Source organism: Cornus florida, unplaced genomic scaffold (genome assembly GCF_030987335.1).
Source record: "Cornus florida cultivar Cherokee Brave unplaced genomic scaffold, ASM3098733v1 CherokeeBrave_3.0.0_Hap2_Chr05, whole genome shotgun sequence".
Taxonomy (NCBI): domain Eukaryota; kingdom Viridiplantae; phylum Streptophyta; class Magnoliopsida; order Cornales; family Cornaceae; genus Cornus; species Cornus florida.
Window position 1 is genome coordinate 89,357,072 of NW_026775575.1, and position 72,089 is coordinate 89,429,160.

At 34.5% G+C, this 72,089-nt stretch overlaps 3 protein-coding genes across 4 annotated transcripts; all 3 read left to right on the plus strand.

Annotated features, from left to right (window-relative positions):
• The first annotated feature begins 15,772 nt into the window (after positions 1-15,772).
• On the plus strand, positions 15,773-30,081 carry LOC132307493 (NAD-dependent protein deacetylase SRT1-like). Of its 2 annotated transcripts, XM_059805278.1 has the most exons (14): positions 15,773-15,968; positions 18,900-18,929; positions 19,042-19,134; positions 19,276-19,395; positions 19,998-20,098; positions 20,252-20,360; positions 21,266-21,345; positions 23,560-23,638; positions 25,010-25,063; positions 25,448-25,547; positions 27,418-27,500; positions 27,787-27,854; positions 28,714-28,813; positions 29,305-30,081. In XM_059805278.1, exons 1-14 carry the CDS (start codon positions 15,870-15,872, stop codon positions 29,632-29,634), a joined length of 1,446 nt encoding a protein of 481 aa, XP_059661261.1. In that variant the 5' UTR covers positions 15,773-15,869; the 3' UTR covers positions 29,635-30,081. The 2 variants fall into 2 exon arrangements, with proteins under 2 accessions (XP_059661261.1, XP_059661263.1); XM_059805280.1 differs by lacking the exons at positions 25,448-25,547; positions 27,787-27,854.
• A 647-nt stretch (positions 30,082-30,728) lies between these two features.
• LOC132307494 (disease resistance protein RPM1-like) lies at positions 30,729-35,311 on the plus strand. The gene is made up of 2 exons (XM_059805281.1): positions 30,729-33,463; positions 35,087-35,311. The coding sequence occupies exon 1, from the start codon at positions 30,748-30,750 to the stop codon at positions 33,403-33,405; it is 2,658 nt and encodes an 885-aa protein (XP_059661264.1). The 5' UTR covers positions 30,729-30,747; the 3' UTR covers positions 33,406-33,463; positions 35,087-35,311.
• A 5,166-nt stretch (positions 35,312-40,477) lies between these two features.
• LOC132307495 (protein ACTIVITY OF BC1 COMPLEX KINASE 7, chloroplastic-like) lies at positions 40,478-56,253 on the plus strand. The gene is made up of 18 exons (XM_059805282.1): positions 40,478-40,750; positions 41,356-41,945; positions 42,061-42,204; positions 42,385-42,510; positions 45,495-45,582; positions 47,086-47,179; positions 48,925-49,018; positions 49,773-49,827; positions 49,930-50,021; positions 50,158-50,328; positions 51,996-52,052; positions 52,181-52,264; positions 53,100-53,184; positions 54,901-54,962; positions 55,065-55,139; positions 55,265-55,369; positions 55,739-55,880; positions 55,995-56,253. The coding sequence occupies exons 2-18, from the start codon at positions 41,370-41,372 to the stop codon at positions 56,066-56,068; spliced, it is 2,124 nt and encodes a 707-aa protein (XP_059661265.1). The 5' UTR covers positions 40,478-40,750; positions 41,356-41,369; the 3' UTR covers positions 56,069-56,253.
• The last annotated feature ends 15,836 nt before the right edge of the window (positions 56,254-72,089 follow it).

The following is a 72,089-nucleotide window of genomic DNA, read 5'->3' on the forward strand; positions in this document are numbered from 1 at the left end:
TAATGAATTTTTGGGATTAATTTTTGGTGATTGTTGTATATATATGACTTTGGCTACAATTTGGTTGTGTGTGGAATAGTATATGAGTGTTGTATGTTGTTGGATGACAGGATATGATTGTTGTATATATATGGCTTTGGCTACAATTTGGTTGTGTATGTTGAATAGGATATGAGTGATATATGTTGTTGGATGACATATACTGTTGGATGACAGGATGACCATTTAATATATATATATATATATATATATATATATATATATATATACACTCTTTATACCAGGGGCTTTATGTGACGTAGAAAATATCACATTCTACCACTGGCTTGAACCGTGGTGATATAAATATTTTTTACTATATTCAACTACGGGCATAGATCGTGGTAATAAAAGAACCTTTCTACTACGGTCGGTTCTCGTGGTACAAAATGAACTTTCTACTACGGGTCGTACCCGTGGTATAAAATGAACTTTCTACTATGGGCAATACCCGGGTCATACCTGTAGTATAAAAAGAACTTTCTACTACGGTCCATAACCGTAGTATAAAAGGAACTTTCTACTGTAGGCTAGAAAAGACTACGAGGGAAACTACTACGTGCAAAAACGGTGGTATAATGTTTTTTTGCCCGTGGTTAAAGGCCATTTTTCTTGCAGTAGTTTCCCACATTTACCCACTCTTGGTTTGAAGGATTCTCCGACACCTTTTCACTAAAACAACTATAACACTCTGTGTGGTTGAAATTTGAGGATGGGGTTGATATCATTGGAAATCTTACTTCAATCCGGTCAGTTTAGACTCAAGAACAACCCAATTTGGGTTAAAAATGAAGGAGTTATGGCCATTCAAAGTTTGGGTTAATAACTAGTGAACATGTAAGAATGCTCAATTGATCAAGCCTAATTGGATTGATTGAGTTCCAACTCGACTAATCGAGTTCAAACTTGAACGATGTGGTCGAGAGCATGAAATTTAAGATTTTCTCAATTTTTTTAAGCATGGAAGACTTGATTGATTGAGTTGAACCTAGAAAATGGATATGGACCTCCAAGGAAGCTTTGGTCGGTTCCTACATTGAAATTTTGACAATTGACACCTCCATATAACTTAAAATATGTCCAAAAGCAACCATAAAAACGTACATATACTTCTAAAATAGCATCCATACATTATAATGGTTCAAAATAAATCATTAAATTTCATATAATCCCAAAACGTCAAAGTATGAACATAGTTGTCATCTTCATCACTTACATGCCCAAATTATACAAAATATCATCCCAAAAGAATAAGTTTACAAGTTAAAGACCCTTAGGGTCTTGATTATAATGCCTTCTACAAAATAAACAAATAATGTTATCTTTACAAAAATAATCGTCATAGCTAAGCATTGGTAACAAAAACTACAAAAGATGGGTTCTTCTTTTACCTTTAAGATGGTGCGTTGGCCACAACTTTCTTGCTATGTCCCGAAAAATATTAGAGGGAGGGGTGAGCACTGAGCTTAATAGGAGATGCCTAAGGCATCAACTTTAGACTCCCTTAAGTCAAACAACCAATGAAATGGATTAAGAGAATTCGGGAGCATACGTTGGGGATTTTTATGAAATTCAAATCACAATTCAATTCAAACAACATCATTTATACAATTTCTAATAAGAGTGCATGAAAATGTAATACCATGCATAACCATCCTAACATTGTTCCCAAACTGACCCAACTCACATCGAAATCCACTAACTGACTTTATTGAGGTGAGATTGATTAGTTATCTTGGCCTTAAATCCGATAACCATTTCAGGCCTTGTAATCAATGTTATACGTCTAATAATCAACATGCGCTCCCTCTAGCTCAAGTTAGCACCGGACTTGCGAAATCCACTTCTTTTATGAAAATCCATTTTCACCAACACCTTCAACCTTGACTTCTTTGACATTCCCATTCAACCTTCCCACTATATCACACCATGTATATGAATCAAAGCATTTGATTAATTTTAATCTTATTTCTATAACAATAATTAATAGCATAAGCATGATATTTGCTAGAAATCAAACATAAGCATGCTCATCACTAAAATTCCTTCATCACAATCATGCTAACATTTTGTAAACTAGGCATTTTCACATGTAAACAATGGCATGTACTTCATAGGCATAGAAGGTTACATTTTTCATCACACAAAAGCACTCTTTTATCACATCATTAAACTACCATCATTTTGTTCGCAATTTGCATTCAAGAAATGGAATTAAGGAGGAATCGAGTTGAAATACTTAATAAAAGACAACGTTTAATGCATTAAAAATCCCTACCTCAATGTAGATAACCAAACAAGCCCTTAAGCTAGGTCAAATTCAAAATTCCTCCAAATTCGAGCAAGAACGATGTCAAATGAAATCCCTTGATGTAAGGAACCAATCTCTCTTCTATGGTCTTTGCAAAATCTCGCTCTATACCTCTCAAATATGGTTTTAAAACATGAAAATAATATGTGTGTGTAGAGAGAGAAAGAGAAAGTTAGAGAAAGAGAGAGGGCTAGCCAAGAATGGGGGAAGAAAAGGGGATTTGCCAATCTTCAAAATAAAGGTGTGGCCTTCATTGTGCCATGTGTCAAGTTGTGGTCCAAACCACTTTAGTCAAAGTACTTGATAAGTGCCGAATATTGCATATTCAAGCACCCTTATTTGCATTACTTAAGTCCATTAACTGACGATAATGTATAGTTTTGCTTTATTTGTTTGTTTCCGTTGTCTTTCAAGTCGATTGCCCCAAATATGGTTAAAGAAGCGATTTTGTCGATTTACACATGCCGTTGCTGGGAACCGTCTTTTGGAGCCAAAACTTCTTGAGTCCTCATGTATGTGGGGTTGTGATATTGAGCTCAGGTCAAAGAGTGCATTGACAGACATTTCATTTAAAGTTCGAAGGAGGGCTGAAATTGCCAAGGGATAGTCTCCGCGGGCACCTGCCAATCATGCCAGTAGCCATCCTTCATCCGCGGGGCCCCGCAGTGCTTGTGGGCCCCCTCTGCACGTTCCGCGGGCACCTGCCAAACCCTCCAGAGAGTCCCCTCGTCATGCAAGGACCCACTGGCGCCTGCAGGGGCCCCGCGGGCCCCCGCCGATCTACAGACAACTCTGCACTCCTTCTCCCAATGCTGTCCCCTTGACTTATTTTTGTGGTTCTAATCCTCCTAGGGTTGGTAGGGCACAAAAATGGAGGGAAATTGAGAGGCTAAGGGATTAATAAAGGGCTTGAGGCTAAAGGAATATATCATCTTACATTGGGGCCAAGTTTTAGAGAGAGAAATATTGAGAGCTTGTGGGGGTGGTGTTCTTGAAGCCCTTAAGCACGAAAATAGAGGGTGAGAGTGCTTCTTCTCCTTCATTCCTTGCATCCATGGTATGGAGGGAAAAATCTCCCTCCAATAAGAGCAGTCCACGTCATCATAAATATAACTTTATTTTTGATAAAGTTCAAAGCCCATCTCGTTAAAAGCTCGAGTTGAGTTGGTCATTAGCCCAAAACTACTGTTGTCTAACTACCAGCTTTACTAAAGCCCGAATCAAGATGCCAGCAGCCCAATGTCACTAATGACAAACTTCTAGCCCATGAACAGAGTCATGTGGACCAAGTTAAATGCGGCCCAAATCCATTTAAAGAAGGAGCCGGTCCTGCAAGGAAAATGATTCACCAAAGGAAGCAAGTTCTATGTAAGGAAAATCTGGTAAGGGAAGAATTATAAAGAGGAAAAAATTCTATTTGTATATGGAAAGAATTAGAGGACAAGCAACGCGAGTCCTACCATAATTCTTCTAACTTTTGTATATAAATAGAGGCCTAGACCTCCAATAAAGGGATCAAGCAATTCTACGCTTCTCTACATACTGTCCTTGTTTATTTTTATTGTTTATTGAGTGAGTTGTGTTATTTCTCCTAATCATTATTGGTTGGGCGAAATTTTGCAACTACACATAGGTAACTAAACCCCTATCTGGGGATGTGATCAAGCCCTCCCTTGTAAGCATGTTCTAGTTTAGATTCTATTTTTGGATAACAATGTATAATTTTTGGTCTTTTCATGATCTAGAGCATCTTGCTTCTTGTAATGGATCTTAATGTATACAAATGATTATTTTGAGTTAATTATCTGTTTTAGATGGTTTCTTCTCTTAATCATTTTTGCTTGCACTCTCATGGTGACAATGGTAGTGAGATCATGGAATGGTTTTATTGGCATAAAGTTGGAGAGTCTTGATAATCCATGGCTTGGGTTCTCCCTTTGATGGTCTATGCTTGATTTCTAGCTTTATGTGCTTTCATCATTTAATTTAGGGCTTGATAATCCTTGACTTAGTAAGTATAGGCTACACCTTAGTTTAGGTAGTTGAACATGTGGACCTTTGATGATTTATTCTTGCCTTTTAATTTAATAAACCTCTTGAAGATATTATAGCAACCGAATGATGTTATATATCATGACCATTTTATATGTTGTTTTCCCCCAAATTAGTCCTAATCTAGCATGTGTATAGGGATGAGGTGGATTCACTTCCCTAGTCCTCTCTACTTGTATTTCATTTCTTCAACTTCTTGCAAGCTTTTGTTTTATGAAATTTAAATTCTTAGCTCTTAAGTGACAACAACAAAACAAACTCTCTACCATCTTCATCAAACTAAAAGTGAATATAGCAACCTTATTTGCTATAAACTAGCAGTCCCAGTGGTTCGACCTACCCGACCAATAGCCCTATTTTACAATGATTTGTGCTATTGCAAAGGGTTGATTATTATTGTGATAGTCGACGACCAATCAGTACTTAAATGCCCTTATGCCTTATTGCAATGCCAAACAAGCCCCCAAAATATCTTTATACATATAAACACACACACACACACACACACACACATATATATATATTATATATTTAATATGCCAATTAGTAAACATTGAGGAAAAATCGAGAAAAGATTCCCAAGCACAAAAGTCGTCCCGACTCCGAAAAATTCTAAAACCGATCATGTAAAATCTAACATGTAGAAAATAATAAAAATGCCTTCCCAAAACTCCCGAGCTCATAAAAATGTCCCAAACGACCCTCGAGACCCATGTGACACACAAAACGAGGTACAAAAAATAAATATGGAAAATTTATGAAAAATCCAAAAAAATCCGGGACATTACATTACATTAATTTCGTAAGAAGGAATTTATCTACTCATGGAGAAGGTATAAAATCTTCAATGGTGTGATGAATGCCATCTCCATGGATTGCAAATCTAATCGGAATCACCTTCTTTGAGCTTTAACAATGGAAGATTGCTCCAAGCCGCCAAGTTTTCTCTTTTATGTTCTCCCCCTTCAATAGGCATTAATTATGATCTATATTGGCCAATAATAGGCCTCAAACTTGTGCTTTAACTTTTGGAGACAATCTCGCCCAATTAAAATTGAAAAAGAGCAAAAATTAGGAAATCTAAACAAGCATTGAAAGTCCGAACTTAGGCCCTATAAGTTCGAACTTAGCCTTTGGAAGTTTGAACTTCCAAGGCTGAAATTTTAATGCATTCTGTTTTGTTAGAAGTTCGAACTTCTATGCTGAAAAAAGTTGATTTTAGTCCGTTTAAGCTCTAACTCGATCCCAATCAAGCCGGTACCTCCCTTAATCCTTGGAAACATCACCAAAGCCCTGCAATAGGTAGAATTAACCGATTTTTGAAGGTGAACACCTGAAAATACCCAAAGTTAAGAAAATGGTATAGTACTAAGGTATAAGCATTACTAAAGAACCATTATATGCAATTTTAAGGGCTCGAATATGCAACATTCAGCGTTTATCACACCCCAAACTTATATATTGCTAGTCCCTTAGCAATACAAAACAAAAACTAAAAAATAAAAATAAAATAACTAATTACATCTTCTTTCATGGAATCACAGTTGCATTTAGCGTATGCAACAAGCCTTTAAACCCCAAGGTTACCCCTATTGGACGAGTTCTAGTTTCGTTTGAGATTATACCCACAAACATCCCAAAATTTGTGCACCAATTTTGCACTTAGCTCATCTATCACCTGTTTAGCATAGTAAGATATCACAACAATCATTGAATAAATAGCAACAAATATATAGAGTGTGACCTTCCAGAAATAACTTCAAACTTTCATACATCAAGTGCTATAATAATGATCCCCACACAAGGTTCTAATCAACAAATCAGATAATAATCAACTCTAGCATCCTTAGTAGTGAACCAACAACCACTTATGTGACTTACTATCCACTCTCATATACATTCCACAACATCCATCAAGTCATTTGCAAACCTTTTCAAATTTTGACTTTTATGACACATAGAATATTTTTTACACTTGTATGCATTTTTTTCCCTTTTTTTTCATTATTTTCTTTCATTGTAAGAGCATTGTGCAATGTATAGATTCATTAAGCTCTCTAGAAGACCCGTGTAGCAAGCTTTAGGTCAATGACTCCCAAACTAGATGGTCTTAGGGCTAGCTCTAGGTGTAAAGACACCCCAAATGACTTAATCACTTGAGTCAACTAAGCTACAAATCTAAACTACTCTTAAACTTCATCCTATACCTTCCACTTTTGATGTGAATCCACAAGAGCCCCAGTTACTCTGCGAAAAGTGACCTAACATCGCATACATACATATCATTATGCCATAGTCCTAAAATTTTTGAAGTTTACCAACTCATCTCAGTCAAATACAAAATGTATAAAGATGTCAAATTTATACCCCACAAATAATTTAAAAATATGTATTGCATATAGTGGCCCACATCATTGATTTCGTTGACTTTCTTATATTTTTTTACTTCACTTTGCACACTTTGCATATAAGCACATTTACATCACCAACAGGCCAGTGGTCTAGCGGTACCAACCCCTACTTCTCAAAGAAAGGTTAGGGGTTCGATCCTCAGTGGAGGTACGTGTATGTGAGTACCAACTAAAAAAAAAAAAAAAAGCTTTTATAAAATACCAAACTAGCTTCACATGCATAAAATCATTGCTAAAACCACATGCTCTCAACTCTTTACCATTTAAGCTTAGAAACTATAATTTTTTTAAAAATATATACAAATAAAAAATCCAAGCTATTAGACGAACCTAGTCACTAAGTTACTTAAACATGCCTTTTCCTCCCTTTTCGATCGTCTTTGTATTGGATTTTAAGACCAAAGATATTTTTATAATTTTGTAGAAATTTTTATATTATTATTAAAATTATTAAAAAATATACATGCAAAACTAAAATAACAAAAAAAGGTTGAGTCAAGGTAGACATGGTAAGAGGGAAGGAGAGTTGATTTCTCTTTCTTGAATGATCTAAAACTTTAGTGGGGCGAGTATATATATTGAAGTATTATTAATAGCTTATTTACCTTAAAAAAAAAAAAGTATTATTAATAATTTAGTGAGGGCAATCTTAGAATATTACTAAAAAGTTTAGGCTTATAATGAAAATAAAAAAATTCCAATGGGGCATCCGCCCCCACAGGGTCTGAGCTAGGTCCGTGCCTTGTGATGGTCGTGGCTGTAATTGCGAAATTGAGGTCCGAAGACTCTGCAATGATGGCGTAGTTCTCGATTCTGGTGGTTGAGGCATCCAAGGGTGATGGAGCCACCAATGGAGTTGTGATTGCGAACCAAGAAGCTGTGACCACGAACGAAAAGCGAGAACCGAGGAACTAAATTACGAACTGAAAGCGAGAACCCAGGTCATCCCAGGGGCTATGATGGAGTTGCGATTGAAAATAAAGTAGAACGTCCTGCAACAACGAAGATGCGGTGGTGCAATTTTGATGCCGGTGGCTGTGGTGGTTCGCATTTTGCAGTGAAGAAGACGATGATTTACAGCCTAGAAGAGAAAATGAAGAGGGAGAGTTCGCATATTATTCCGACGTCTTGCGCATCTACGCTATAATTATAAGGTTATCCTTTATTAACATAACATCTTCATCAAATTAGTTTTGTTGTTAAAGTTTCATGGACCATGGTACATCATGAGCCCGTCACTTGGTTGTACTGTATTGAGCTTGTCACTTGACATAGGACTAAAGCACAACAATTTCTCATAGAACTTCACTGAACACAAAATTTTGGCAAGACTAGTTGATTCAAAAGGAAGTAATGAAGCTTCATATTGGCGGACTAAAATTAATCTCTCTGACCTCTTTATTTCCTTGAGATAAGGCAAGTCCACACAATTATCAATTAACAACTCCACAACCTGATCGAACAATGGAAAAACCACATTAATTCATAAACATTTTACAAATTGCATTAAAATAAAGCAAAAGTAATGGTTTAATTGCATCTTTAGATGCAAAGGAGTGATCCTCTCCTTCCATTGGACATGGATCAGCTGGCTGTCAATATTTATGAGCCTAATCCACTGTTTCAGTATGTCCACTTTGCAGTGCCAAATGCAAAGATTTCAACAGCAAAACGGCACACGCCGCTATATGAAGAGGAGTATCAACAAATGGGATTATCAATTTCCTCCAATATGTACGGATTCTCCTGAAACATTGAAATTGAAATTGGAGTTGAAGGTCCTCCTACACGCAACATCAATAAATTATCCACATTTCATGTACTTGATTAAAACCAATTTGTTCAACTTGACAGATACATAAACATTAGTTACCAAAAAGTGATAGTGTCCCAAATTTTTTTAACTGCTTTGTCACTGATTTGCAAAAACTAGATGGATGGATGATAGTCATTTTTCATTCACTACGGATAAATTAAGCAAATCCATTGTAAAGCAAAAATTAAATCAAATCCAATTTTTATTTTTCCCTTTATTTGATTGTTGAACATTAAGAGGAAATGACTGAAAAAATAAAGTTTTGAATGGATCTTATTATCTTTGTTGGTAAGATTTTTGGGGAAAAAAGGATAAAAATTGAATTCAATTAAGCATATTAAATAGCAGTCAATTGAGTGTAGGTTCTCATTTTCTCAATACCGAAAAAAAAAAGAGACTCAAATTCACCAATTCTCATTCTTTTGCTCTCTCAAAACACTTCCTAAGCAACCAAACAAGCCTAATTAGCCAAACCAAAAACAAAAATCAGCACCATGAAAGATCATTAGATGATAAAATCAACAGCATAATCATGGACAGTAATATCTTATATGATAACTAGTAAGGGAAATATATATAGGACTATAACAATCACAAAACAGGAATGGTGGCATATGAAGCTCAAAACAATGAGTATCATCAGCAGATACAAAGATGACAAATCATATATAATCATATAATATAATTAACTAGTTTTGAAATAGAAAACAAGACCCGAAATGTGTAATAAATCAGAATAACAATCGATGTGATTTGATAACTTAAACCCTGGAATTGAGAAGTCGATTGTAGGGAGAGTTAATAAAATTGCAATTATAAAAATAAAAAAATAAAAAAACAACAACATATCCCCCATGAACCAAACCCTAAAAAAAATGTGAATATTGAACAGGTTTGGGAAAAAAACATATAGGAAAACAAATTCCTCAAGTCGATCTCAACTTGAACATAGTGGATTCTGCTCTCAAGATTCAACATTAACTAAATAAGTACAAGTCCGAACTTAATTTGATGGAAAAAAATTTAATTAAATTTTAAAGCCCCAAATTCAAACGCTAATTAAAAAAAATTCCCAAAATTGAACACACTATAATTCTGGAATTAGCCAAACAAGTACAAGCCCCCTGTTAATTTCATGAGAAAACTGATGTAAGATAGTTTTAGTAGTCTTTTAGTAGTTTTTTATTATTATTATTTTCATTATTATTTTTCATTTTAGATTTTTAATTTCCTTGTACAATTAATTTCTTTATATTTTTAGTTTACTTAAGCAATTAGTTTCTTTTTGCTATTAATTTCCTTTACAGTTTTAGGGTTTTATTTTATTATAAATATATTCAATCAATTTTATAAATATATTATCAGATTCCTTTGTGAATTATCTTCTAATGTATGGATTCAAACGACACCACCTTGTGGATTCAAGGTAACCCTCGTTGCATGTGAACTAGGGGTGGCAATTCATCTTCGTGGGTCATGTTCATGTCTTGTCGATGTAAGAGTATACTAAATAGGTAAACCCAAACCTAACTCATTTAATAATAGTATCAAGAATCCTCCACACTAACCCAACCCATTTATTAAACAGGTAAACATGTTAACCCGTTTAATGAGCTGTTTATCAAAATGAGACATTTAATATGTAATCAAATACTAAATAATAGAAAGAAAAAAAAAAATTTGTCATAATTAACCCAAATATTAAAAAATAAATAAAATAAAATAAAAAATAAAATAAAATAAAAAATTCATAAAGCATAGACAAGGTTTATGTTAAAATGACTAAATTATCCATAGTAATTGGATTTAAATGGGTAACATATTACATAGGTCATTTTCACGATTATAACATGTTGAGTTAAATGGGTCATAAACGGGTTACACAGGTTGAACCCCTCAACCCTAACCCAACACGGTTAAGTAAACGGGTTAATCGTGTCGACCCTTTTATGATCCAAACCCAAACCATTTTAACTCGTGTCGTGTTTGTGTCGTATTATGTCATACTCAATTGGGCTCTAGTTAGTTCATACTCTAATGTCTGTGAATAAGAATGTTAAATATATAAATGAATATTGTATTACATTATAGGCAAACGGTATAATTGGGTCCTATATATAGGAGAAGGTTGAGAGTAATGAATGGTGAACAAGTAACATATAAATGATAATATGGTAAGTATAATCATACATTGTAATGAATAATGTATAAGAAACCTAAGTGGTAGGTAAAGAGGTAAATTTATTCTAATAGCCTCCTTAAACCCAAGGTAAGTATGAACTCAACTTGAGATTGAAGGCAAGATCATGAAAGCAGCATGACGGAAATTGAGGGTTGTACTAGAGAGCAATTGTATAGATCATCGAGGGGAATGGGGTTAAAGTCGAAAGCTAATGAGTCATCTTAATGGAAACCCAATCTAGCTGACTGGAGATCCCAAGATCTAGGTTCAAAGGGACAACAGAAGTACTGGGAAGATATAAAATCTTCTACCCATTTCTATTATGAAACAGTGTTACCTATAGCGAGGATTATAATAAGTTACGCTTTTAATAACTTTTATGCCTTGAAATTTCAAGTGAGGTATGGTAGGATACTTTTAATAAGAAGTTACCTATATGAGTGTGAAGTGGGCCATTTCTATGGGAGCTATAAAGGCTAAGTTTTCTGGAGCACTCATGAATACCAGGAGTTGTTCAGGACCAAAACGAACACAACAATGAGAATCAACTTTGTGAGGAAGGGAACTGTGTGTTTGCTATTATCTTGGTTTACATCAACGACTAAACTATTCAAGACATCACGGCCAGTAAATTCAATAATAATACACTAGGGAAGGTTCAAGGCCAAAACCTATCTATCCTAATGGAGTAACTTTATGTATATACTTTCTATAGTGTCTGCATTATCATTTGCATTTTAGCAGCCAATTTCTATTCATGTAGGGAATTGTTAGAAATTTGATGTAAATGGAACTTGTTAATCAAGGAGTCTGAAACTGGAGTGGTGCCACCATATCTTTTGCGACACAAATAACCCATAAATCTGGTTATTCATGTAGAGTGTTTTTGTAAAAAAGAGTTTTCAAATTACAACGACTTCTTGACACATGATTAAATTGTAGTAATGACAACATGGTTGAGAATGAGTTGGAAAGTAAGGATAGCATGATTGAGACTTAAGAGTCACGTTGAATTGTGACCATATTTGTGAGTTTGGGTTACAAACGTTGACAGAATATAACGTTGTTAACTGTTGGCAATTGGTTAAATTGTTGAGTTTATGAATTATGTATATTCAAACCAACAATTGCATTGTTTCTTAACAGACACACCCATACACCAAGAGGCATCTCAAACAGACACACCCATACACCAAGAGGCACCTCCAAGTCTATAAATAACCCACTGGGCGCCATAATTCAATCGTTCATTCATTTTCTTCTCTCTCCCTCTCTAGACTTGAATCCAACCCAAGTGGGTTCAAGCCATAGGTTAAGTGGTCCGAGCCACTTAGACCCAAGAACAATACGACTGAGCCATATTAAAATTGGTCCGAGTCATTTGGTTCAGATTGCACCCAATTCATTATTTATATAGTATAGATGCATTTTTTAGTCAAAGAAAGTATTACACAGAGGAGGTTCGCAATATCTACGAGTACGAAGTGCTACTACTGGTGGATGTATACCATTGAATCATGTGAGACAAACGCCGTTAAGTCCGTCAGTACCATGCGGGGCGTAAATTGTCTTAAGGACGTAGTATCCAATATTAGCCTCGGTCCCGAATCTTTATTTATTATTATTATTTTATTACTTTAATTTGCATGTTTAATTAAATATCGAGTTGAATATTTAATTATTTATTTTTAAACATATTATTAATTATCTCATGATATATTAATATAAAATTAATTATATCTTAAATGTCTTTTAAAGCATATAGATTCCAACATATTGTTCAAAAGATAAGGAAACAAAGGGTGTATAAGGAAACAAAGGGTGTATAATAGGGTCACATAATCAATCAATGTTTTCACCAACCAACCAAAAAAATTAAGAAATATGTGACATAAGCAATATAGAGATAAAATCTAGTTCCTGCTAATCAATAATAATACAGTAATGAAGAAATTGAATCCATCATAATTTGCATGGTTACTAGGGTTGGCCATTCATTTATATGGATTCAATTTCTACGTTACTGTATTATTGTTGCCTATTTATTTATCAAAATAGTTTGTAACAAGTTCTTGCTGCCTTAATGGTCAAGATGGGTCAATAACAATTTTTAGTCATGTTAGCAATTTGAAAAATATAATTGTCAATTTTGGCCTTGTAGAATTGTTTTATTCAATTAAAAAAATTCAGATTTTATGAGAAAAAAATTGCATAATTTGTAAATGAGTTTGACCGAAAGTGCATGATAGAAGTTAAATATACTTTTTCAGACATAGAAGGGAAGGTCATATAATTGGGGATGGCAAAATATTTTGTCCTGTCGTCAATACTCGTCCTGTTTAGAATGGTTACGGAGTGGTTAATGGTTATGGGACACGGATGGGCAGGGACAGAGAGAAGGGGGGCTGGCGAGGGCCATGGCCCATGACACCCCCTAATTTTTGGTATAGGTAAGAATAAAATCCCTTAAGAAATTTTTTTTTGTTTCTTTAATTAGCATTTAACAAAAGATAGTTTAAAATTCTTGCATCTTCATTTATGTATAATCTAAAAGAAAGTGATTTAATTGACGACCATAGAATTCTGATAAAACTGGTTCATATAAAATTTTAATGTAGTTATCTTAAAATTTCAACTCAAACACCGTTCTTTCCATAATGTAACTATCTTAAAATCCTTCCAACTCAAGCACGATTATTTCCATAACTTTATTATCCTAGAATTCCATCTCATATTGTGATTTTTTCCATCACTTTTTTCTCTTTTTATTTATTTTTATTGGAATACTTCTATAAGAATTCTATAAGAAATTAATTTTTACAAAATCTAGAACAAAAATTTCATTTGAAGTTTTGAATATCAACAAAAATCGATGATTTAAGAATCTAAATTCTTATTTTATTAATTTGTTTGTGTTTTTATTTATTTATTTATTTTTTTTATTTTTTATTTTTTATCATTATTATTGTTTTGTTAAATTTTCAATTGTTACTTTTTTTTTAAAAAAAAAAAGTTATTTTTGTTTTTTTTTTCTTTTCGGTAAATAAAGAGAGTTATTTAATTGAATTTTTTTTTATAATTTTGGCATAAATCTTATTTGTGTTTTGTTCAGAAAGTTTGATAAAAAAATTTCTTTAAATAACTAGTTTTTTTATTTATTTAAATCAATTGGGAAAAGTTTATATAGATATATTTTTGTATGAATATAACAAATAGTAAAATATTTTTGCCTACGTAATATATATATATATTTTCAAAAGTTCTAGCTAGATAATGTTGTTTTTTCAAAAGTTCTAGCTAGATAATGTTGTTTATAATTTTGGCCCCCCAACCTCGATCCTGGCTCTGCCCTTGCGGATGGGGGTTAAGATTGAAAACCTGCATGATTATGAGGCGAGAATAGAGAAATGTCACCTATCTTACTCCGATAATACATTACAATTGTGTCCTTATATTCAATAATATTAGGTACCATATATTAAGCAAATGTTAGTTTATTCTATTTCAATCACTAAATATTCATTTGTATTATTTAATTTGAATTTGTTTATGTATTATTTTAATGTTCTTCAGTAATATTAAGTCTTAAGTTTTAATTGAGAAGTTGAATCTTGTTTTTATTTGCATAAGACAAAATAAATTATTAATATAGTTGAAAATACTTTATTTTTATTATTTATTTTAGTTAGATTTCTAATACAATTTGAAAAGAATTATATAAAATCCGTCACCCTTCACCCATATATTAAACTATTTTGGATGAGAATGTGGTAGTTATTCTAAATGGGGACGGTGTTCCCCGTGCCTACATATAATGCATATGACAGAACTAGAAATAAGATGTCCTCCTGTGGCTCCATTCGGTTAGATAGAAATAGCAAAAAAAGAAAAAAAAAATAGATAATGAAAAGAAAAGTGAAGAGAATGAAAATAAAATTGATTTTTTTTTTTAGCATGTATTTAGTTAGGATGAAAATATCATATTATAATTTAGATACCTAAATTGTCCTTATTTTATAAAAATAGTAAAATAATAAAATTAATAGTAGAATAATAAAAAAATTAATTAGTTGCGATGTATATAAAAATAATGATTGAGTTTTCAATTAATTTAGACCTTACAAATTACTATTCTACCACATGGTATGACATTGTCCGCTTTGTGCCTAAGCCTGCACGGTTTTACTCTTCGACTTTACCCCAAAAGAGGTCATATCAATTGAAGTGACACACCTACTTATAAGCACTTTACATTTTCCTTATCCAGGCGACCAGTGTGGTAGCCTGCCAGTGCTTCGCACCACGGCACACCCACCCACAAGGTCACCACAATCACCCCTTTTGGGACCCAACGTCCTCATTGGTCACACTTCGGGCTGGGTCAGGCTCTGATACCTATGATATTGTTCACTTTAGGCTGAGCACGTACAATTTTACTCTTATGTTTTACCCCAAAAGGACTCATACTAATTGGAGTGACACACTTATATATAAGCACTTCACATTTTCCTTATCTAGATGATATGGGATTGTGTACCCATAACTCGTTCAGTGTGGTAGCTTGTCAATGCCTTACAACCGTCCAAGACACATCTGTCCACAAGATCGCCACACAAACACTACCAATAATAGAATTGTTGTTAGACTACAATTTTAGATCTTTGAAACAAAATATATATATATATATATATATATATATATATTGTTAGTCTCCGTATGTGAATAAGGTAGCTGGATAAAATATCACTGAGTTGTTAGGTAAAATAATAAAAATACAATTTTTTGCTTTTCACAACTTTTCATTTCTTATCTAACCAAACTCTAAAATTTCTTTTTCTTTTCTTTCTATATAACCAAACAAAACCTAGGTTCAAAATCTCCATTCATAAAAAAACGAAGGGTATTTGTGTCCTTTGATATGGTATGTACTTTTTTTTTTTCTTCTATATCAATGCCAGTCCCCAGCTCTTTCCTTCCCTCGCCCATCGTTCTCTCTGCCCCCAGCGAAAGAACTTCCAGTGTGTTAAAAAGTGGATTCTTTAATGAAAACCAACCCAAATGTCTCTGGGTTATGCAGAAAAGCTCTCTTACAAAGAAGATGTGGGCAGTGTTGGAATGTCAGAGATTTTCGAACCACCGCTGGTTTTGCAAAAAAAGGTCGGTGGGTGTGCTTTCTTTCTAATTCTTTACCTCTCCTTATCCGAGTGGTATATTTGATTGCCCTTGTTGTTTATCGTTGTTATATTAGTTATTTTAGTCCATGCATACATACCCCGTCTTACAATCGCTATACCCATGAAAAATTAAATTACTTGTGAATATACGCTTAAATTTACCTCTCCTTATCCGAGTGGTATATTTGATTGCCCTTGTTGTTTATCGTTGTTATATTAGTTATTTTAGTCCATGCATACATACCCCGTCTTACAATCGCTATACCCATGAAAAATTAAATTACTTGTGAATATACGCTTAAATTTGAAGAATATTTGGGTGTGTTTTTGAATTGATGGGTTTTGCAATTTTTTTTTTTTTTTGTTCATTCTGTAAAATGATATTTTCATTTGTAAAATGCTAAAAGTTTGATATGCAAGGAAGTTGAAAGTTGGACCTTGAATGTGGGTTGATGATTGTTGCGTTTTTTGTAATCAGTTATTAAGGGTTTCATAAATGTACTTCTTTGGGTACCTCTGTGTATCAAGATGTTAAAATTGGAGGTGAACAGTTTTGGTGGGTGTTAATGGGGACAGGGGATTTATTTATTAATTTATTTTTCATGAATTTGCTCAAGCCCATTGTTATAATTGTAGAGTGAAAGGTATGAATTGCGTTTGGTATATAAGGAAATTCGGATAGTTTAAGAACATTGAGAACAGAGGGTCCTCAATAGTTGCATCATTCAATGTCTGATGTTAGGTCTTTAGTCTTGTTGTTGGCTTGGAGAAAAAAGATGTTTTTTTCTCTGAAAAATTTGCCCAATGTTCTACTACTGATGTAGGATGCTCTAATACCAAAATGATGTATAATATTTTTTATACCGAAAGTCATACTTCATAACTCAATTATAAAATGATTTATCATAATTTTCCCTTATATGTGAATGAATTTGGATAAACAAACAAAGAAAGAAAGCTAGGGTCCTATGGGATAACAAAGAAAGAAAGACAGGGTCCTATGGTATCATTCTTCTTGATCTAGTCTCTTTAGGTTCCCATACAAGGTGTTTTTTCTTTCTGTTTTATCTGGGCAGGCATGTGGCATCTTGCTACGAAAGGACCTTCTTTGAGATGTCACCATGTCAGACCTTTTGAGAATGAAGAAGTCACATTCCATGATCTAGAAAAAATTGAAAAGGCCAGGCATTCAAACCTAGATTCTTGGGCAACCACACTCAAGAAAATATGCATCACATTCTATAAGTAAAGGTTTCTGTAAAACTTTTTCGTTCACTTCATGCACAATAGAAATTCCAACTTCATATATACAAAACCTAAAGAGTTTATCTAAGTAGCTTAATTTGGAGTTGGTAATAAGTAGGTGAGAAGTAGCAATTGATTCGGTAGGTGACAAGAAGGTGAAAGGCTTTGGGGTTATCAATACTAATGTAGAAAAGTGAATTAAAATAATGTCTCCATGGCTATCAAAATTACAAAAGGTACCCTTATGTCCATTAAATTAAAGTTTTGATGCTAACAAAGCTCTTATAATTTGTTATGCATTTGATCCATTACTAGCATCTGCGCGTAATAGATTTTCTTCAATGTAATATCATCAAGTGTCATGGCTACGGTGATGTCATTATTATAACGGCATATTTATTATGGAGAGACATTAGGGTATACTTTGATGGTTTTTCTCTGAGTCACTATTTTCTCACATAATGTGGTCATACTTTCTGGAATGCATTGTTATTCATTGTGGTACTTTCAGGCCTTCTCATAATGCTCTTTCTATTTATATTTTGGTTAGGGTTGGTGGGTATAGAGTTGTCCCATTGGCTTACAGTTAGGCGATACTATAATAGCTCTTACATTGAAGAGAAAAGTATATACGTTGTTGAAGGATTTATATATTTAAGTTACACCCTTTCTAATAGCTTAAGCTTTTGGAGTAGATGGATGTTAACATGGTATCAGAGATATTGGAGAATATTATTATAGGAACCGTTAAATTACTCCTTGACAAAGTAATTCAATATTCTGTCAACGAGTAATTTAAGGGTTCCTATAATAATATTTTCCAACAAGAGTCAAAGGTCTCGAGTTCAAACCTCACTGTCACCCTAATTAAAAAATTGAAAAACACCTGTTGGAACCAAAAGAAGGCCACACGTGAGGGGGCATATTGAAGGATTTATTTATTTAAGTTACACCCTCTCTAACAGCTTAAGCTTTTGGAGTAGATGGTTGTTAACATGAAGATGTCTAACATATGTTATCTTAAGGGAGAGATGCAATTTTTGTTAGGATTTTTTTTTTTTGGCCTTTATTTACTACAACTATAGGATACCACTTTCTTAATTATAAAGTAGTTTTTGCTGTATACGATATCAGGACTAGTCCAATGCATGAGGCTCCGGCCGCTGTAGGGTTTGGGGAGAGACGGAGGGTTAGTTGTATGGAGCCTTACCTTTGCATGTGGAGAGGATGTTGTCCATTTTGAACCCGTGACCTCCAGGTCATAGTGGAGAGCAACCTTACCGTCATGCCAAGTTCAACCTTACCGTCTTTGTTTCATATCCAATTTCATGTCCTAGTTTCTTGATTTTTTTAGTATCATTGTCCCCACATCAATATCTGTACTTTGGAGCTAATTATGATGTATGGTTTATCTAGTGAATCATTATTCATGCTTAAATAGCAGTATTGTAAGTTTTACCATGAATTACTTGTGCGAGGAAATGCTGGTCAAGGCCGCATGGGCCTGATACTTAAGTAGTGTCACTAGTCACTGTTACACAAATTTAACATGTCTGTTAAATAATCTGTTTCTTATTCTTTTCAATGTTCAGGTTTGTCTTTTGACAATGAAGTTCTACGATCTTAAAATAATTGTGCTTACATCCTATGTTTCAATGTGCAATGGCAGATTGAAAATCTTGCGCTGATGATTCAAAAGGTGGAGGAGTTTCGAAGGCTCAATTATCTTGTTGAATATTTATGTTATTTTGAAGCCATGTGGGGATAAATTATCATTTAAACACATCAAACTTATTTGCATGTATTTGCAGAGTAAGCATCTAGTGGCATTTACAGGTGCAGGAATATCAACTTCTTGTGGGATACCTGATTTTCGAGGTCCCAAAGGAGTTTGGACACTTCAGGTGAGAACCATTAGAATTTCAATAACTGAAGAAGTTGATCTACAAGCTTGCTTCTGTCCTTGCCTCCCTTTCCATTCGCTTATTGTATATACACAAGTGTTAGAATGGTGGTTCATGAAATCATTTTATGTTGGTTTGTAGCAAGAAGGCAAAGGTCTGCCTGAAGCATCCTTGCCATTTCATCGTGCAATGCCGGGTGTAACACATATGGCTTTGGTTGAACTGGAGAAGGCTGGCATCTTGAAGTTTGTTATCAGCCAGGTTAGTTTCTCTTGTATTGTCATGAAGGCATCATACCATTGTTGAGGTTTGTCATATGTTTTCAACCATAGGAACTCTTGGAGCTTGAGTATAGTTGTTTGAGGTCTTATTATTGATCATTGCGTGAGCCGCATATGTGATATGTTATTTAATTGCCAATATAATAGACACAGAGCATGTCATTGTTATAATTTGCATAGGTGACTGCATGTTATTCAAGTATTGATGGGAGATGCTTCTAGTTACTTTTTTTTTATTGTTTATGTAAAAGTTGGCCCTCAAAGAGATTTGTTGCATATTGATCTTATCTATTTACTCCTGAACACAATCATTTGCCAACCATGTGCGCTGGGTAAGTCCATGATTTGAGACCTCTGGTTATTGAGCCATTGCATCAGCCACCTTAATTGTGCATCTCACAAAGCTGAGATTGGACAAAAGTTAGCAGGAGGTTTGACATTTTGTTGATCAAAATTTTCCCTGCCCTTTTACTTTCTCCTATTAATTCTCGTGTTCATCCAAATGCACCTTCATATAGTGTCTGTTAAGTATTTATATCTATCTGAGTTTCTGATTAATTATTGAAAACTTCTATTTTTCAGAATGTGGATAGTCTTCATCTCCGCTCTGGGATACCAAGGGAAAAACTTGCGGAGTTGCATGGGAATTCTTTCAGAGAAATTTGCCCATCATGTGGAGTAGAGTAAGAGTTAAACTTCAGATGATCTTACTCACGATCTCTTTCAAGTGAAATATTTGCTTTTACAAACTATAACATGTTGCAAAAGATATTATGTTATATGCTTTTGGACCTTTCTTGATATTGTTCAACTAAACTAGAACTTGTTTTTTGAAGGTATTTGCGTGATTTTGAGGTGGAGACTATTGGGATGAAGGAGACATCAAGGCGTTGTTCTGATTTAAAGTGTGCAGTGAAACTTAAGGATACCGTTCTTGATTGGGAGGTAACTGTTATTCTTGCTATCCTTGGTTGCATTGTTTTGGACAATAGAGAAATATACTTTCTTACATGATCCGAGTTATGGGTATTACTGAGAGAAATTATTGTTCTGTGTAGACTATTACTGAGAGGTTACTACTTTAGAGCTGGTATTCTGTTAATTTATTATCTCATTCATGGCATATGCTTTTCTGCATTCAATTTACTGGATGATAAATAAAGGAGTAAGTACTTAAAGGACTAAAACATTCTCCTAGGTGCAAATTTCTTATTATTGCATATTGCGAGTAGCCCGTTCAAATATCTGTGGATGTTTGTGTACTATGGCTGATATTTACACTATAAAATTTCTAGTAATTATAATGCTACTTCATCAAGTGGTGAGAGTTTTGCTGGATGTGGAGAAAAAGTTCATTTTCTGGTCCCACAGACTTCCATTAATAACTAATGAATAATTTATAGATTACCTTCTTTGGAGTATTATAGTGGGGATATATAATATAAAGTCAGATGATTATTGGCATAGTAATGGCCAATCTAAAATATATTTTAAAGTGAATAGCAGTTCCTTATACTTTCTAAGAACTGTTGGATCATTGCAAAGAACTTATATCTAACCGAACTTCTCAATGAACAATTGGAATGATTTAGCATTGGTTAAAGGTGCAAATGCACTAACAAGGTTAGATAGGAAGCAGTATTTGATGATTTAACAAAAGAGATCTTTGGTGGGGAAACAGTTCAGTCAGTACTGGTGACTATTGAGTATTGGATGATTTCTTTTCAGCTATGTGAGAGAAAGACCATATGGTCTGGAAACTAATGAGAACTTATAAGATGGAATGGCCTTTTTTGTCCTTTTGAAGTTTAAGTTACCTGATAAATGTGCTTAACCTTTTTCTATTGTAGGATGCATTGCCCCCCAAGGAGATGAATGCGGCTGAAAAACATTGTCGAATGGCTGATCTTGTATTATGTTTAGGGACTAGGTAGGTCTAAAGAATTATTCATGTCACTATCCATATTATTGCTGTTGATTCTGTCATTTATTAGTTTAGCCTAATTATTATTGTTTGCTTAAAATCAACACTGCCCTCTCAATATAATTCCAATGCTACAGTGTTCAGTATGACATCTGATTAACCATTTTGTTCTCTGTTGTGCTTATCTTAAATTATTTGGGGTCATGCTTGAGGGTTTTTGATGTTATACATTATTTATAGTTATTTTACTTTAAGTTCTTTGTTCTTACTCACTTGCTTTACTGGCATAATTGTTTTTATGTGGGAATTGGTAGAGAAAAGAACTTTGACTGCTATTGAATTGCATCAAAAGTGAACAAGCTCACTGATCACCCTCATAAAGAATTCGATACAGTAGTTGGCAAGCCATATCTGTTGGCTCTTTAGTTTTTGTTAGAGGATATAAATATTGAATTTGCACCATCTCTAACAATTTAAGCTTTTAGAGTAGATGGTAGTTAACATGGCATTAGAGTAAAAGGTCTCAAGTTCAAACCTCGTTGTAATAATTAAAGTTAAAATACGTGTTGGACCAAAAGAAAGCCACACGTGTAACAACCCACTCCACCACATGGTATGATATTGTTCGCTTTAGGTTTGAGCCTGCATGATTTTGCTTTTGGGTTTTTCCCCAAAAGGCCTTGTACCATTTGGAGATAACACCACCACGTATAAGCACTTCACCTTTCCCTTACCTCAGTAATGTGGGATTGTGAAACCTGTAGCTCGCCCAGTGTGGTAGCTCACCCAATCCCTATTCACATCTGTCCATATCACATCCGCCCACATAAGTCGTTACAATCAACCCCCCTTAGGGGGCCAATGTCCCCGTTGGCCACACTTTCAGTTAGGTCAGGTTTTGATACCATTTGTAACGACTTATTCCACCACATGGTATGATATTGTCCGTTTTGGGCTCGAGCTCACACAATTTTGTTCTTAGGTTTAACCCCAAAAGGCCACATACCAATTGGAGTGTACAAATCCTACATATATAGCACTTCCCTTTTCTACACGTACGCGATGTGAGATCGTGCACTCGTAGCTAGCCAGTGCCTCGCACACGCCCACCCCCATGCCCACCCGCCCACAAGGTCGTCACAACCACCACCCTTTAGGGGACCAATGTCCTCGTTGGCCGGCTAGGTCAGACCCTCATACCATTTGTAACGACCCAGTTTACCATATGGTATGATATTGTCTACTTTGGGCCCAAGCCGCATAGTTTTGCTCTTTGGGTTTTACCCCAAAAGGCCTCGTACCATTTGGAGAAGGCTTAGATGCCCTTTTTGGCCTTGTGTAGTTCTCTTGGGCTTCGTTCCCCTTTTGAACGCTTTTATACAATTTTACTTTAAAAAAAAAAAAAAAAAAGGAAAAAAAAGAAAAAAAGAAAAAGTGAGGGGGTCGTGTTAGAGGATATAAATATTAAAGTTAGACCCTCTCTAACAGCTTAAGCTTTTAAACTAGACTAGATGGTGGTTAACAGTTTTGATTAGCCAAGTTGCTCATGGACACTTTTGTCACATTAATGATTAATTTTCAAGTCTGTCTTGTTATGGCTATTATGTTTTTCCATGCTAAACAAAATAAGCAATATAAATAAAATGAGCTTTCAACATCTCGCAACCTTGCTTAATGGAATTGCCTGGCAGGGATTGGCAGTCAATAGAACGAAGAGTTGGTAGTTGAATTGGAGATCCTTGGACTGTGGTTAAGAATTTAAAACTACTCACTGAAGAGTACCCACATGATCTGTATGTGGATTGGGCTATTCTAAATTCTTAAGAACAATAGATTTTATGAAATATGCCAACTTGAAAAGAAAGCATCCATGTAGTGAACCCCCAGTAGTTGGGATTTTCACCTTTTGAGTTGATTGATAGTTTTTTAGTAATAACGATGGAAATTTTAATGAGGAAGTACTTTATTTGTCTTCATAATTTCCCCCCTTTGCAGATTAGATTGTGGTATTAATATTTTTGGTTAACATTTATATATATATAAATATTGATAAGTAAAATTCATTAAAAAGCGCTCAAGAGGGTAGCGCATCCCAAATACAAAATCAAAATCAACAAAGAAGCCCACTATACCTTCACACCATACACAAAATCAACAAAATCCCCCATAGATTTATAGTTCTAACCATGATGAATGACTGTGTTTAGCAATGCTTTGTAGTTTGCAGATCACTCCTGCTTGCAACCTTCCTTTAAAATCTCTCCGTCGAGGTGGGAAGATTGTGATTGTTAATCTTCAGGTATTTCCTTCCTTTTTCTTTATTCTACTTCTGATATAATATTTTTAAGTAATGCATATGCCCATCTAGAGAAAGGGAACTGTTGACCAATTCAAAAATAGTTATTACAATTAATGCCTATTGCAAATAAGGAAATGAATGTTACTCATTAAAAGATTTGGTGAAGTTATAACTTACTACTTAGGTTTACCAATTAAGGATTAGAACTGGTAATGCAGTTTTACTGCAAAAATAACATAGATTTTTTATTAAGAGTATGCATGGATGATGAGTGTATAATTTATTTTTATTAACATTATTTGGAAATTAGTTGAAGAATGACTTGACAATAAGAATGTGATAGGTATTTTGGCATGCTAACTTGAGAACTAATTATATTTTGCCGGTGGGATGTGTTTTGGCTCCAGAGTGTATCTGGGTGGATATTTATAGCTATCCTGTATCGACCCACTCTACCACAAAGTATGATATTGTCCACTTTGGGCCTGAGCCCGCACGGTTTTGCTCTTAGGTTTTATCCTAAAAGACATCATGCTATTTGGAGTGTACCAACCCTACATATTTAATACCCAGGCAATGTGGGATCGTGCACCCGTAGCCTGCCAGTGCCTCGCTCACACCCTCCCTCAAGGTCGCCACAATCCATCCCCTAAGAGGCCCAACGTCCCCTTCGTCACACTTTCGGCTGGGTCGGGCTCTGATACCATTTGTAACGACCCACTCCACCACATGGTATGATATCGCGAGTCTGTACGGTTTTGCTTTTGGGTTTTACCTACCATTTGGAGTGCACCAACCCTACATAAATAGCACCCAGTCGATGTGGGATCGTGCACCCTTAGCCTATCAACATGGTAGCCTGCCAGTGCCTCGCTCACACTTGCCCACGCACACTGGCCGACAAGGTCGCCACACATCCAGTTTTTGAATTTTCAATAGATGTTTTCTTTCTCCTTTCCTTTTTTGTTTTTTAAATGATGATGTGAGGAGCTCTAATCCACTTTTACGTATCAAAAATAAAAATAGAAAATGATGATGTGAGGAGCAAGTATTATTTGACTGTACTGAATTTTTGGGCCGGATAATCTTTTAGGCAAACCATCTGTTTAAATTATATGCAGTTCTCTTTGTTTGTGAAGGATATGAGAGTATCCCTGTGTGCAAACTATCAGTCGATCAAATATGATCCGGGATCTCTTCATATGGTTATTAGTAAGGGCATATTATATTTACGCTGTATGCAATTATACATCTCCTTTGGTGCTTTATCTTCTCTGCCGGTGCCATATCTTCATTTCAGGCACTTTTTTGTTTTGTATGGTTATCTACCATTGACTCAATAGCTGTTTAAAAGTATTATGTTTTTTGCAGCGAACTCCAAAAGACAAGAAAGCAAGTTTGGTGATCCATGGACTTGTTGACAAGGTGCAGTTACTTTATTTTTGAATCGCAAAGAATGTACCTTGGAGAGCTTTTACTGGTTGAAGTATTAATACCACAATCTCTTATTTATAGATAGTACCAATCATTTTACTTCCCATATTACCAGAACCCTCTATTAGGCATAAACAATAAGTATTATAGATAATAGATATTAAGTGGCTTATAGAGAGGTAAGAGTAATCAAGTGCATACCTGATGTAAAGATTAGAGACAGACCTAACCTAGGCATTATTTTGCACAGAGAATTATGTTATCTTTTTCTTAATTCTTATTAAATTTATTGTTTATATATATCAACTAGACTACTGTTAATCATGCAAAACACGCATGTTTCATCTGACTTGGTAATTAACTTGATCTGAGCAGGTAATTTCTGGGGTAATGCACTTTCTAAATCTGCGGATTCCTCCATATGTTCGAGTTGACCTTTTTCAGATCATTTTTACTCAATTCCGCAGCATTTCAAGTAACTTTTCTTTTTAATATTGGCTTCTTTGTCATTGATATTGATCCATATAAAATATCGTTATTGATGTAAATCACTTTATCAGTGGATCCACCTTTCGTAATTAATGCAACAAAGATCAGTGGCTTTTATTGAATCAAATGCATTATATCTTGCCTCTTGTACTACCCTGCTTTAGAATCTAAATTAGCTGACAGGCAAAACATGTGTTGTTCTTTTCAGTAGGTAACACACACACACACACACACCCTCAACCTTCCATTTGGAAGGAGGAAGAAATACCACTTAGGCTAAGCCCTTGGTGGTAGCCCTTTGTGGCATGCAAAACATGTTGATCTAAGTATCTAACTAATTTTTGAATTCTAATTTATCTCTATTGCCATATAATTCCTTCAAATGATTAGTCGCCATGCTTAAGAGGAAGTAGTAAGAACTGCTTTTAGATTCTTTCTCTCTGTGCTTTTATTCAGAAGCATGGTCCCATACCTAAAAGAACAAGTTACTCGTGGGATTTCTTGCACCCACTTAAAAATACCAAAACCACCCAATGCACATCTGATGTGGGACCCAGAGCATGACTACACATCTGCAATTGGCACACCTGGGCAGACTCTTGCCTCTTGCAAAGGGGACTCACATCTCTGTATGGGACCCACAGAACTATTCTCCTGAGCTGCACCGTAGAACCCCGAGTCCAGTTCTGCTACCGATGTCACAAGGTCGGTTTTACACTTGAAAGTAGTCAGTTGTCGTGTTATCTGCTCTAATTTAAGAAACCTAAGACAATTCAGGTTGCACCTGATTGTGACTGTGCGGTCTGGCCTGTGCTCTTGCAGTGCATGTCAAGGTTCAAAGGCTGAGTTGGCTTAGCTCACTCAAGCTAGATCGAAGCCTGTCATTCTAATACCGATGCATTATGCAATAAAATCATGAGTCACCAAAATCTTGCAACATATATTTGCTCCATGGTCATGCCACCACAAGACAACTTAGAATTGTCATGCGATATGGCGATACAACTCGCAAGTCATTAGCTTTTAGCTAGGTCCCTAGAACATAAAAAAACACCAAACTCCTGTACAACTAAAAATATGTAAAGAAATTGAAAAAGAAAAAAAAAAATTATGCTTAAACATACACTTCCTTATTCAATGCTGGGCAACTTTGCAGCAACATTCTTTTTGTTCTTTACTCATCAACATTCTTTTTATTATTGAGTAAAGAATATTTCAGTTCCCACCTGAGCTCATACACAGCAACAAAAAGAATATAATGACATAGAGGAGTATCATGAGGAAAGCAAAATATGGTACTTAAGTTCAAGAGGATCAAAATTTTGTCGAGGGAAGTGAAGATTGGAGTAGGGTTAAGAGTGATCGAACTGGTAAGGATGGTGCAGAGGAGGAGAATGTTGGAGATCATTATACGGGAGTTTATTTTTTTTCTTACTTTGTAACACATATACATCTACGTATATATATGTATGTGTATATATATATATATATATATATCTGGACTGTATTGAGTATTTGTAATCCAACTATTATCTGATAATGTAATAGTCTAGTGTGATGATGCCATCTATTAAACTTTTAGACATTTTCTATTTTGTGCTGGATAATATATTTTTTTCATGGATCTATTTTGTTATTAATTTCAAAATTTTAAAGATATTCTTTTAAAATTTATTTGAGGCTTATGTCCGCAACTGAGTTGTTTCAATGGCCCTCGAGCTAGTGACCTATACTCCAAACACCATGGCGTGCGTGCATGTGACTTCCACTTAACAAAGTGGTTTCCTTGGGTCACATAAATTAGATATTTATGGAATGTCTGCTATCCATATGAAATTCGTTCATTTCACTTGCAGGGAAACAATATGCAAAATGGGCCATCAGAGTCACTAGTGTACATGGAGAGAGAGCGCCATTACCATTTATCAAAACAGTTCAGGTATAACCCTTTTTGTTAATGCTTAATGTCATTTCGAGAGAACCAGTATATAAATGCCTAATATCGTTTATTTTTCGGAAGTTAAATGCCTAATGCCTAATATCATTGGGTAACAATTATCCATGTCATCTGTGGTCATTGCTGAAAAAGGTTGAAAAGGATTTTTTGTCTGTAAACTCTAGGCATTTTCCTGGATGGTCTCATATCAATTTTGTAGTTTCTACCTTGTTCCTCTGCAGTCCCTTATGAATCACGCAGTTAATCTGTCCACTTATTTTATATCCAGGTTTCTTTCCCAGAAAGGCCGGAACTGAAAACAGCTTTATTACATAAAAAACCATTTATGCTAAAAAGGTACACTCATCTGGACAAATTGATGCAATAGAATTCTTTTTTTAATTATTTATTTATTTTTTTATTTTTTTGGTATGGTGGAGGGAGGGACAAAATCTGCAGGAAATAGATTTTCATCGGATTATCATGGCCTTCACACACTTGAGTTGTAAACCATGGACTTCCCCTGTTCCACCACCGTTGTGTACTCTGATTTACATGCAGAGTCAATCACCATCTGACAAGCCCTTGGGGCCTAAATCCTCGTATGGAATTCATTTTCACTTTTTTTCGAGCCATGAACTCTTAGGATTGGCTGCTGGTCATTCCTTGCAGTTTCAAATTTTTGGTCCCGGTTGCCGCCGGACTTGTTTGGAGCATATTTCTCTGCACGGGATTCGGGTTTTGACGCCGTTTCTTTCATTGTTCATTTTTTTTTTTCATTTCAATTCTTTTTCATTCATGGCGTTTTACTGTTTGAGCGCGTCTGCCCAAATTCCACTTTTTTGGACCCTACGGGACCCGTTCGGGGCACTTTTTGAGATTTCTATAAATAGGGGGTCAAGAAAAATTAATCAGATTTTTGTTTCCTTCTTCTCCCATGTTCCAGACCAGCCATGTCAGCCCCTTGGGCTTCCACCCTTAACCGGCATCAAGATCTTAGCTTTCCATCTTTTAAGATGTTCTCTCGATAGCTAGTTATTTCTGGCTGTGCAAAAAATAAAATGAATTTAAAGTTGAAAAAGGGGAGAAATAGTTGCGCCTAAACTTTCATGATAAAAAATTGAATGAGATTTGTGGGAGTGCAGTCTGCAATATCATATGTGCTTTATTATGCTCTTCTAAACTTTAACTCTCGTCATTGTTATTGACACTCCAGGATGCTTAAAACAAGATCATTGAAAATAATCCTGAAGCTTAATTTCAGCGATGGTTGTGGGTGTCAGTCCACCAGCATTGAGTTCCCAGTTAATTTTCTGGTGAGAATCTGGAGCCTTCTATTTACCTCCACGCCCTTCCTTTTCTCTCTTTCAAGGGAAACTGCAAGCTAATACTGAATAACATGTTTTTGTGGCAACTTTGTGAATATTCAACTCTAGAAGGTTCACTGTGGTCTGCTTTACTTTACATAAACAAACAAAATGAAAGCACCTGCCTTAATTCGAATTTATTGAGTTACAAGATCTTATTATTGTCTTCATTGCTACAAACTTATCTCGAAGTCAATATTTCATACCTGATGATATATATTTCATTGGAGCAGTTTGACCTTTTGAATGAATAAAATAACCTAGGTGATGCTAATAATATAGGGTTTTGTGCTTTTCTCATGAAATTTGCACTGCCTTAGTTACTATATATTGCCATCGTATTGGTCTTTTTTCTACCCTTCGAGTGCATCAACTGTCAGTTTGTGTGTGTTAAATAAAGTTGATGACAAATTGATTATTGCCATGTTCATGCTTTGCAGGCACCAACTACAGAAAGCTTCAACCAAGATAAGGATGATGTCATTCAGAAGCTTAGGGACACAGCTGTCCGAGATCAATGCTGTGGACAGTTCTCAGTAGTTGAGAGAAAGATCATTCCATCCACAAGAAAGGAGATTTCTGTTTATGCCATTGCAACGAACATTGTTGGGTACAGTGGTTTTTTTGCTGGCTCTAAGTTATCAGAAGCTGATCTTGAGAGTAAGAGAGAAATAAAAGAAGTAAATCTTGAAAGTAATGGCGACCTGGTGAAGAGGCATGAGGATGTAAATTATACTGAAGTACCCATGAAGAAACTGAAAAGTCTGTAACTAGTATTTTTGCTCTACGTTGGCATAGCTTTGGGGATTATAATCATTAGGAGGGAGAAATGACTTGGATTTTGCAGATGATGTAAATATAGGTAGAAGGTAGAAAGCATATGGATGCAGAGACCAAGTGATTTTGGATGCTAACACGGGTCTTCTCAAATGTGAATATGGAAAGGGAGGGAAGCACAATTGTCATTATCCATTTCCCGTAAATGTGTAGACAATGTTGCTTATCATTTTTGCCAGCGCTTTCAATTGCTTTTTGTTAATCCCCTTGTACATGAAGCCTTGTACACGAATAGCTTGTTGAATTGAATGTGTAGCTTGATGCTATTGCCAACTAATATTATGTGGTTCAACTGATCGCAAAATGGGAAAGCTATGTTCATATTTTACTTGTATTTCAGGTGACATGCGTAAAATTATTGTGTTTATTATTTTGTTTGACACAGCAATCTTTAAAACACTAGCTCTGGGAAATTTTCATATGATACTTGCATGCGGAGGTTTAGTTAGAATATATGGTGAGCAGCATGTTTAGGTTCCTGCTCTTCACAAAGTAGAAGCTAATTTGGAGCATGTAAAACGGTATGCCTTTTCTCTCTCGACAACTGCTAATTGATCACATAGAATCTGTAGGCCAAGAGGTCATGACTCAAACCAATTTTTAAAGTTAATTGTAGACTCAACAACCCATTATCAATTGTTGTTAGTTTCAATGCACTAGAATACAAACCCTATTGCCTAGTGAAAGCAAAATTTCTAACCCTGGTCTGTTATGGAATTACACTAACATATTTGTATCCTATTTCCATTACATCTACCTGATTGTCCTTGAAAAATTGAAGATTATATGGGTTATTCACTGATTGTCTATTTGATCCTCCGCCACCACACACACAGAATAAATAATTGAAAAGAAAAAGAACAAAAAGGACGTGTGAAGGCTTTTTCAAGTCTTCCCTGGCTCCTTTAAAAAGTATACTTGTAATGAATTCTTTGACCTGTTCTCTGCCCTCCTGCTTCCTTGCTCCTTCCCCTCTTTGACTCCCAAATACAATGGGGAGAGAGAAAAAAAGAATGGTAGAGGAGAGGGAGGGGAACTGAGCAAAAATGGCAGATGGTGCTGTAAACTTCGTCCTTGATAAACTAACCACTCTCCTACTGCAAAAGGCATCATTGCTAGGAGATGCTTACGGCGAGTTTGAAGAAATCAAGCTTGAGCTAGAAAGTATGAGATCCTTCTTAAAAGATGCAGAGCGAAGGAAGGAAAGGAGTGAATCGGTGCAAGCTTGGGTGAGGCAAGTTAGAGAAGTTGCAAATCAAGTTGAAGATACTGTGGATGAGTTCATGCATTACAAAGACACGCAGCGGGACAAAAAGGGACTGAAGGAATTTGTCATCAGCCTCCCCAAGAACATTGCTGCAAGACAAAAAATATCTTCAAAGCTACAAAAGATCAAAGCAACTGTTCATGAGGTTTCAGAGAGAAGCAAGCGATATGCATTTGATGGTAATATTGACGAGGGAAGAAGCAACAATGCATCAATTGACTGGTGGTGGCAGCATCAGGGAGAATTGTCAAACTTTATTGAGGAAGATGAGATTGTGGGGATGGAAGAAAACAGAAGAAATCTGCTAAAATGGTTAACTGAAGATGATCCCCGGCGGACCATTATATCAATTGTAGGAATGGGAGGTTTAGGAAAGACTACACTAGTCACAAAAGTTTACAGTGACCACACAATAAAGAAACACTTTGATTGTTCGGCGTGGATATCTGTGCCCCAATCATATGGGGTTGAAGAGTTGCGAGAAAGCATGATTGGAGTTGAAGAGCTGCTAAGAAGCATGATCAAAGAATTTTTCAAGGCAGAACAAGTGATGGTTCCAAACAACTTGAGGTCAATGAACTATAGGCAGCTAGGAGAGATGGTCATTGACTACTTGCACCAGAAAAGGTATGTGATTGTTTTAGATGATGTATGGAGTATTGATCTTTGGAGTAGAATAAGAGGTGTATTTCCTGATAACAATTGTAGTAGCAGAATTATTTTCACAACAAGAAATGTGAATGTAGCAATCTCTGTAGGACCTGGAGGTCATGTCCATCGCCTTGAACCTCTCCGAGAGACTGATGCCTGGACCCTCTTTTGTAAGAAAACATTTTGGAATGACCCAGGCCACAGTTGTCCCAAAGCGCTGGAAAAATCAGCTCGGCTCTTTGTGGAGAAGTGTGAAGGATTGCCTCTAGCAATCGTGGCTATTGGGGGCCTCATGTGTTCAAGAAACAAGACGGTTGTGGAATGGAAGAAAGTGTATGATAGCCTCAACTGGCAACTGAGCAACAATCCCATGCTTGAACGAGTGAAGGGCATCTTCATGTTGAGTTTCAATGATTTGCCATTCTACCTAAAGCACTGTTTCTTGTATTGCTGTGTTTTTCGTGATGGTTACCCAATTAAGAGGAAGAAATTGGTTCGCCTTTGGGTTGCCGAGGGGTTCATCATAGAAAGAAAAGGAATGGCAATGGAGGAGGTAGCAGAGGACTATCTTACAGAACTTATTTTCAGAAGCATGATTCAAGTTACGGAGACCAACGACGCTGGGAGGGTGAAGACATGTACAGTGCATGATGTTATGGGTAAACTGGCGGTGACAATATCTGAGAAAGAGAAATTCTGTGTATCATATGATGGTCCTGAAGCAACGCTAGAAGGAAAGATCCAGCGGCTATCACTCTACAACAGAGGGGTAAACATCCGATTAGGCAGGACTCTGTCACATGATCTTCGCTCATTTTTTGTCTTTCAGACTGATGTCTGCTGCTCATTCTCCTTGAGTGCAGTTTCATCAAACTTCAAGTTTTTAAGGGTCCTTGATCTACAGGAAGTTCTTACTGAAACCATACCAGGTGCATTGGTCAACCTATTTAATCTAAGGTATTTAAACTTAAGGGAGACCAAGGTTAAGGAGCTTCCCAAGTCAATTGAAAGGCTGAAGAACCTACAAACATTAGATGTCAGGAACAGCAATGTGAAGAGGCTACCCACCGGCATATCAAAGCTACCAAAACTGCGGCATCTGCTTTTGTGCCCCGACAATTTTCGTAATTCAGAGTCTTCCTATTTTCTTTGTGGCATGCAAGTACCAGCAGGAATTTGGAATATAAAAAGCTTACAAACTCTATCATGTGTTGAAGCAGAGGAAGAGCTTATCCAGAAAGTTGGCAACTTGACAGACCTCAAGAGGTTAGATGTTACAAAGTTGAGAACAGTTGATGGACCGATGCTGTGCAATTCAATTCAAAGGATGACAAGCCTCCTCCGTTTAGGTGTGATGGCACGTACTGATGAAGAACTTCAGTTAGAAGCCTTGTTGGTACCCCCATCATTTCTTCAAAAACTGACATTGGTTGGAAAATTGAGTAGGTTGCCTCACTGGCTTGGTTCTCTAGCAAACCTCACTCACTTGTACTTGGGCTCCTCTCGTTTAGAAGAAGACATACTTCTTTCTATCCATGCACTGCCTCTTGCCTTCCTTGGACTTAAGCAGGCATATGAGGGTAGGCTCTTGCATTTTAAGGCAGGATGGTTTCCTAAACTCAACAAATTGAATCTGATAGAGTTGATAAGATTGGATACTGTGATAATAGAGGAGGGTGCATTGCCAAGGATCAGGGAGATGTATATAATTCGTTGTCAACAACTAAAGTTGTTACCGCAAGGCATTGAGCACCTTACTAGCCTCCAAAAGTGGCATTTGGAGTAAATGCCAGAAGAATGTGTATGAAGGCTGTGAAATCTTGCAAGCAAGGATCAAGCAAAAGGTACGTCGCATTCCCACATTGTCATTTATTCCAACAGAACAAACTCGGGTATTGAAACCCTTTTCTATTCAAAGATGAGAGATTTAACTTATTAACATGTAGAATTGCAACATTTTAATTGTGTCTCTCACCATAGGCACAGACATTATAAAAGGAACATGTGATTAACACTGTTGATCACATGTTCTTTGAGTGCTCTTTTGCTCGGCAAATTTGGAACTGGTTAGCTATGGTGCTTCAGTGGAATTGGGAGTCGGTTGATTCTTTTGAACAGTTAGTGTAGTGTTTCATCTAAAAAAAACTAGAATGATATTCAGTGCTTGCATCTGGAGAATTTGGTGGAATGGAAATCAGGTTCTTTCATTCTGAGTCAAGCCAAAGTGCTATTCAAGTAGTAAAAAATTCCCAGTTTGAAACTTTGGACATTTTAAAGTTTGATATTCATAACTATGTGGTGGAGTAATCGGATTTGGTGTTATAATATTATGTATTTCTGGTTAGTAGTTCGCTGTTGGTATTGGCTTTTGCCTACTGGTCTAGTGGGGCTAAGTTCTTATAATGATTGGGTGGTCTATGAGTGCAGTGGAGATTTAGTGGCACATTCAGACCTCAAGATCATCTCTTGCAACTTCCATGTTGGGCTACTTGGTTGTTCTGTTTCTTGAATTTTTATTTATTTTTATTATTATTTTTTTAAATTTAGGGAAAAAGAAGAAGTTCGGCACAATATAGGGATGGTAATGGATTGAGAGTGGACAGGTTTTGGATGGTTTTGAGATAAGATGACAACGAGACAAGGATAGCCAAACCAAAACAACATGGGAACTGGGGATATAAATGCCTGATTTGAATGGCATGTTTGCTAGGTTAATGAAAATTAATCAGGTTTACAATTCTCTGGGAGATTAGTTCTACAAAGAAAGATTGCGCTAACTAGTGTTTTGCCGGTTCCATACAGTCATTTCCTAGAGCATATATAGGGCAAAATGGGTGTGTGCATTGTTTACTTGCAACAGAAAAAAAATAAAAAAATAAAGTGAAAGCGCATATATTATTATCTGAATAAATTGTAGGAAATATAATAAATTTGCTGATATTAACTAACAAATTAAAGGAGCAATATTTGAATATAAGATTAAACTAATTCACATAATGAAAGAAAAGGAACAACTTGTTACCATTTCAATGCGAAAAGCAGATATTAATCTATTGCCCTTGAAAGAACTTACTAGGCTTCAATGGCATAGCACCCTTTAGTGAAACCTAGCAAAAACAAAGCTTAGAGGTGTTAAAAAAAACAAGGAAGCTTTGAGATTGCCCAAAATGATATATTAGTATAATATATATATGAAATAGGAAAGAAAATAAATTTGAGTTGTATACACGGAAACCTTCACTAGTCATTAGTTTCAGTTATAAGTTAATCGGCGTTGGATTAACATTTTTGTTTTATGTTTTACACGATTGAATTCGGTGTGAGTGTGGTGGTGAAACCCTCAATATGATAGGATTCGTCACCCCCTCTCATATAAATTGAATTTAATAACTGCAACTTAAATCACTACTCTTACAAGAAATACTTTAATATTCCTAACATATTGATGACGTCTTCCTGTTTTACAGGATCGTAGCTTCCTTGGCCCTCTTCCCGCCACTGTGACACTGTCACGTTTTTGTAGTTAATTAGCTGGTTAATGGGCTGGTCTGAGCTCTGGTTTTGTGGATCTTCTTGTTTTCCTTTCTGCAGGCCCATAGGTATTCCCTTCTCTTCCTTTGCTTTTAATTAATTTATTTAGAGTGTACTAGTAAAATAAGAATTATATTTTTTACTTTCCTTTCTTTCAATCAAACAAAAATAATGATAAACAATTATTCATCCCTCCCTTCTCCCTTCTGTTGAATTTTCGGTTATTCCTTCCAAAACGAGGTTATATGTAAGGAAAAATATGTGTTAATCCTTCCTCTGGTGGGGGTGTTTAAAAGCTAAGAGCAAGGAAAGGAGATAATTTCTTTCCATTTTTGGGAAAATATAAATTTACAAGGAGAGAAAAGAAAGACTTCTCTGGACAGTCACTTTTCTATTAATTGAGGACAAAGCTAATACATATATATATATATTTTTCCTCTCCCATTGACAAGAAACTTACACACTCATTTTTTCTCACGGGACTTGAACCCTCAATATATAGCACTAGATTACAACATTTGATGGTAGACGCAAGTACTGTGTTGCCTAAATGATTAAATTGCTCCTTGTGTTTAAGAACTCATTTTCAAGTCTTACACCCTCCCCTCTCTCCCTTAAAAAAAACCATTGGCGGACACAAACGAAAACTAACCAACTCATTTTCCTTTTCTCTATTTCTTTTCACTCTGGAAACGAGAGGGAGGGAAAAAGAAAAGGTAAGTTGTCCTTATTTCTTTTTCCACACAAAATTCCCATACAAAGGAGATCCACTCCCCCTTCCCCATTTAAGTTTTGTCTTCACTACTTTCCTCTCCATTTCTTCTCCCAAACACACGTGAAAAATAATGAATAATAACAGAAAACAAACATGTGAAAAATGCTAGGCTGGAAACCATTAACTTGAATTAATAGAAAGAAAAATAATGAATAATAATATATCTCTAATTAATCTTATTATGCAAATGCACACCATACACATGCACGCAATGTGTTTTGTAGTATTTCCAATCCAATCCACAAGTAGAATAGAATAACTGTACTAAATCAACTTGGGTGCAACAAGTAATTTTGAAAAACTGATGGTGCCCACTTTGCCCAATCACTTAATTTACATCTCTGTAATAAAACTCACATGGCTTGCCTGCTGATTAGGTCCCCCTCTAGCTTATTGCATCAAAAGTTGACCAAAACTTAATACATGTCGAGTAGTAAAATAATCGAATGGTGTTGCATCATATGGGCAATAAATATATATGTAATATGCATATAGGGCATATAATTTTTTATAGGTTATTAAAAGTTTTTAATATTTATTTTTGGTGCGAATAATGACCTCTCGTCAGTTGAGCAATTAAAAGACTAAAAATGTCCTTATGTAACTAAAAAAAAAAAGTAAAAAAACTAAGTAGATGTAAAATGACTAAAACACCTAAGCAAAAAAGAAATTTTGCAAAAAGAGAGGGAAATGCGATTTATATATAAAATGGTATAAGGGGCATTTTGGAAAAAATAAAATAATATTTTAGGAATTTTTAAACTTAAGAGACTTATATAATAATAAAAAATAAAATGATAGAAGTATTATTTGTCCCAAAATATAAACATTATGTTTTTCTCACTTTACCATAATGCATTAATGCATATATAATTTGATAAAGCCGGAATTATCCAACTACTTTGTATAAATAATAGTCTCCAACTTCCTAACATTGTAGTATCATTTTTCAATCTTTGTCATAATTGACTCGACATTGGTTCTTATTCGCAACAAGTGGCATAACCTAGGCTGCGTTTTTTATTTTCTGTTGTCAATTTCTAAAAAGGCAAAATGAAAACAAAAATTGCGTTCAATAAAATGTTTTTGTTTTTCTATAACAATAAACGTTTTCAATTTTTGTGAAGAAAAGAGAAAACATTAAAATGATATTTCTTATGTTTTCGGCACTGTAGCGCAGAAACGTTTTCACTATTGTTATTACACATGCATTATTCATCTAAAATAAAATTTATATTATTTGTGTTATATGCTAAGTTGCATATTAAATGTTAATAAAAATATATATTTTTAATATAGAATAAATTAAATATTGTATATTATTTTCTATTTGATAAAAATATATTTTAATATATAATATATTAAATAATAATATAAATTATTTTTTGTGACAAAATAATTTTTGATATAGAATATAATTTTATTAAATTATTAAGCAGTAGATATTTTATATTATTATATATCATATCTATATTATATTATATGTAAATATTAAAGTATAATTAATTTACAATATTATAACACAATATATATTTTATTACATATAAGATATATTATTTAATATTTTTTATTCATAATAAATTATCATATGCTAAATATATTATATATCACATAATAAATGTATACATCATGCATATACATGTATTTATATACATAATTGGTGGGAATGTTTTTGTCTTCGTATATCTAATTTTATACTTATAATGTATTGAGTATTTTTAAGATTTATAATTTTAAATTAGATTTTCTAGATTTATGGTTTTTTGATATTAATGAAAGCAAGTTTCGTGCCTAAGTGATTGGGTTGCTCTTTGTGTCCGAGAGTTCGTGTTTAAGTCATCTACCCTCCCCTCACCCTTCCCTCTAATCAAATAACTCCTAAAATTCTTGCCATGAAAAAAATAAAAAAATTTAAAGAATATTATGTACATTTTGTAACAAATATGTTGTATTACTAAACACAGTTATTGTTTTATGTTTTCAAATTTGTAATAACAATAAGTGTTAATAAATATCATTTCTGTTTTCTATTTTCATTCAAAAAAAAGTAAAATTATGTTTCTATTTTTTTATGAGTGCAAAAACAAAAAACAAAAACAAACTAAACAAACTAGGTAAGTAGTTCGGATTTGCGAAATGATCCAATACCCTTTAAACTTTTAAGGTGAAACCCAAGTTACCTAACAAAAACAAAACAGAGACACGCATAATATCTATGTGAAATGATGTGCAGCGTGGCATCCACGTCTAGATGTTCATAATCTCAGCAGTGGTCCATCAGAGAAAAAGTCATTTTCTTTCTACGAGATCAAAAAAAAAAAAAAAAACAGTAGGTAGCTCGCAACCCACCGAAATTAGCTAGCGTCTCCAAAATGGCCACGATTATCGTCCTCTTATTAGTAACGAATTTTTTATCGTTTTGTGACCAATAATAAGTTGTGACATTCAATAGAGCCCGTCAACTTTTATCTGAAAATATTCAATCCCATTATCCCACTCTTTCTCTAACCTCCATCATGAATTCATTGCGTGACAGTGTGTATATATATCAATTTTTTTATTTTATTTAAAAAAAACTCGTTTATATATTGCTTCTCGTGAATGAAGTCATCCAGCTATTTTTATTGTTCATAACAATTCAATAGTGAGAACAAAAAAAATTTATTACTCAATAAATGACATCAAAAATTCAAAATCGAAAATGAGTGTCATTCCTTTCTTACTATCTCTCACTTATAAATACATATATAAGTTGTGTGCGTACTTTGTTGTTTATACTTAAATAAGTATTTTTTTATACCTACACACTTCTGCATATGTTTATTCCGTTGCCAATAACCTTTTTCTTGCACTGGCATGTAATTTTTTTTTTTTTTTCTGATAAATTATTTTCAAAGGTTTAACCATAAATACCTTAAACTATGAATGAATATGATTATTTCATGGAAATCAATTTTTTTTTTTAAATAATTTTTTTTTCTTTTTTTGATAATATAATTTCACTTTGAACAAGTCCTTCCAATATTTAAGATTGGATTTATCCGATTACAACGTATTTTTTATATTGTCTATATGAAATTTAAAACAAATTCCCCACAATAATAAATGCCTTCACTTTTAATTATAGCTTTAATAAACAAAATGAAACTCCCTCTGCTCTTTCTCATTATGAGCTAACCAATCAATCTACTTAATAATCTGTGAGATTTTTATTCCTACACAATTTAAAAAAGGATTTGACACCCAACTTTATTATCGCACAGTGGCTATTTTCTATTTGGAACATGTAATTTTTAGATTACATTATAAAAAACTTAATTAGTGTTGGATTAAGGTCGGCTCTTACTTAGCAAGCTATCTCTTTCCCTCAAAAGGAACCTCAATAATTGTGAGGGTGCAAAACTCAATAATTCTAGAAAAACTGTGATCTCATTTCATCTATTAAAAATAAAAATAAAAATAATAAAAAAGGTAAAGTGTAAAAAATCTTTCTGAATTATTGCAAATAACTCTTTTTAACTATTAATTTGTTACATTTAAGGACAAATCCATCACAAAATATTATTTTACCATTTTTTTATATTAAAATTGTCCTTTCTTATTAAATTATTTTTTATTATATTTTCTCTTATTCAAAAATTAATTATTCCATTTACCTTAATTTTATAATTAGTGTCAATTTATCATAAAAATGAAAAATAATAAATAGATTAGTAGCTACCATTTTCTAAAATGATTAACTTATTATACTCATTTCGAAAAAATTTAGTGTAAAAAAATATCTTCTTTTTCATACAATATTCATGAAAAATTAATAAATTACCTAAATAAAAAATATCTTCTTTTTATGCAATATTAATAAATTAAGTAAATAAAAAATATCTTCTTTTTTATGTAATATATTCATGAAAAATTAAGAAATTACTTAAATTATTTCAAAATATTCTACTTAAAATTTTTATTTAAATAATAAATTTCAAAATTAAAGTCAAAATTATGCTCATCAAATTAGTATGAATTTTTGTCATAATTTATTTCAATAAGAAAATAGATTAATTGTAATTCAATAAGAAATTGTGCTATGATCATTTAATAAGAAATAGTCAAAACAATAAGATATTTTGTACCCGTGATAGTTTAAGAGTTTTTATGCAAAAAAATACTTATTTATTATTTATTATTTTTTGCGCACTTCACCCAACTTCATGTTGGAGGAACAAAGCACCAATAAGAAATCGGCAGCGAGATAGCATGAGTCTTGACGGTAAGTCAATCAGTACAACACCCACCAAGCAACTGAATGGCGGTCGCTGAAGATCCCATTCGGTTTGTCGTTAACTCCAAAGACCAGTACACACACAAACACACACTTATATATATATATATATAATTATACTTCCAATTTTCTGTTCGGGTTTGTCGTTAACTCCCAAGACCGGTACACACAAACACACACTTTTATCTATATATATATATATATATAATTATACTCCTATTTTCTGTTCGGTTGAACTCAGCACCCACATATATAACATATATATATATATATATATATATATATATATATATATCAATTTGCTGTAAAAATGGAGTTCATATATGATAAAAAAAGGGACAAAAACGTACCAAATATACACGCTACTCGTTGCCTTCAATTCAAGGTCTATGTGAGCTCCTTGACTAACAATTATGTACTCGCTCTCAAACCCTAATAAATTCTCTCTGTAGTCACAAACCACAGTCCCTCAAATCTATCCCTGATCAGAAGACACGGAAAGATTCAATTGTAGCACTCAAAAGATCCATTTCTGAATCTTCTTACTCTGTAAGTTATTCATTTTAATTCTCTCCTGCCTTTTATTTTATTTTATTTTATTTTATATCTATAAAGATTTAATTGTATATCTCTATGTATGTGTATGTATCGCTATAGTTATGGTTTCTGGAACTGATTTTTTATTTTTTATTTTTAAATGGGATTTATGCCAACAAGTTTAAAATAGTGTTAATTGAACTGCAATTGATGGATTTCCAGGTAATTGAAACTATGCAACTGCTATTCAAGAAATGAATTTATTTTGGGATGTTAAGTTTACTTATTCCTGTGTATTTTTATGCTGTGTAAGTTATGTTGACTCAACTGAGCATGGTTTAGGTTAATAGTGCTGAGGATGGTGATATTGACCCATATAATGGTTTTGTTTGGGTCCGTTGTATTCGTACTTATATAGCGAATCAATTCATTATTTCATTATTTTGGTTCCGTGGTCATTTCCATTGCGCTTGATGATTTAACTGGGAAATTGAACTGTTGTTTTAGCTACCTCACACAACCACTAATGACCGCGTAATGTTGGCTATTTTTGCCATTAATGTTGGCTGTATGAGTTACACTTATCTAATCTTTATGTTACTTGTCAATTTCTTCAGGTTTTTTACCTTCAATGGCGGCAATACTGGCTTCTCACAGCTGCTATTGCCGCAATATGGAATTAATAAATCAAGGAAGAGCAGTGGACAATCTCAGTTTCTCGAGCTCAATTTCAATTCAGAATCTATCAAAGTTTGAGAGACGTACATATAATTTGTCTAAAATAGAGAAATTTTACAGGTTTCAAGTGGAAGTGCGACAGACTGAATCTCCCAAGAAATTAGGTTCTAATGGTCGGCCTATTAAAATGGTACCTACAAGTGAGGTAATGAAAAGAAAACCACCGTCCATAAATAATACAGAAGTAGTAAATGGTTCAAAACGGGTTGTTAACGGAACAAGTCTAATTAAGAGAGATTCTGCTCCGCCACTGGTTAAGACCCCAAAAATTAGGGACACTAAAGGGCTTCCACCAATCGAAGAACTAAAGGTTCTTCCTTCAGATGAAAATTTCAGCTGGGCCAGTGAAAATTATAATTCCTTTCAAAGATCTATAGATGTATGGTCTTTTGTTCTTTCACTGCGCGTGCGGATTCTACTAGACAATGCAAAATGGACATATATCGGAGGCTTCACAGAAGATAAACAGGTGAATAATTATGGCTGTTATCTGATGCTGCCACATTAATTCTTGATTGTAAGTACAATGGAAATATCTGTTTCACTTGCCACATTTACCATACTTGCCAAAATCTGTCATTCAGAAAAACAGAAGACGAAGAACGGCCTCATGGTTAAGAGAGTGTGTGCTGCAACTTGGTCCTACTTTTATCAAACTTGGACAGTTATCCTCGACAAGGTCGGATCTGTTTCCACGTGAGTTTGTGGATGAGCTTGCCAAGTTGCAGGTATTTTTTAGTTTCTCTCAGTATTGCCTTGAAATAGTCGCTGACTACTCTGTTGTCAATTTTTCATTATTATGTGGGGAAATTCAAGTCTTTTGTTCAATTTTTTCCTAAAGAAACTAAAGAAAAATAAGCTATAGATTCTTATTTTCTTTTGTATAAATTACTTGACATATGATTCAGGATAGAGTACCTGCCTTCTCATCAAAGAAAGCAAAAGACTTCATTAAGCGTGAATTGAGAGTTCCAGTTGACTTATTGTTTAAGGAGTTTGAAGACCAGCCAATTGCAGCTGCTAGTCTTGGTCAGGTATTTGCTCCATGTTTTATGTTGTAACTTTTATAATGTAGTGTTGAAATTAATGGAATCTTATTGATTTTAAAAATTATTCATTTCCATTTTCACAAGGTAGATTTGTAATCTTAAAAGTTAATGTTATTACAGCTCAAAAAAAATATATGGTAAATTGCAGAAAATTCCCCTAAACTACAGCTCAAGTTACAGGAAACCCCTGAATTTTTTGTTTTGCATTAAACCACCTTGTATTATCCCCTGTTTGGCAAATGGAAAATGATAGAAATCATGAAGTGTTTTTCATGATTTTATCACTAATGAGACGTGGCATAATTAGCTTTCCTTTTGGGAGCCGGAGAGAGAAACCCTCACTCAAATTTCCTATTGGGAGCGAATTTCCTTTTTCTTGGATTGTTCTTAGATTTCCTTTTGGACGGTGTGTGGGGTGTGGGTGTATATATATATATATATATATTATGTATTGAAGCCATGTGTAATTAACCATGGAGAGAATCGATATATATATATATCTATATATTTATATATTGAAGCTATGTATAATTAACCATCGAGGGAATTGAAAGATATGTAAATAATTCTTATGTGTTGGTTTGAAACTATCTCCAAAATTTAGGATTATGTTTGTATCTCTTCTGCATAGTTAGGGCTTAGGATTATGGATGATTACTTAAAAAAATTTAAGGCACCTATAAACAAAATTAGTCATGGATTATTGTATGCACATGTAGAGGAGGACTGTTTTGATGGGCTTCAATGTTAACGTATGTGATGACTATGGTAGACGAAGGCTATATATCTTTATAATTTTGGAAAGAGAATATTGAGAGAGAGAAACTAGCCTAAGAAAGAGGAGAGAGTGACGTGGGTGGAGAATACGACATCGTATTTACCATTTGTGATACAATCTTGAATATGTTTTCGTGAAGTCTAGCACTGCTCTTGGCAAATTACCCTCTTCTTTATAATGCTGTTTAAAAAATTGTCATTAGTCATCACATGACTGAGTCTTGACATTGAAAAATATGACAAAATTAACAAAATGGCCAAAAAAAAAAGGTGAACTGTCAATGTTTTTGCAACAAACCCCTTGAACCTTTTTTTTAGCAAAATCCTCTCTCATCTTCCAAAATCAGGTGAATGCCCCTCTTGTTAAATGGCTTTCAAGTTTCTATTAATTTGTGATGTGAAATTACTAAAGTGCCCCTGGTAATGAACTTAAACAAATAAAATAAAACTAATACATATAATACCAATAATATAACTCCTAGCAAAACATTAACATATTGAATGTGATTAATTGACTTGGGGTCCTTATTGGTATTTTATGTATCATTTTTTTTTTTCAAGTTCATTACTAGGGGCACTTCACCAATTTCACATTACAAATTAATGGAGACTTGATGGTTGTTTAATATTAGGGTGGCATTTTGCATATTTTGAAAGATGAGGGAGGTTTTTGACTCAATAATAGTTCAGGGGTCTTTTGTTGCAAAAGAATGATATAATTTAAGAGGGTCTTTTGCAATTTTTCCTTTTTTCTGATGAAGGACAAAACAATAATTTTACATTCATATTAACGGCAGCCAAATTCAGTAGGGGGATTTGCAACTTTTTCTTAGTTTAGGGGGGTCTTTTGCAAGAGGAGGGTTTTCTGCAACACATATATAGTTTGGGGGGATTTCTGCAATTGATCTAAAAATATATTATTACTATAATTTCAGAGGAGAAAGAGAGATCCATAGTTCATTTATTTTCTTAGAGGTTATAATTTTGTGATGAAAGATACTTAAATTTATGCATTTTCTCCGACAGTGGTATTGTGCAATTTGATACTGTATCATAAAGAAACAAATGCTCACGTGAAAGTGGAGAGACATTTTAGCAAATGGAAATAAATTATATAATATATAAGATAGTCATATGGCACCCTTGCTAAAACAACAAAGGACATATGGAAGACTCATTGTAGTTGTTAAAAACACACCTAGGCTCCAAAAAATCCCCAGGCTCAGCTAGAGCGTCTCAACCTAGTATATGCCAGGCCTTTCCAATCAGGCTCGCATAAAGCCCTCACACTCACGTTTTTAGTAGGCTCCAGACTAAAAAAGACGCGCCTTTTATATTTTTATTATATATTTATATCATTTTCTTTTTTATTTAATGACTACTAAATTAACATTTATTCATTTTTTTTAATGACTACTATATTTAAATGTTCTATATCATAGCATTGTCATATTTAATGGATCGTACAGGTTAACCTTATGAAGTATTTAACAAAATATTAATTTATGGTTCATTACTTTCATTAATTGCAGTTAGTGCTTGATTCTGAATATATTTGCTAATATATGTTTAAAATTTACATGATTATAGTTATTTATTGTTTTAGATTTTGCAATCACATTTAATTTTGTTAATGCATATGCATGTGAAAGAATTTTTTAGCAAATATCAAAAAACAATTTTTAGAGAATTTTATATTATCTGTGTTGCAAATCTTCAATTGTTCCAATTGTACCTATATTCAATTCATATGCAAATAGAGAAGATATATGTATATGTGTGTGTGTGTGTGTGTGTTGATTTAGCTAATCCATTGAATTGATATGTTGAAAAATTTTCTTATTTTGATATTGACAAGTTTGTGTTGCATGATTATAATTAATATGCATTGTTATTACACACTCGCATTACTTCGATCAAGCTCGCACCTTATATTGCGCCATGCGCTTAGGCTGCAAAAGACCTTTGGGCTTTGGCGCCTTAGAGCGTTTTGAGCCTTTAACAACTATAAGACTGATGGCTGCTAAAATTGAAGTTAAACGTTATATTTTATAAAATTCCATGCTTATAAATGTGTGAGTAATGTTTGTAATCATTAAGGGGGATGAGAGAGATTGTTCTTTATGTCATTTATTCCTTTCTAGCAATTTTGTCCATTATCTGATTTGAATTTTGGCAAGCTTTACTTCTAGGTACATCGAGCTATCTTACATAATGGAGAGAAAGTAGTTGTGAAAGTTCAAAGACCGGGCCTCAAGAAACTTTTTGATATTGATTTACGTAAGTAATGAACAATTATTCAGAACTCGTACCATTGTTCTTTTGTCATTGGTTCATGATAATGGGACATTTTATTTTTCTTACATTATAGTTTTCAATCGTATGCATAATAGAGAGGGGGAACACCATTCGAACATGAAAGAGAGGGAACTCCAATATATTTTCCTCATTGCATTGTAATTTGCTGTGACGAAGCATTATTATTATTGGAAGAAACACCATTTAGATAAAAGATAAGGTTATCTAATAATAATAGGGTTGATGGTGAATGAGATAGGTCATAAGGTAAAGAACCATGTAATGAACACAAAGCTTCTATGATGTGAATATTAGGTTTGCAGAAACTGCTTATAAGCCTTTGTCCTAAGATTCATGTAGGGATCCTAATCCATGATTATGAAGCAGGCTACGATTGCAGGTTCTAGTTTGTGTCATAGTAAGAAATCCCATACCTAATTACCAAAAAAAAAAAATCCCAAAATGAAGCCGCCAAAGCAATTGGTTGGAATCCATATTTCATACATTTTTCATTGATATTTCTAATAGCAGTTAGTTTTAAATAGTCCACGTCAGTTTTGTTTATACACATAAGATCGCTAATAAAATTTTATATTAAGTAACGATTACCGACGATATCTAAAGGTTTTCTGTTAAGCAGGATAAAGTAGAATAATTTTGATTTGTGGCTCACATGGAAAACTGCGCCTATGTTTGCCTTCTAGATACTCTTATGGTTGCCAGAGCAACTTTGGATCTCCTGACAATGATTAAGTTGGAAAAGTCTATTCCCATTTTTTTAAATGACTCTCTATTTCTTTTTCTTTTCATTCTTAGATTGAGTATTGTGATTGCTTCTTTGAATCTTATGATTTATGATCTAATGTATGGCTGAATGCTGTTTGCCTATTCAATTATTCAAATCCTTTACATATAGTTCATGGTGTCTCGAAACCTGTATCTTTGTTGATTGCTGAATAGCTCCGTATAAACTAAAGCAGAATTTACCACCTATTCATTATGGAGAAAAAAATTTAATGATAAAAATAATGACATTTTCATGAGAAAAGTTCATCTGATGTGAGGATGTTGAATAGACGTTTCAGTGTAACAAAGAAGTGAATCTTGATGTTACGTTGTAAGAGAATTTTTATTGAGATGGTTCAGCCATGTGCAAGTTGGACAAATGATGGTGCCCTAAAAAAGAACCGAGTTAGTAGAATTGAGTGGTAATAAGAAAGCTAGAATAAATATTATTCAGTCAGCAAGATATACTTTGGATGAAGATTCTTTGCAGTTATTTCGTTCAATTATGTAGTTGGTTTCAATGTGCATCCTTCTATATTCAAGCAGTTAGCAAGATTAATTTGACTCATTGGTATTCTTGTAGGTTCTGTAAAATCCTAAATGTGCATACTTGTCACATATAACATACGGATCTTTGAGGGTTTAACACTGCTTTGTGATGGTTTTTGTTACTTCACTCAATTTAATTTTTTCATTCAGGAAATTTAAAGCTAATTGCAGAGTATTTTCAGAAAAGTGAAACTCTTGGTGGTCCAACAAGGGACTGGATTGGAATTTATGAAGAATGTGCTAAGTAAGTCAGTGAGCATTAATCAGTTTTTCTTTTGTCAATTTTTTGTTATATAAATAAAAGATGCATGCTGTTGGGACTGCTTAATATGATATTCACCTCAAGTGCCACTTAATTGTAAAAGCACAGTCTGCTAACATTGCTTATACAATGTGAATTTGACTAAAAAGTGCTTGATTACTCAATCATTGAGAAAGCCAACTCACCTACCCTCATGGGTTCCTTTTATCTTCCTACGTGTCTGTTTTCCTGCAGTCGCTTGAAATGATTAAACCACAAGTTTCTGAACATATACCCATCTTCTTAAAAGAGGTAGCTTTTCTTTGCTAAGTTACCTGATCGCTGTTATTGTTTCTGGTGGAAAAGATATATGATTTATTTCAACATAGCCAATCCCTCGTGCAAATAAATAAATAATATATCTATATAAATAACATTTCTGAAGACAAAACAGATGTCCTTGGTAAAAAAAAATTAAAAAAAATATGGAAAGAGGGAGGGGGAGAGAGAAAATGAAGGCTATTTGGTGGTAGCGTTTATTTTAAACAATTTTCTTTTTTACTGAAGTCATTGAGAGAAATTCGGTTAAGATGATTTGGACATGTGCAAAGAAGACCTTTAGATACACCAGTTAGGAAGATTGACATGGCACACATTGAGGGTAATACTAGGGGAAGAGGAAGACCAAAGTTGAAGTTGGTAGAGTTCGTAAAGAAGGATATGCTAGCTTGTGGTTTGACTGAGGCTATGAACTTAGACAGAGCGGAATGGAAACATAGAATTCATGTAGCCGATCTCAAGTAGTTGGGAAAAAGGCTTCTTCTTGTTGTTGTCAATTTGTTGTAAGCAATCTTCGGTGCCTCTTTCTTTTTTGACCAAAATGAATATGCCTGATTCTTTTGTGCAGAGTTCATATACAATCAGTTTCTATCCCTTCTTTTTTCTTTTTGTATTCTCTTTGTAGTTCAACTTCTACCTATGACATCACATTAACTGACCATCCAAGGGTGGTTCCATAACCACGTAAAAGGTCCCTAAATGGTCAGAATCCGTATACCGTATCCTATCCCGTGGTGTAATGCTTTTGAGACATCGCATCATCAGGATCCAAGAGATTTAGCAATATAGGGCACAAGTTTCTTTTTGGTGAATAAGCAACATCTCATTGATCAAGCAAAGATACAAGAAAGTTCCAGCATAATGTAATACAAGAAAAGCAGAAAAGACCCCCACTAAACCACTACCTATTCACCCAAGTAACCAGCAAAAGATGGACAAAAAGGGCAACTCACTGCAAGGAAGTGGCATAGTCACTAACAGTGCTCACTCTTGGTAGATAGTCACCCATTCCATGCAAACAAAAAGAGCCAAATCCTTAGTTTCTCCTGGGGTCAATATAGCACAAGTAAAAAAAGGATCAGGGTTGCTCTAACATTAGTTTGTCTCTCACCTCTGAAATGGTCAATATAGCACAAGTAAAAAAAGGATCAGGGTGGCTGTAACATCATTTTGCCTCTCACCTCTGAAATTAAATTCTGAGTTCTATCCCTTGAAGTGTTTTGGCCGGTAATTAACATTACATTGTGTTTGTAAGACTTTTGTTTTGTCATGTTCATGCACTGAATTTTGTTTTTCCTTTCAATAAATTTTGCTAGAAAAATATCTGGAAAAGGTCTTCCTCCTTTATTTTGTTTTAGTGGTGAGTTTATCTTTGAGGATAAGCTGGTTATTCTTTGTGATTTTTTCAGGATTTTGTATGAAGAAATTGATTATATAAATGAAGGGAAGAATGCTGATAGATTCCGCCGGGATTTTAGAAATGTGAAATGGGTTCGAGTACCTGTATGTTTCTTGCTAAAAGACTACAAGATTTGCTTGTTTTGTTCATTCTTATTCTTCTTTTGCTGGATGTTTTCAATGATTATTCTATTGCCTAATAGCTTATGCTATTAGAATGGGCCCAACAATGTATATCATGCTCCACAACCTGCCTCACGTACAACCCCATCCTTGCTCATGGTGAGGCAAATAAACCAAGCTAAAACCAGAAAAAAGTGCACACTTGCAATTCAAACTGGGGAACAAATGCATATATGGGTACTTGAGCCTAAAACCTTCTAGAAACAAAGCTCCGATACCATGTTAGAACACCAATTGACACAAAAGCTTAAGCAGATAGAAAATGTGGCAGCAATTTATTTCAAGCTCCAACGGCGTTACCTTCCAATTGGTTGCTCAAATAACAGAGGAATAGAGAAGACATCAAAAGTCTAGTGTATTGCGTTTTTTTTTTTTCCCCAAAATTGAGAAGCTCAACTAAGACAATAGATGAAGGCCACAAAATAGAAAAATGAGGAGGAAATAAGACTAAGATAAAATGATAAGTTTTAGGCTAAGTTGAGTGGCGTCTTTGTTTTTTCAGAATAATGAAAATTTGAAATTTAAACTTTTCTATTCTTTTCTTCTCCTCTATTTCTAAGCAACTTAAATTTATCACTGAACCATAATTTTGAACAGAACTCTAATTTTTAACATAAATAATAAATGCTTGCTGACATTACTTTCAATTCTTTTCTCTTACCTTTTCACTATGTAGCTGGTACATTGGGATTACACTGCCTCAAAGGTGTTGACCTTGGAGTACGTTCCAGGTTTCAATCTAAACTACTATGTTTGTTTAGGTTCAATATTAAATTGGAAAACGACATCAAAGTTTAAAGAATTGATTTTAGTGATGTTATTTATGTGATCAGGCATAAAGATAAATCGGTTGGATATGATAGATGCACGGGGTTTTAGTCGATCACGCGTTTCATCACGTGCTATTGAAGCATACTTAATTCAGGTCAAAACCTTACCCTATCTCACTTTGATCATGTTGAACCACTTGACTGATTAGAAATCTAATGCAGCCAAAATTTCTTACTGACTGACCTTTCTTATATGACTGAATGGTTTAATTGGTTTTGCTACAATTTCAGATACTGAAAACAGGTTTCTTTCATGCTGATCCTCATCCTGGAAATCTTGCTATTGATGTAGATGAAACAATCATCTATTATGATTTTGGTATGATGGGAGAGATTAAGTCTTTTACAAGGGAGCGATTGCTACAACTTTTCTATTCAATTTATGAGAAAGATGGAAAAAAGGTATACTTCTAAATCTGAACTGTTACTTTGCATTTATCTAGCAGTATGTTGATCATTAGAATTGGGAAATAAATGTCTAGTGCAAAATGAATTACGATTTTATATCTATCTTGACATGACAGTAGGGCTGCAAGTTGGGCTGGCCCAACCTAGCCCAGTCCCAATCCAACCTCAACCTAATCGGGTTGGGTTGGGCCAGCCCGAATTGTACCTAACATGGGTTATGGTTATAACCTGGACCGAATATTTTCGGGCGGGTTGGGTCAAGTTGACGGGTTGAATTTTTTTTTTTTTTTTTCAGAAATTTATATATTATATATATTTGATTATATTATTATTAAAAAACAAAATATTTTTAGGGCAAATCATTTCAGCCTCCCCAATCACCTCCATCTCTAGTCTCATTCTCAACTCTCTCTCTCTCTCTGCAACTGCAAACTACAAAATCTACAAGAATCAGAAGTTCAAAACCCATATATTTCAGTTCATCTCTCTCTCTCTGTGCAATTGCAAACTACAAAATCTACAAGAATCAGAAGTTCAAAACCCATATATTTCATTCTATCTATCTGTCTGCAAGAATCAAAAGTTCAAAACCCATATCGGCATATCATTTCAGATTGTTCAAAAAATCAAAACCCATATCTTTTAGTTTCCATCGCCCGTTGTTCCAGTTCGGGTTCGCCGTTCGCACGCTTCAACCGTTGTCTCTCAACTCTCAAGCTTGCCCCTCTCTCTCTGCAACTGCTAACTTGTATGTATGGGTTTTGTTTTAATTTTTGGAAGTGATGGCGGTGGCGGTGGATCAACGGTTGAGGGACGGCGGTGGCGGCAGGGACGGTGGCAGAGAGAGAAAGAGAAAGAAGAGAGAAGAGAAATTTTTTTTTTTTTAATTTGGGTTTTGGGTTGGGTTCGGGTTCGGGTTGAGCCCGAGCCCAACCCGAATATGTATGGGTTTTGACAAAACCCAACCTGAACACGAGCCCAATTTGTGAATTGTATGCCCAAATTTCAAAATTTATGGGTTGGGTTTGGGTTGGGCTGGGTTAGCCCGCCCAAGTTGCAGCTCTACATGACAGTAGAAGAGAATATGAACAGGCACTCTATAAAATATTCAGATTTACTTAAAACATGAGCAGACTTCAAACCAACTTTTGGGAAAACTAACTTCTTGAGAAAATAAAAACAAAGGGAAAGAATCACATGCGCACACACACACTCATTTACATGAAGGTAATCAATCTCGCTTGCTTGGGAAGAACTTTGTTCTTATAAGTTTAGTGGTTCCTTAAATAAAAAATTTAATTTATATAATGGTCTATTTATGGTTTCGGTTATCGGAGCAGTGGGTTCTATCTACTAGGTCACTGAATATATCTGCTACTTGCTGTCTATTGAAATTGCAGCTAATCATTTTCATTGAAAAAGTATGGCTTGTGGTCCTATTGTAAGTTCAATTCATATCCAGCCTGATCAAACTACCCTAAAATCACCAAGAGTAACCTCTTATTTGCCATTAGGTTGGCCTTTTGATTTTACTGTTTTAGAGCATTTAACTGTAGACCTTTTTGCAAATACATGCAGTTAAGGTCGCTGAAATTGCTTTAAAAATATATAATTGAATGGTCTGGATGCGTTTGCTTTAACTGATGAGCTGTACAATCCAGGTTATTCGCAGTCTCATAGAACTTGAAGCGCTTCAGCCCACAGGAGATATGTCTTCGGTATGATATCATACCATAAACCAGTAAACATCTAAAAGGATAACTGTCATGCAGTGAAATATTTTCTAATCACATATGGGTTCTCGAAGACCTCGTTGTCCGTCTCTAACGATATTCTGTACTCCTAGGTGAGGAGATCTGTTCAGTTCTTCTTGGATAATTTATTAAGTCAGACACCAGACCAGCAGCAGACTTTGGCTGCAATTGGTGAGGTATATAAATATTTACTTTAAAGTCAAAATAATTTAAGCATATAACCAAGATAATTTGTATGGATTGTGGTTGGATAACCAAGAATTGTTTTCATGTTTAACATAAAGTTTGATTTGCAAATTCACCACTTTAAAAGGCCATGACAGGGAAATGCCAAAATGGGAATGAGAATCATCATCGTAATTGCTGGTTAAAGAATTTAAGCATCATCATTTCTACAAACTTAGAACTCATTCTACCAATAATTGTGGTGATGACTTCCATTTGCTTCAATGGCCCTATTCATGACAATTAATTTGTACCTTAAAAGGTTATCTAAGAGAATAAATCCACAGAGTTTCTATGATATATTGATTCATGCCATTAATCTATCTGCACACAGACCAAGACTAAATTTGCTATTTAATTATTCTATTTCACTAAATTACTATCATTGAAGAGTTTTTTCAGTTCGATCACCAAATTTAGTGGGTAACTATTATCCAAAAAGAAACCAACAGTACGTTCAACCAGATTTGAAAGGATGCACTAGAATCAATCGCACTCAGATCAATTAGATTTCGTAACATGACCATGTGATTACATCAAAGGAAATATCATTATTGATGATTAGAGAGTGAACGAGGAGATAGTATTGTCATAATTGCTCCTTATATATTACCCTTGCCTGTAGAATGGAACACTTGGAAAAACTTTGAGAATCCCCCATATCCTAGCATAATGCATATTTTGCACCTGTTAACTATTCAATTAAATATGTAGAGATGACATGATCACTCATTTCTCATAAGAATGATCTATAATTGATAAAAATACTGAGGGATTTATTTGCAGGATTTATTTGCTATAGCAACGGATCAACCATTTCGGTTTCCATCCACATTTACCTTTGTGCTTAGGGCATTTTCGACACTTGAAGGTGCTCTCTCTCTCTCTCTCTCTCTCTCTCGCGTACACCTGTGCGCTTACACATACACGCACATACATGTGCCGCCATATTTTTATGCTCATGTAATATCTAGACTTGACATAAAATTCCATTTTGAAGAGTCAGATGATGTAGACTGATTTTTTTAGTTATATTACATTAATAGCATAGAACCCATAAATATATTGGACTTATATATATGTATGTGTTGAAAATGGTACAAGTTGTTGATCATATGAATTTATCATTTTAGTTTGATGGTTGAGATCAAAATAAACCACTGAAAGAAAAAAGGTTGTAAAACATGAAAAGAACAAATATCCATCGTTACCAATAGGCCAGTGGTCTAGCGGTATCAAGCCCCTACTTCTCAAAGAGAGGTCAGGGGTTCGAGCCTCTGTGGAGGCATGTGTGTGAGTACCCAACTAGGAAAAAAAAAAAAAAAAACAAAAACAAAAATCCATCGTAACTCTGTAAGAGATTTCTGATGATTTTACTATATTGTTAGAAGATGGGTATAAGAAGGTTTCTTTCCATGTTAACGAAGGCTTGTTCCAATCATATTTTTCACTCAACCTCTTCCCATCAAATATAGCATTAGTAAAGTCCATGTTATTGATATTTTATTTGGGATAATTATAATGATGATGGTGATGACATTCTGGAATTGAGCGTTGGGCTTTCAAAAAGAAACAAGAACAACACATTCATGAAGCGGAAATGAGAATGCTGAGATGGATGGTTGGAGCGACTAGAAGAGATAGGATCACAAATGAAAGTTTAAGAGAAAAATTAGGTGTGGCACCAATCAACAAGAAAATAAGAGAGAGTAGACTTAGATGGTTTGGGCACATACACTGGAGACCTATAGATGTGCCAGTGAGAAGAGGAAGGTGAGAGGCAGAGAGGACTTCCAAAATTAATGTGGGCTGAAGTCATTAGAAATGACTAAAAAAATAAGCATCGTAGGTGGGATGGCGGGTAATAGAAAGGAAAGGAGACAGAGAATTCATATGGCATTACCCCATTCATATGGGATAACATTGAAGACCATGGTTACCTTGTTTATTATCTACTCTTGTTGTGTAATCAGTATCTACTTTTTGAATGATGTGTACAATTTGTGAGTAGAGATTGGCATACAAGAGGTTGCGGTGAAAAAGGAAAAAGTGACAGTGTTTAATATATTTTCCAAAACTCAATTGTCAATCTTTAAGCGGCACCAAGTGCTTAATTATGCTTGCTTGGTGTTGATGAGGGCAGTTTACAGTACCTTACGCTTGGATGTCGCCGTTGAACTGATTCTTTGATTAAACAGGAAACACCTTAATTTTTAGCAGCATTTAAGAGTGGTCCATCTTCAAGGTTCTAAGAAAAGCAATTCAGATATTGCACTTGGGAGCATTGTATCTTCCTTGTTATTATGACAACTAGATATTTTTCAAGGAAAATACTGCAATTATGAATCAGAATCTATAGAAAAGTTGAAACAGTTCTAAAGCAGCATGGATTACTGTGCTGGAAATTGCAAACATAATAATTTCTAAGGGGTATGTGGCTTAAATAGGCCACTATAAATACTGTGGGTGATAATTTTGAAGTTGGTGTTGCACCCAAACATAGACCATGGACTAAATGGATGAATTTAGATTAATGCGGCCACTTTCATGTTATTGTTCTCTTCTTACCACAATTGCTATCTTACAGGTATCGGCTACACGCTCGATCCAGATTTTTCCTTTGTAAAGATCGCTGCACCATATGCACAGGTTCTGTATGTTTGTGTGGAAGTTTATGGTGCATGCATTTGATGGAAACAACTTCTCTTTATGCTTTACGATATGGTTCTGAAATGGTGCAAATACCCACAGGAGCTATTGGATACAAGACAGAAGCAGCGCAGAGGAACGCAACTTGTTGAGGAAATAAGGAAACAAGCTGACGATGTACTGTATCTTGCTTATGTTCTCCCCTCCTCATTTACTTCTTTTCAATTCTATTCATATTTCATAGTATACGTTAAAATGTTTTATTTATATTGACATCAAGAGAACCTCATCTATATTTTCAGGCCAGAACATACACCATATCTATGCCATACAGAGTCCAGCAGATAGAGGAGATCGTGAAACAACTTGAGTCAGGAGATTTGAAACTTCGGGTTCGGGTTCTCGAGGTATACTCCATACCTTTTAAAAAAGATGTGTGAATAATTTATGTACATGGATAATTTACCTTTTTCGGTATTAAATATTAGATTAGAGGCCATTGTATGTGCAGTGGTAAAAGTTTGGATTGTCATGAAAATAAGGATTTGAGTCTTGTGATTATCACTTTGTGCAAATAATGCCAAAGGTTAGATTGTACCCAATTTGTTCTCAACACCCTCAAGGGGCCAATAATGGGTAACTGGCCTCTGAATGTTAGATTGATGGATGTTTAGTATCCTTGAAAGTATTGTTGCATTTTCTTCCTCAAATGCAATATACCATGCTTTTACATGTAAAGGGCTCTCCTTTATTAATGCAAAAACTGCATTCATCAGTCTGAAAGAGCAGCTCGGAAGGCAACAATACTGCAAATGGCAACAATGTATACGGTTCTAGGTGGTACCCTACTGAACCTTGGGGTCACGATCGGCAGCCAAGGCAGTCAAGTTATTGCAAACGGATCATTTATCGGTGCAGGTAACGAGCTGTAACACTGAAATTTTGTGCTGCAATTTTATTTCTCATGATTAAAGTCAGCTTTACATTATTGATTTTTTTGCCGCACAAAGTGACTGATTTGTTAAAATGCAGGTGTCTTCTTTGCTCTATTAATTAGGTCCATGCAAAGGGTGAAGAAGCTTGATAAATTTGAGAAAATGATATGATTCTGTCTCCATTTCTTGGTTATTAACTTTGTCTATTCTTTTCCCCATGGTCATAAGAGCCTGTAAGCTTTGTATGGCCAACATAATTGAAGAACGAACATGCTTTGTTCTGCATGTAATTCAGGGGAATATATTCTAAAATAGGTTCATCTCAATCAATCTGTGACTCCATTTTTTATTTTTTATTTGTTGCCCCATCTTTATTTTCGATACTCTATTGGGAAAAGGAGTAACTTTAACACGCTCATTAATTTTTATTTTTTCATTCCATAGTTTCACTTAATCCAACACATAATCAGTCAACTTTGAAGCAGTAAAGTGTAATTGAGAATTCATATGGATAAAAAATGGAAAGACATGTAAAAAAAAAAAAAATTAAAAAATTATGTTACATGATTAATATTGTAAATTAAATGAATAAATTCAGCCACGCATTGTCGTGTCTTAAATCACACAAATTTTCTCAACACGTGTCGCTTTTACGTTCTGAGTGTTTTCACGTTCCGCGCACGTTTTTGCTCAAATTCTCATTGTTTATAATTTAATTCTGTTGCTTTCACGTTCCTGCAATCAAATTCGCTTTTATTATCGTTCTCACTCTTATTTTGTGTGGCTTAGGTCGTGTCCAAATAAACTAATAAAGTTGATATTAGGGATAAGATGATGTCAAATATGGCAACTTCAGCGGCTTGTTAAGACCTAAGGTTGGACATAAAATCACAACGTGATTATTGCTTGGGTGGTGGTTGGGTATGGAGGTAGGCAAGTGCTTGACTGCATTATTGGAGGAACTGTCACATCATTAAATATCCAAAGTGATTTTTTCTTTCCTTTTTGGTGGGTTGAGCTATTTCTCCACAGCAGACCTCTAAAGCACGGACACGGACACGAAATATGAATACAATACGATATGAATACGGCGATTAAGACACGAACACTGCGGGGATACGCCTATAAAATAATATATATATGAATACGGCGATTAAGATACGAACACTGCGGGGATACGCCTATAAAATAATATATATACGAATACGGCGATTAAGACACGAACACTTCAGGGATACGCCTATAATATATATATATATATATATATATATATATATATATATATTTTATAAGTGTATCCCCGCAGTGTTCGTGTCTTAATCACCGTATATATATAATTATATATTCAAAATATAAGTACTATAACCTTACATATTCATTTTCCTAATAACAAATAAGTATATATAAATACAAAATTGTAAATAAAACAATAACAAATAACAGGGCCAATTTCAATAATTTCATCTTTGTTATAAAAAAAACATAGACAAGACAAAATAGAAAATAAATGAAAAATAAAGTTAATCCAAATTCCAAACAAAGATGTTCAGAAGAGACATAGATATAATGGGCTAAATATGTATATGAATAAACATATATACTTTCAGTCTTTCACAAAGTCTTGTTCATGTAACTTTAAAAAAACAAAAAAAAAAAAATGTTTTGTTCATGTACAGAGATAATTGAAGAAGAGGATAGACTGAGAGAGAAAGTGAGAGAAAATAAATTTACTCTGTAGTACTCTGTTGTCTGTAATTGATTTTTTATTTTTTTCAAAATTTTACTTTTAAACTTCTAAAAAATTACATTAGGTACCCCATTTATCTTAAAAAAAAATTACAAAATATACCCCGCCGTGTCCCCCGTGTGTTCGAGCCGTGTCCACCCTGTGTCCAATAAAAAATAATTTCTAGACACTTCATAGAAGTGTCGGACACGTGTCCGAGCCTCGGGCACGCGTGTCCGTGTCTAAAAAGTATCCGACGTTGGTACGAGACCCCTGAGAGGAGTGCCCGTGCTTCATAAGTTCACATTTATGTATGGCACAATATTCCGCCCTGCCGGTTTAGAACGGTTATGGAGATAGTTAAATAGTTTGGGGGCGGGGATTGGAAAAGGTCATCATACGTCGTCCCGTCTCGTTTATATTAATAAATTATAATTTTGTTCTTATACTTTATTTTATATTTAATAATATTAAGTATATATTAAGCAAATCTTAGTTTATTCTATTCAAATCACTAAATATTATTTTGTACAGTATTATTATTATTATTAGTATTTTGATATTGTTATAATAATATTAAGTCTCAAGTTCTGATTGAGAAGTTAAATCTTGTTTTTATCTGTATAAGAGAAAAATGAGTATTACCATACTTGAAAGTTTATTTCATTATTTACTTTCATTATATTCGTAATACAATTACGAAAGTACCATACAAAATCCATCCCCGTCCCGCCTCATGTCACGACCTGAAAATTCTAATAAAATCCTCAATTTATACAAATTCAAATACATCAAAATACACCCAGGAGCAAACAAAATGCCCTCTTTTATACAAAAATCAATTTCCTCAAATATACAAAAAAAATTCTCCAAATAAATAAATTAAATCACGTAACACCAACTCTTCCACCTAAGCCCGAATCTAGCAATCCCCGTTCATCTTCAGTACCTGAAACTGGAGGGTGGTGAGACAAAAAGTCCTGGTAGGAAAAACCATAACAAGAATTTCATGGAGGTTTAATAAAACAGCTTCACAAAATATATATATTCACACAAAAATCAACTAACAAACCCATGTGTGTAAAGTAACAAAAGTTAAAAAGTGGGTCTGCCAAAATCTTATCATTCATCTGTTCTACACGCTTAACAAAATACACTATTTTCAAACAGACCACCCACGTGAACAGCCAGCCAACCCAAATGAATTTTGAACACAAACCTCCTAGTGGGACCCGTCAAACATCATCACAATTGTCCTTTCTGTTTTTTTTTTTTTTTTGACAGACCACTTTCTCATCTCTATCTTCAGTTTCTTTCCATAACCTTCTCTTTCTTTCCACTTCACAACACACAATATATATATATATATATATATATATATATATATATATAAAGTAACAAAATCAAAGCCCCATAAAATATCTCGTGCGACCCACACTACCATTATCACAATCACATTTTCATTCTCCTTTTTCTCTTCGGCCAGGTGCTCCCCTCTTCCATCATGTTACACACACACACACACACACACACACACACATATATATAATATGTATCAAAGAAAATTAATTCAAAGTTCAAACCCATTTCTCTTCCCAAAATTCTCGTGCACCTTGTTGCTTCCTTCACCAGACATGCATACTACACACACACACACACACACACACACATATATAAATTATATATAAAATAACAGCAACCACACCTCCACTAAAACAAACTCAAAAAAATAAAATTAAAAATTAAAAATCTAAAAAAAAAAAAATCCGGGTTATCACACCTCACCCCTCGCCTCCATCCTGCCCCGTTTAATAAACGATTTTTGTTGGGGATGGAGGTAGTTGTAATGTTTCTAATTTTTACCATTTTCCATTTTTTAGATTTTTCCTGATTTTTTAAGGGTATTTTTGTCTTGTCTCGTTTTGTGTGCACGACACTATGGGTGTGCCAGATGGGTCCGAGAGTTGGTAAGGGCATTTCCTTGAGTTCAGGACTCTTGGAAATGCATTGGTTGCCATTTCGGCATTTTTCAATTTTCAAGTCGGACGAGACCCGCAATCGGTATTGTTGTGCATGAGAATTATTTTTCAAGACTGTTGCATGTCATCCATTATTATTTGAGGTATTTTATATGGCTATGTATTAAATGATTGGTTGTAATGTGGTTAGTGTATATATATATATAAATGTTAAAAAGATTTTTATTTAACCACGTGGGACGCGCCATTGACATAGTCGTTTTAGGTGACCAAATGGTCACCAACCAAACCATTCTTTCTTCCTTTTCTGGCTGCGGCAGTTTCTCTCTCTAAGCTTTTTATATGTATGTTTTTCATCCGTTTTAAAGCTAGATTTACACAATTTCATTGGGAATTTGACTTTGCCATTGAAGACAAAGTTCACTAGCTCAACGAGATCTACAAATTGAGTGGAACAAAGTTGGAATTGGGTGACTTTGGTGGATTTCAAAAATTAGGGCTTTTGCTCCAAATTGAGGTAAAGTTGTCTAACTGTCAATTTCCTTGGATTTAGTAGTTAATTAGATGTTTTTGCCCCTCTTTGGCATGTCAATTGATGCCTAAAATGTATGATTAAATTTTAGGGTTTTGGCTTGCACTTGAATTGTTGAATTGAGGTGTTTTACATGATTAAATGTTTATCTTGTGTATAAATTGCAAGTGGCATGCTATTCAGTTGCCATGTATGGTTTTTTTTTTTTTAACACATGGTTGTTGTGATGTTTTGGTTAGACATATGCTAAATGATCCTTAATTGTTATAGCATGCTAAAAATGTTAATTGTGTTATGAAAGTATGTTGATTATTGAACAAATGAAATTGAAGCATTCTATACGCATGTTATAGTGGGTTCATAAGTAAAGGAGAATTGTGTGGGTTGAGGGATGTGATGTGTGGGTACACGAAGGTGTGGATGTGATGTGTGGATACATGAGGGTTTGGTGTGACGTAGGTGTGCATTGGGTATTTTATGCATTGTTTTGCATTGAATGGTATGATGGTTATTTGGAAAAGTGAAAGTGTTGTTTGTGAATCCTTCACATGATCCCTAACTATTTTCCCTATTTATTGTCTAGAAGACATGTGGTAATTTACTTTGTTTGAGGAAATGCCATTTAAGCAATCTCTACTAAGCCGTTGTGCTCACTCCTCTACATTTTTCAGGTCACGGGGTTGAGTTGGTAGATGTTGATCTTCCACGGGCATGGATGGGACTAGAAAATATTTATTATTGGCCGTTCTATATTATGATATCTCTTTTGTAAAATTTTTAGAAAATCTATGCAATTGTTTTATCGTTGTAAGTTGACAATGTACCCGTATTTTTAGATAGCAGTTTGATGTATTTTCAGTGTGGCCATGGAAGCATGTAATAACTATGCTGGTATATTAGGATGAATGGGATGACTATGGGTTATTTTGGTTAATTTCATTGATGAGGATGACACGGGATGTATATTATTAATGTTGCCAGGTGATTATTTCTTTTCCACCATGTATTCTTTGTGGGTTAGTTAACTACCATATAGGCGTAGTCTACTGTGGGTTAGTTGACTACCATACAGGCGTAATCTACTAGGGGTTAGTTGACTACTACACAGGGGTAGTCTACTGGGTATTTTCCCTTTCTTCCTTTCATTTCTTGACAATCTTTTAAGGGTTTCCTAGTATCCATGCATTTGACCTTTATGATTTAGGTCGTTCCACCATTGCGTACTAGAAGGATCTGTGGGGTGTACTAATTACATCTTAACCTTGGTAATGATAGCACTGTCCCTAGATGATCTAGGGTTCGGGTAAGGACCCGGTTAACGATTCAAACCCTCGGGTTCGGGTTGTTACAAATTTGGTATTAGAGCTTTAGGTTCAAAAACCTAAAGACGACGGCTAGGTTGACCTAGAGGAGTTAGAATTGGGTTTGACCTTATTAAATAAATAAATTAAACAATTGGAATGTATCTAACCATCTGCATTAACCTTATACATACGTGACGTCATCATATATCAGAGTGGTTGCTTAAAAGTTTACAATTAAAAATAAACTATAAATTCACCTTGCAAATTCTAAGAAACCTAAACCGTTAATTACAAGTCACAATATAAAATTCTACTATAATATTTACATTTTATACAAAAGACGTTCCATTGTTATTTTCCCTAGTTACACTCAAGACTTTAGACCTGGAAGTAGCAATCCACCTTTGTACCTAAAAAATTATAGATATAGAAGAAGTGAGCTTAAAGCCCAGCGAATGCAACACTACTACATCAGAGTAATATAACAAATATTATCTGATAACTTCAGTTAAACTTCATTAACAGATTACAGGCATTAAAATATAGTACTTTCCTTCTAGGCCAGAGTATAGACCTTATATAATATAGTACTCTCCTTTTAGGCCAGAGTATGGACCTTATTTAAATATAATACTCTCTTTCTTCACTAGAGTATATACCTTATTTAATATAATACTCTCCTTCCAAGCCAGAGTATGGACCTTATATAATATAATCAAGTTATATATATTCATCCTCATTTCACATAAACAGCTTCAATACTTCAATTAAATACATCCAAGTATAAACTTCCAGTGAGTACACTCACCTTGGCTACTCCTCAAATTGTCTATTTATCTTTTGATGTTGCTGAAGTTATTTGTTCCTTCTCCTTGCCTGAACAACATTATAATCATGTTATATTTATTTCTACATAAAATTAAATAATAATCATTACTTCTATAACAATCCCAACCATATACACAATTATAATTAAAATTGAAATCACAACTGTTTATATGAAATCTCAACTTCACCATTCCATCTAACTAACCATTAATAAATTCGTACTTGAGTTAGGTGAAATAAATAAATAAATAGATGTCATTTCTACAACACCCATAACCAAGTAATCCACGAAAATAAATTAATAAACATCCCTTATAAAATACTTTTACTAATTTGGTAATAAAAACCCAGCAGTATTTTCTCTTTCCCCTTCTTTCTATTTTTCTCTTCTTTAAATCCCTTTCTGGTCTGACTTCTGAAATCTTTCTTTATAGATTTATGGTGTGCTTTCTCGGATTACCAACCACAATTATATAAATATATATATCAATTCATTTTCAACAATTCCAACTAATTAATACATGAGTCTATCAAGTTAAATAAACAGAACTCTACATGATTTACACAAAACTCATGAATCAGATTATACAAGGAAAGTTTAAATATTAAATGTCAAATATAGAGATCAAAAATATAAATTTCCTTACCTACACCTGAATCTAATAAGGATGGTAAATAAACCCCTTTCCTTTTTCTCCCTTTGTCCCTCTTCCTTTCTCACACCGTTTCACCTTCCTTCCCTTGTGTTTTTCCCCAAAAAAACTTTCTATACTTTTTTTTTTTTTTCCCAACCCCAACCGATTAGGAAGTCTCAAGAATAAGCTTTAATAAAAGCTTATTTTATTTCTAGGTTACGTGTCATGTGTGGGTGGCTTACTAGTATGTGCTGGAAGGTACTTGCTTATTGTCAGCTTAATGAATAAGCTTTATTTTAGTAAACTGAAATATTTATGTATACAAGTGGCAGGTCCCACGACAAGCTTCAGTATTACTTCTAATATACACCAGCATCAAGGAAAAACATATCCATTATATATAATTAAATATCACAGCCTTGTAGGTAAGTTCTTGGAGAAACTTCTAATATGGTGATATATGATTACTATTTAGTAATTACTCACCCAGTTCCTCTCCAACAATTTCTATACACTAAATATATATACCTCAAGCTTACTTAGTAAGCTTTAACACATAATAAAAAATTTCATGAAACAAACCACTCCTTAAAATATTTATACATAATTCATATTTAATTAAATTTAAATTACGCTAATGAAATTAATTTTTATATTCGGGTCTTACAATTCTTTCCCCCTTTAATTAATTTCGTCCTTGAAATTAAAATGCATGAAATATACCGAACAAGTAAAGATATTGCGTCCTCATAGTTTCCTCACTCTCCCACCTTGTTTCTTCTACCATATGACTCCTCCATAAAACCTTTACGAGTGGTATAGTTTTATTTCGTAGCACTTGTTCTCGGCGAATCAAAATTTGTACTGGTTCCTCTATATAAGTCAAATCTTCCTTCAATTCAATCGGTTCCTCCACTAAGACACGAGATGGATCTGATATATACTTCCGAAGCATAGACACATGGAAAACATCATGCAATTTGGATAATTCTTCCCATAATTCCAATCGATACGCCACTGCTCCTATCCGTTCTAGAATTTTGTAAGGTCCAATGTACCTGTGATTTAATTTACCTTTCTTCCCAAACCTCTTAATACCTTTCCAAGAAGAAATATGAAGGAAAACAAAATTTCCAACTTCAAATTCTAAATCTCTTCTTTTCCGCACATCTACATAACTTTTCTGTCTATCCTGTGCTACTTTCATACGCTGCTGAATTACCTTCACTTTCTCTGTTGTAAGTTCAATCAATTCGGGACCCAATAACTTTATTTTACCCACCTTACCTAATACAACAGAGTTCTACATTTCCTCCCATATAATGTTTCATACGGTGCCATCCCAATAGTAAACTGATAACTATTGTTATAAGCAAATTCAATCAATGGTAAATAATCATCCTAACTACCTTTGAAATCCATCATACAAGCTCTTAACATATCTTCCAGAATCTGAATCGTTCGTTCTGACTGTCCATCTGTCTCCGGGTGAAAAGCTGTACTGAACTTCAAAGAAGTTTTCATGGCTTTTTGCAGACTACACCAAAATCTAGAAGTGAATTTTGGATCTCTATCACAAATAATAGAAACTGGAGCCCCATGCAAACATATGATCTCATCAACATACAGACTAGCATACTCCCTTGTAGAATAAGTAGTTTTCACTGCCAAAAAATGAGCTGATTTCGTCAATCTATCAACTATAACCCAAATGGAATCATGTCCCCTATTTGACCTTGGAAGTCCCGTCACAAAATCCACTGTTACATTTTCCCCTTTCCATTGAGGAATTGGCAATGGCTGCAATAACCCCGTTGGTTTCTGATGTTTAGCTTTCACTCGTTGACATATCAAACACTTTGTTATAAATTCTGCAATTTCACGCTTCATATTGTTCCACCAGTAGTATTCATTTAAATCCTTATACATTTTAGTACTCCCCGGATGCATAGCATATATAAAACTATGGGCTTCATCTAAAATGTCTTTCTTCAAAGAAACATCATTTGGAACACAAATTCGACTTTTAAAATACAAAGTCCCATCATCTCCAATTGTAAATTTAGTTTACATACCTTCTTGAGCTTCATTTCTTTTCTTATCCAAGAATACATCATGACTTTACAACTCCTTAATTCGATCAAGCAACAAAGGTCTCACAGTAACATGTGCAAAGAATGCTCCTTTATTAGTAACTGTCAATTCAACTCCCATCAGTCTCAACTCCATAATATTTGCCACCCGTGCACACTGTATACAAGATAGTCTTCCTGAAGACTTCCTACTCAAAGCATCTGCTACTACATTAGCTTTTCCAGGATGATGGTGAATATTACAATCATAATCTTTGATTAACACCATCTAACGGCTTTGTCTCAAATTTAAGTCCTTCTGTGTAAATAAATACTTTAAACTCTAATGATCAGTGAATATTTCACAAATCTCACCATACAGATAACGCCTCCACAATTTCAAAGCAAAAACAATAGCAGCTAACTCCAAGTTATGTGTAAGATAATTCAATTCACGATTCTTCAATTGTCTAGAGGCATATGCAATTACCTTGCCATTCTCCATCAAAACACATCCTAGACCCTGATATGAAGCATCAGTATAAATTACAAAACCTTCACTACCACACGGAATAGTCAACATTGGGGCTGACGTTAACTTTTTCTTCAATTCTTCAAAACTTCTTTGGCATTCCTCACTCCACAAAAACTTTACTTCCTTTCGGGTCAACTTCGTTTATGGCAATGCAATACTAGAAAACCCTTGGATGAACCTCCTGTAATAACCTACTAATCCCAGAAAACTTCTGACTTCTGTCACATTAGTAGGCCTTACCCATTTCACCACTACTTCCACTTTTTATGGGTTAACATAAATACCATCTTCAGATACCACATGCCCCAAAAATACAACTTTATTAAGCCAAAACTCACATTTGCTGTATTTAGCAAAAAGTTGTTTCTCCCGTAAAATCTGTAGCACAATTCTTAAATGTTTTTCATGTTCATCCACACTCCAAGAATATATCAAAATATCATCGATGAAGACAATAAGAAATGAGTCAACATACGGATGAAATACTTGATTCATTAAATTCATAAACACCGCTGGAGCATTGGTTAACCCAAAAGGCATTACCAAAAACTCATAATGACCATATCGAGTCCGAAAAGCAATTTTAGAAATATCACTATCCTTTACCTTCAACTGGTGATATCCTAACCTCAAGTCAATCTTAGAAAACACATTTGCCCCTTGCAACTGATCAAACAAATCATCATTCGTGGCAATGGATACTTGTTTATGATGATTACTTTATTTAACGGTCTGTAGTCAATGCACAACCGCATAGTACCATCTTTTTTCTTAACAAATAAAACCGGTGCACCCTACGGTGAAATGCTAGGTCGAATGAAGCCCTTATCCAGTAGATCTTACAATTGTATCTTCAACTCTTTTAATTCTGTCGGTGCCATTCGATACGGAGCAATAGAAATTGGAGCTATTCTCGGTACCAACTCAATGGTAAAATCTACCTCTCTGTCCACTGGCAACCCTGGTAATTCCTCTGGAAACACATCTGTGAATTCCCTTACTACTTGTACATTTTCAATTGTCACATCTTTATTTTCAATATCAACCACGTAAGCCAAGTAACCCTGACACCCTTTATTCAACAACTTTTTGGTTTGTATAGCTGAGATGAGGCAGTTTGGAAAAACATTTCTTTCTCCGGTAAATCTAAATTCTGGCTCCCCTAGAATCTGAAATACAACTTATTTTCCGAAACAATCTATTGAAGCATGATATGCAGATAGCCAATTCATACCTAAAATGATATCAAAGTTTGATATACCCAACGGTATCAAATTCACCTTTAACTGTCTATCTCCCGGCCAATTGTAACATACAATCCCGATATTCATTTGTAACCACTACCACTTCCCCCATTGGTGTAGAAATAAACAATTTACTATTTAATGATGAAAGTGGTCTACCCAAATGCATAACAATAGATGATGCAACAAATGAATGGGTTGATCTAGGATCAATAAGCGCAGTAACATTTCCATCTAAAATAGAAAGTGTACATGTCACCACTTCTGGTGTTGCTTGAGCATCCTGAAGTGTTATAGCAAACACTTTTCCCTGGGCTTGTGAACCACTTGTAGCACCCCTACCTCCTCTTGACGAGCTCCCCTGGGAAAAATCTCTACCAAAACCAGCAATACTACCACTGAGGTCACTTCTGTTAACATAGGACAGTCTCTCTTCCGATGACCCAGCTGATGGCAATGATATCATTATTTTGCTTTTAACACAGAACAATCTTTTTTCTGGTGGCCTTCTCTTCCACACTGAAAACACCCCCTGCCAGTACCACGTCCTCCAAAGCTACCTTGATGTACAGATTGTTGTTCGAAAAACCCTTGACCTCTTCCAATACTCGATGTCTGCCCTTGGGATTCACTACCCCTTCCCCTTTTATACTGCTACCTTTGACCTCCTTGACTTGAAATTCCTTCACCTCATCTTGATTGTGATGGCTCAGATCTATTTCTTTTGTATGGTTCCCTTATTTCTTGCAATTCTTTCGCATCCTTTTCTGCAATCATAACTTTATTCATAAGTCTATTGTAATTTGTTTCCTCAAAAACTAAAACTTCGGACTTAATAGCATCCTCTAAACCATCCTGGAATTTTGTACATTATCTTCTTCATTCTGTACAAACTTAGATGCAAACCTCGATAAAGCTGTAAACTTAACTTCATAATCAGCTACAGACATTCTATCTTGTTTTAGGAGAATAAACTCCCGTTCCTTTTCTTTTCTGTAAATTGGAGGGAAATATTTCTCATTAAAAGATCTAACTAAAAGATTCCAGAATATCACCTCTTTTTCTCCTGGAGTAAGCAATAAATGTTTTGTTGTGTCCCACCAATAACTAGCTTCATTTTTTTTAACATAAATGTAGCTAGGTTTATTTTCTGGTCAGCCGCTGCACCTATCACTGCAAATATTGATTCCATTCTTTTCACCCTCCCTTCTGCTTCTTCTGGTTTGGTAGTACCTGAAAACTTTGGGGGTGTTAGCTTTATAAACCTCTCATGATCTGAGCCTTTCTTTCCTTTCTGTTGTCTCTCCAGCCTTTCTTGTATTATGATTTGACTTGCAATAAATTCTTTATTTTGTTCTGCCAAGTCTATTATAGCCTTCTCCATTTTCTACATACCAATTAACTGCTCCTATTCTCTTCCCATATCACCCTGAATATGTTGTTCTACTTAAGCCTCAATAAGAACGTAAGAGGCTTCTTCCTCGATTCTATGATAACCACTTCCTCCTTCCATTACTTTTTATCTGCAATTAATCTACAATTGGAATGTATTTAACCACCTGCATTAACCTCATACATACGTGACGTCATCATATATCAGAGTACCTGTTTAAAAGTTTACTGATGTGTCTAACTTTATGTGATACCCCTCGATTCTAGAGCCACGGGTGATAAAGTCCGAGCACAGATTCGAGGGACATCAAACAATTAATATAAAATTAAGCACAGAATACAAATTGAATTAATAAGAAATAAATAATAAAGCAGAAAAGAATTTTAACTAAAAATCCTCAAAATAATAATGTTAAAATCCATTAGTCTAAAACCTCAAAAGTAACTCCATTAGTTTAACAACTCGGGAATCCCTCAAGTGGACCCTTAATAAAATCCCGAACTGGAAAGGAAATAACTATAATCAAAATCCAAAGCTAAATAAAGAAGTAGTACTACGTAGTCGGAGGAATGAATGTCTGTATCTGCTCTGCACGACCAAGCTCTAACCCTGGAACTAACGAGCACCTGAAAAATAAGAGAGTGGGTCAGGCCTATATGCAAGTCCTATTCTACTACGATCCATACAGAAACCCGATATACAGATACATCCTAAATAGCTCAACAATATCTAGAGTAGTACATATATGTATAAGTACACACTATAGGACGCTCGCTAGTCCAATAGGTCTGTCTCAGCCTGAGTAGAGATACCATGCAAATCACACATAATGTGGTCATGTGTACCTAGACCTACCAGGGAACAACACTTATGTCCAGTTATCCATCCTAGGCAATATACGCACCTTAACCATGGTCCTGAGACTCAAGCTCATACCATGGCACCATAGCATAAATATACAAAGTCCGTATACTCCTAATACAAAATATCATCCATCTGGTATATTGGCCTGATATATGTATAACAATCCATCCAGTAAGTCATGCAATTATTTTATTGACATGACTCTAACATGAGTAGGACTTAACCTTTATGGTTAATCCATACTTCTATTCATAATAGGCAGGACTTAATGTTTGAACTAATCCATTCCTAGTGTGCCACCGTCCCATACTAGTGCATACAATCCTCCAAATAGCATAATTAATAAAAACAACACTATATATTCATCAACCATTCTCCAAAATATGCATTAATATAAGTTAATACATATATAAAGATCTTAGGCATCATTACAGTACCTAAAAATCATGTTCCAACTATTTAAATGGCTAAAGTAAATTTAGGCATCTAAATCCTCCAAATAGTTCATTACTTAATGCGGTTAATAACAAATTAAACCCCAATTTAATCCAACCCAAGCATAGTAAATTTCAAGTAGTTCACTATAATTATAACTCTGTTTCAATATGGTTAAACAGTATAAAATCATATATATATAAGAATCTCCAAGTTCCAGTATGTAAGTTGCTTAACAACCAAAGTGCGACATGTAGGACTTTTCCCTAATTTCACACTGTCCGTTCCCTAAACCATTTATGAATTCTTTTTTCCCTATATGTTTATAGGTTTATAACAATTAGAAACAACATGCCAAGCAGTTTAAACGAAGTAGAAGTACCCTGTACAGTCCAAACAACACCCTAAAACCATCTGTACGCAAAACTGGGCGAGAGCATACTCTCACAAATTGAGAGCCTGTTCCTTTATCATGAGAGCCGGCTCCCTAACTTAGGGAGTCTACTTTATACAGCATGGAGCAGGCTCCATGTCCCTTGGAGCCAGCTCCATTAATGAGGGAGCTGGCTCCCTCCTTTTGGGAGCCTGCTCTCTCTCTCTCTCTTTGAAGCCCGTCTGTGTTTTCTGTTGTCTTCCTCGCCTCCGGCAATACTAGGAGTCTCTGTACTAATTTTATTACATGTTCTAGGGTTCTATCTTAATCCCAGATTAATCATAAAACATTGTTATACAACCATGACATGAATTGAACACAAGATTCTAAAACAACGGCAGCAGGATTTCAGTTCAAAACTTTAAGCAAACTCAAACCAGATTAATTCAATGAAATTACATACTATTAAACATGCATAAAATATGTGTTTTAGCATTATTTTAATCCCTGGAGTCTACCTAGGCATGCACAGAACACAGGTTTAAGGGAAAGAGATGGAATAGAGACTTGCCTTTAGGTTTCCGTTCAAAACCTTAAACCTCCGTCTCTGTAATTTTCGACCACTTCCCAATCTGCCGTTTCACTCCTCTGTTGCTCTTGGTTCAACCCAAAAGTCCTCCGTCCTGTCCTCCTTGAACCTCTCCGTCTATCTCTCAAAATCCCTCCCAATATCCTCTGTTCGTGGTTTTAGTCGTAAACTCTAGACAAAACCCATATGATAGTATATATATACAGACGTCCCTAAACCCTAGTCCACTTAGAATTAGAGATTGAAAACCCTAATTAAATTCTAGTCGGCCTCCACGTGAATCCTAAAAGAAAACTAAAACCTAATTTAAACATTAACTAAACCGTAATGTAAACCCATTCACGTATATAAGTTACTAACCAATTACAATTAATTTAATTATAGAAAAACCAACATAAAATACAACTAATTTAATTTCATTAAAACAGGTGAATTCCAAATAGAAAATACAACTAAACAATTAAAGAAAATAACACACAATAATTAAATAATTCAAATAAATCAAATATCAAATAATAAATGCAAATAAATGATTAAACAAATAAAAATTAACGAATAAACAAATAAAAAATGCAATAAAATAAATATTAACATGCCGATACTATCCTTTTAAAATTAGGGGTATTATATTTTACCACTCGCAATAGTACGATTCCGTGTAGGATAGTGTTGTAAAGAGAGATGTCGAACCCATGGAGAGATGAGATTTATATTCAGTTTTTAATTTAGTTTTATTGGTTTACAAGTAACTGGTTGAAAGATTTGTTGGTTTTCACGATTAAAAATGAACTAAAATTAAAGCAAAATATTAAACTAGATTAAATTAAACAATCAGAGAGAGAAATCTTAGGGCTTTGACTTCACCACAATCATCATACTATGGTTAATTATGTTAACTCTGGGATTTAACAATTATGTTTTTCAAATGAATTGAACTCAATAACATTCGTTCAATTCGGGTTTTAAATAAAGATATTTTACAAGATTCAGTTAACTATAACTTATCTGTGGTTAGCGTGGACTATCCACCTACCTACTCTAACTACTTTAATTACCTTGCAAACAATCCACATTTCCTAAGTATAGACTATGAAAACATTCTTTTGTAAAAAACATTGGAACACCATTATATGACCTCTATTCTCATTTTCGGCAAGGCTCCGCCAGATACCGTCCAATAAGATAGGTTGAAAATAGAAAATAAATAATTATATCTAAGACAAGGTAATAATAGTTTGTAATCTATTAAAGCATGAAAACTAATTGAGTTGTCTCAATTGCTCATAGTCATATAATCAAGGAAACATAATAGATTAAAATAAACCCAGAGTTAAAACAATCAAACCATAATACTAGATTGGGTTACATCAGTGCCCTAAGAGAAGAATTAGCTACTTATGATGATGTCGGATATCATCTGTGTTGGAGTTGTCTCCATCATCACGGACGACACTTCTCTTCTCAGGATCCTCATTTTCTAAGGTTATGGAAACCCTAAAAGCCACCACAGTCAGCCATCTGAATCACATAGCAAAAAGGACTTGGAATTTCAGACCTCTTCTATCAAGGCTTAAGCCTTATTTTATAGAAGAAAATAAGGATCTGGTGGGCTTTTAGGTCTTCTAGCCTATCTGGAATGAGATACGGCTTGAAAAGAGAACTTTCCCGTAACTTAAATCTGAC

Bases quoted from the DNA above. Each gene is read 5' to 3' on its own strand.
- LOC132307493 (XM_059805278.1), top strand. From the start codon at position 15,870: ATGTCTCTGGGTTATGCAGAAAAGCTCTCTTACAAAGAAGATGTGGGC. The intron at 21,346-23,559 runs GTAGGTCTAAAG...AATGCTTTGTAG, and splicing joins GTATTATGTTTAGGGACTAG to TTTGCAGATCACTCCTGCTT. The intron at 25,064-25,447 runs GTGCAGTTACTT...TGATCTGAGCAG, and splicing joins TCCATGGACTTGTTGACAAG to GTAATTTCTGGGGTAATGCA.
- LOC132307494 (XM_059805281.1), top strand. From the start codon at position 30,748: ATGGCAGATGGTGCTGTAAACTTCGTCCTTGATAAACTAACCACTCTC.
- LOC132307495 (XM_059805282.1), top strand. From the start codon at position 41,370: ATGGCGGCAATACTGGCTTCTCACAGCTGCTATTGCCGCAATATGGAA. The intron at 42,205-42,384 runs GTATTTTTTAGT...CATATGATTCAG, and splicing joins ATGAGCTTGCCAAGTTGCAG to GATAGAGTACCTGCCTTCTC. The intron at 49,019-49,772 runs GTATGTTTCTTG...TTCACTATGTAG, and splicing joins TGAAATGGGTTCGAGTACCT to CTGGTACATTGGGATTACAC.